The sequence below is a fragment of the Oryctolagus cuniculus genome, chromosome 6 (assembly GCF_964237555.1).
Source record: "Oryctolagus cuniculus chromosome 6, mOryCun1.1, whole genome shotgun sequence".
In the NCBI taxonomy this organism is placed as follows: Eukaryota; Metazoa; Chordata; class Mammalia; order Lagomorpha; family Leporidae; genus Oryctolagus; species Oryctolagus cuniculus.
The window spans coordinates 8,022,260-8,094,348 of record NC_091437.1 but is presented as its reverse complement, the minus strand read 5'-3'; positions in this window follow the sequence as shown (position 1 = coordinate 8,094,348).

The following is a 72,089-nucleotide window of genomic DNA, read 5'->3' as shown; positions in this document are numbered from 1 at the left end:
CTTCCAGTTAATGCAGAAAGATGGAGAACATTGCTTACTCCTGGAGTCTTGTGGGGAGCTAATCCCTGTTGCATTACTAACAGAAATAATTTAATTAGCTTCCCCTTTGGTCTTCATAAATATTTCATCTATAGTCCTTGCAAAAACCTTGTTAGGTAAGTGTCCTTTAAAGTTTCTTGAATGTCTTTTTGTGCCTACTGCAATACCTATTATGTGCGTATTATTGTTACTTAACCAACCATTTGTTCTTTCGCAAATATTTATAGTTTACCTAACTCTGCTCCAGGTGTCCAGAATCAATGATAGAAATGGGGTCCTTGTCAAAAAACAAAAACAAAAACAAAACAAAACAAAAAACACACAAGACCAAACGCCTCTTGAAGATGAGGTCCACACACCTGTTCGTTGTATTGTGAGGTTCCTTAACATCTTTGTGCGTTTCCCTTGTGCTTTGCTCCGCATTGGTATCTTGTATTGGGACTCATCCAGTGCAGCATTAGCAGGGAGGGAGTGTTTTGGAAGGGCTGTCCCCCACAACACTCCTAGTGACATAGGGGCTATTAACCGGGGGAACCCAGGGTCTCTCCAGGCATATCTTATATTACCATTATTCTCTGCTACTATTCAGTCTTTCTCAGCCTGATGGGACATTTTTACCTGTGTTCCTGGGTTTGCCTTCGGCCAGTTTCATCCTCTGCTAGTTAGAGAGACATTCACCCCAGCTGTGGTGGGAAACATTCTGCCATTGCTTCTGATCATCCTGAAATGGGACCAGTGGGCACCCTAGAAGTACACCAGGCCCAGTCAATCTCCGTAAGTGGACCTCCGTGTCATCACCCTGTGCGACCAATGCCAAGTAGAAGGAAGAACTTCTAGTGAATGTATGCCAGATTGACTAAAACAACTACCACATACAGTTCTTATGATGCCTCTCTCAGAGGCAAATATCCTACTGCATATTTCATAAAAACAACCATAAATTTTGTTTTAAAGACATTCGGTGTTAACTACAGTCACTCAGCTTATGGAGTTGGGATTCAAACCCGAGTCTGACTCGAGGAGCTGGGTGCTCTTTTCGCCGTGTGCTACTATTCCTATCCTGCCTGGAACAGGAGCGCCTGCAAGACAGTCACTGCATAAATTCATGAGCATTGAACTCTAGGTGCTTAGGATAATCCTGAAGAATCTATGCAATTTTTATCTGGAATTTAAATTGGAATATATGTAAGCCTATGAATTTTTAGATTCGAAAATGAGAATATTTAACAACAGAGATGTATAAATATGTAGATGAACACACTGTGATATACTTGGAGAACTATGAATACAGAAGTACAAAAATAATTATTCCAGTTTCCATGTTAAAAAGTCCTATTTTGAATTCTTCACATAGAGAAGACTTTTTTAAAGTTTTGAAAATTGCCAGACTCCCTTCGATTGTGGTGCGATGAGTCAGCTAAATGTACTTTTCTCTATACTCAGGAGAATTTCCCTAGCAAAATGGATGCCAAGTGTTCTTGGGACATTTGCTGTCTTTGCTTGCACTGCCTTCCCCCCTTCTTGGCCTGTGTCTCGTGGTTCCCACGGGTTGGCGGCTGCTGTTCCCTTGTGGTCATCTGTGAGACGTCCTAAGTGTCAGTGCAGTGGCTTGGCCATGGTATCTGAGAAGTGCCTTTCCACAGGCAAAGTACCCCCACAGGCCCGGGGGGCACACTGGCGGCAAAGCGGGGGCGAGCCATGGGCGCCGATGGCACCGTCTCTTCACGCAACCATTTCTCTAATTGCTACTTTCCTTCCAGAGATTTATCACAGGTCAGCAAACGCTCTCTCAAGGGTCGCACACCAGGTCCATTGTGCTCCGCGGACCGTGGAGTGTCAGGCACTCAGTGCCCTGTGCTAGAGCACCAAGCATACTCTGTGTGTGTGTGTGTGTGTGTGTGTGTGTGAGGACGGGGGTTAGCAAAGAACAAAGAGAGGAGGGAGGATGAGAGTGAGCATGTGAGTAAGGCTCTCTCTTTCTCATTAACATTGTAAACAATGTGAATGAGTTTTTTAAAAAATATTTATTTGTTAATTTGAAAGTCAGTGTTACAGAGAGGTAGAGGGGGAGAGAGAGAGCTATCTTCCATCTGCTGATTTACTCCCCAAATAGCTGCAGTGGCCAGGGCTGGGTCAGGCCAAAGCTGGGAGTCAGGAGCTTTGTCCGGGTCTCCCACGTGGGTGCAGGGCCCCAAGAAATTGGGCCATCTGCCGCTGCTTTTCCAGGCAAATCATAGGAGGAAAAATGAAAGGGCATGGACTGAAGACAGCTGGAGACAGCTGAGCTTTAGCAGACTGTACAGGGGAGACGAAGAGAAGAGAAAAGCAGGGAATGTTTGCAGTGGAAACACGATCATAGATGAAGACAGGGAAAACAGGAGCTAAAGACAATTTTGAGAGAAATGTGGTTAATTTAGCTTTGAATCTGTGAGGCAATATGTAGGGGGAAAGGTTGAATCCAACGGTGTGATCTATTCTCATGTAGAAAGTTTCTTATCTCTAAGGGCTGCATAAGGGAAACATGTAACTGAAATTGCCTAACTCTTTCATATTAAATTACTAGATCATGACTTACAATAGCAGCCTAGCCATTACACTGCCAGCCTTATAGGACCGGCCATCAGCCCCGAAGAGCAGGAATTCCTTATTCCTCTTAGGAGACAGTATAGAGGAGAACAGATGTGATAGGGAATATTGGAAGTAGAGTTAAGCCATGATTTTCATGTAATATATTTTATTAAATGTCAGTGATCATTGTTTTAGAGATTAATGGTTACCTCCTGGTTTAAATTACCATACATTTCATTACTGATAGAGATCAAATGATGTAAAATTGTGTGAAAGCAGCATAACTCTAAATCATGTTTAATAAACTGAGGCATATGTTTTGATAAAGAACAAAGAAGAAATCTTGCTAAATCATGAATTTCAGTTACTGGCTGACATGAGAATAAAATGCTAGGTTAGATTTTCAGAGTCTAATTAGAAGTCATTGATAATGTCAGTTGGTAATCAGATTTAATTCTAAATCAAGAATTAGGGACACTCATATTTTTCACATGACAGGAGGACACTGGTTAATGAAAGATAACACACAAAAATGACATTTAAATGCTTTAACCGCTTAATAATTTATAGTATTTCAATAGGAGGTGTTTTTCTAAAAGGTTTGGACAATATCCCAGATATTGTAAAAATTAAATCTAAGAGCACTTTTGTGTTGTGAGTGAGCCCAGCAAGATCTGTAACTTACAGAGAAAAGCCCTGCCACAAGTCATTTAATAAATGGGGTGCGTGATTCTTTGCGTGAACCTCAGAAAACAGAGTGTGCAGTCCATCAGGGAAGCCATGCACATGCTCCCCTTCTCTGGCTCATTGGTCCCTGGGGATTCAGGTCTGCAGAAAAGGGGCGTGGCCATGCAGTGGGAGGGTTGAGGGTTTCGCTTGGTGTTGCAGGGCCAGCAAAGAGGTGACAGCAGCTTAGAACAGAATTTTCATCTTAATTTAGTGATTATTTCCTGGGTGAATGAAATCTTCAACAAATCAACACAGCTGCTATAAAGGAGAAGGGACAAGAACAACATGGCTAAATACCTTTCTTAGCTGAATATCCCGAGAGACATCCACTCGGTGCTTTCTTTGTGTGTACAGAGATGGGAAAACTTTAAGTCAGCAATATTCTTCTCAGGTAGAGTGCTTTCAAGGGCTTGGTGTGTGACTCAGGAATGAGACTCCCACCAGATGCAACAAAGGCAATGCCAAATTGGCTACTCAAGTGTCCTCAAAGACGGATGGCTCTTGAAATTGAAGTTTCCGGGGCCAACGCTGTGGCATAGTGGGCTTCACCTCTGCCTGCAGTGCTGTCATTCCATATGGGCACCGGTTTGAATCCCGGCTGCTCCACTTCCAGGCCAGCTCTCTGCTGGCCTGGGAAAGCAGAAGATGACCCAAGTCCTGGGCCTCTGCACTTGTGTAGGAGGACCCAGAGGAAGCTGCTGGCTCCTGGCTTTGGATCAGCACAGCTCCGGCCATTGTGGCCAACTGGGGAGGGAACCAGTGGCGGAAGAGATCAGGTGTGCGCGCACGCGCACTCTCTCTCTCTCTAACTCTTTCAAATAAATAAATAAATCTTTTCAAAAATACTATTGTGGTAATAGCATTCTTTAAAAAAAAAGAAATTGAAGTCTCCTTTCTATGGGCACTGTTGTGATAAATCTGGGTATGTAATTTTGGGGGTGTGGAATTGTGCTGTGTGTTAAAAGCAGAGGCTTTTAAGTTCCCAAGGAGTGAATGGAGGACAGAGCAAGAGACTAAATATTTTAGGGACAAAACATGTGTAGAAGAGAAATAAATTCCATTGTTGAGTAGAGACCTCAGTCCAGGGAGAAATAGAAGACTGTAATAGGAATTTGAATTAAAATGCTCCTGTAATTCTGCAATTGAAAAGACTATTACAATTACAGTGTGTGCTTGGTGGTTTAGATTCCTTGTCATAATGGACGAAGGGGTATTTCTGTTGAGGTTGCTATGGGGCCTGAGAGGGTCACCAAGCATTCCTGAGTGGATGCGTGGAACATTCGGGTTAAAATAAATATCTCCTTCTTTGTTCTCTTCACTTGAAATTCACTCATAGAAATCCGTGCATCTTACTAGGCTGGAAACTCAGATATGGAATGATAAACAGACCTGAAAAGCTGCAATTCTCCCGCCCAAGATGAAATCACATTACTCAACATGGTAAACATGGACAGGTACAGTGGGAGAACGGTGGCAGTAATCTGCAGTGTTGAGTTACACAGAGAAGGTTTCACCCTTTTTATGTTTTCCTAGACCTGATTCCTAATGAAAGAGAGGCTTCCACATGCAATCCTATGGGAGAAGATGCAGACAACAATAAGCCCTGATCCTACGGAAGGATCAGGAAGCAATTCCTAACACTGGTGCCTTCTCTTTCCAGGGTGACATAATTCCTACTCAGCTAGCTCAGATCCTTGAACCAGCTGAATTTTCTCAGGGAGCCACGAACAGCCCCACCCACCCTGAGCTGTCCTGCACATGCATACCAATTGTATGCTAAGCTTTAGCCAACTGAATTTTTCCAGACTTCCACCAGGCCTACCTGCTCTCAAGTGCACGTGCATGTTGGTGGACAATTCCGAGTGCAAAGAGGAAAATGAGAACACAGCCATATGTGTGCCCTGGCAGCACAGGCCATCCTCACGTCGACTCCACTGTTGATGGAGGTGTGGTATTGGCTGCACTGTGAATACAGACTATGCAGTGATGCTAGAGGTACAGCCGTGAAGTGCAGGAAGCAACACACACCCGGACGAAACCCAGAATAACCTTGGGTGAAGTGCAGAGCAGTGCACACTTCGCCTTCTCACAGACAAGCAGTCAAGATTCCAATGGATAAGCAGTGTTCTCCTTCTAGCTTGCTTGATCAAATATGGCAGACGTACTGCCTGAGCCGAGATCCTGTTCAGCTTCTTGAAGTTTTCCTAGAGAGTAATTTGGATGAGCTGCAAATTAAGTGCAGCTTCATTAGTAACTGCAGCAGCCGCTGGGGTCTCTAGGGTAGTTACACTAAATGTATTTACATATAAAAGTGATTATTCTTTAGTCTCTATGGAGATATGGAAATATGCATAGCTAATTCCAACCATTAAGACCTGCACTGTGTTGAGGTAGTGTCTCCTGACTCTGAAGGAAACTTGGAATTACAGTGTTGACAAGTAAATGCTGCTACTGTTATTCCAAATTTGATGATATCTTTAGCAAATATGGACTTAATTACTGAAATATGCAGTCTTAGAATTTGGACAGTGGAAAGCAACACTCTGAATTTTCCCCAGCCCTCAACTCATTTTATTTCAAAGAAGGCAATGTGAAAAATGACATAATTGATTAGGAAAGTAAGTAACTGGCACTTGAATACAAGTGGCCTCTTTCTGTCGAAAATCGAATTCATTGCTTGCTGCTGTTCAAAGAATGACATGAAGCCAATAAAGCACTTTGTGCAATTTTTCAATCAGTCCTTACGAAGTGCACAGTTTCTACCTGTGATCCAGTTCCAGAGGAATGTCAGAGTGTATATACCACTTAGGAATTTATTACAGGTGAAAAATATTTTTATTTTGCCAATCCATGCTCACTCTTTTCCAATTTTCTTGCCTTTGCTTTAAAGTTATAAACTAATAAGATACTCTATCCAGTAGCATTTGTATCACTCCATGAAACCTGATGCTTCATATAAAAAGTACTACTAAGTCTGAACAAATGTGAACCATTGCTAATGCTCTTTTAACATCTCGCTTTGAGTTTCCTTGCCTTGATGCACTTTGGCCTTCAGAATAGTACATCAATCCTGGGCCAGCTTCTCTCTGCAAACAACTCAAGGCTGTTCCATTTCAAATTTTCATAAATGGTTTTGATCTATGAGATCTTCATGAACTCTGAGTAATTAACAATGGAAAAAGTACATGTCATGCATGACACAATCAGATTTGCTGAATTTTCTTTTGTTTTCTCTTCAATCCTTTTCTTTCTCCCCATCCTCCCTCCCTCCCTCCCTCCATTTTCTTTTTTTTATTTTGGGGCTATGCTTAATATATAGCTTTTATCCCATAAAAATTGAGAATGTAGCTATGTCTTAAAATGACATATCTAGTTCTGGTAGATATCTTAAATATCTACCTGGTAGATATTCTGGTAGATATCTTAAAATGTCATATCTAGTTCTGGTAGTTTTTCCCACATCATTTGGAGGCATTTTCAGAAGAGGAGGAGCAAAAAGTCAAGTTTATATGATAGCAATATTGATTTATTAAGCTGTCTGTCTCATGATAGTTTGAAGCATATTGAGCATGGTTAAATTCTACTGATAAATCAGATACTATAAGCAGAAGGAGGGTACTGTTATTTATTTCCATACTATTGAAAGGTACCACATGTACACATTTTGAAACAAGATAATATGCATGATGATATTATGGAGAAAAACACCATATAAATTACACAATTATCTCCAAACAAAAAGAAGTGTTCACACATGTACATACATGCATCATACTTGGATGTGTGTTCGCACAGGTAGAACTTAAACTCATTTCAAAGTTAGGTTTCAGAGGACTTATTAGAGCTGTGAAGGGCTCGTAGTAACTGAAGAGCAGTCAGCTGAGAAGGCTGTGGGGGACCGGTGACTGAAGCAGTGGTGGTGGAGTAGAGAGAAGGGCAGTGGGTGTGTGATAGGCACTCGACTCCTGATGCTGTGCTGGTGGGGTCCTGCTGACCTCAGAGGGTGGTGCCTTCCCTTAGATTCCCAGGTTAACATGGTTTCTGAAATGTAGAGCTTTGATTTTTTTATGAGAAATTTTTGGTGCTGTGCATATTTATTAGATTAATATTTAAGTATTTTTTTCTTTGGGTGCTATTGTAGATAGTAATTTTGGGGGGAAATTTGAATTCTAGTTTTTCTTTGCTAGTAAAGTAATATGGGGACTATTGACTTCTGTAACAACTTTATATACTGTATCATAATTCTCCTTGGTTATTAATTTCTGGAGTGTTTTGATTAATTCTTTGGGATTTTCTAGATTGAAAATAATGTCATCTGTACACAAAGGCAGTTTCGTGTCTTCCTCTCTTCCCAGTGTGTATACTTCTTCTTTCCTTTCCTTTTCTTTGTGATTAGTTTGGAGTTCCAGTACAATGTTGAGTGGCAAGAGAGAGCTAAGTAGCCTCGTTTCCAGTCTTGTGGGGGCACTCAGTTGATGTCAGCTGGAGATTTCTTCATAGGTGTACTTTATTAAAGTGGAGAAATTCTCCTTTATTGCCTTTATTTTGCTGAGACATTTTAATAAGCAAATATGGGTGTTGTTGACTTCTTTATGTCAGTTGATTAGAGCATGTAATTTTTTCTTTAGCCTGATACAGTGAGCTATTTTTATTGCATTTTCGAATCTTGAACCAGTGTGCCTACCTGAATTAAATCTCGCTTGGTAGAGGTGTGAAATTTTCTTACATGTTGTTGGGTTTCATTGGCTAATGTTCCATTAAGGGTTTCTATGGCTCCATTCAAGAGGAATGTTAGTATGTAGTTTTCCTTCCCTGTAATGTCTCATTCTGGGTTTGGTCTTTGAATGAGTCAGAAAATATGTTCTGTTTTCTGTAAGAGATTGCAAATACTAGTCATTTCTCCCTTAAATGATTTGTGGGATTCACCAGTGACCCTAACAGGGCCTGGAGCTTTCTCCAAATACTGTTTCAGTTTCTTTGATTACTACATGTCCAGGTTATCCTAACCTTCCTTGTTGAGTTCTGAGAGTTATGTCTTTGAAATAATTGGTTCATTTCATCTAAGTTGTCAACTTTATAGATTATTTATTTATGAGATTCTTTTATTATCCCGTTAATGTTCATAGGCTCAATCATGGTGACTTTTCTTGCGTTTTTGATATTGGTAATTTATGTTTTCTATTCAGCCACATTAAAGGGTGATTATTTCTATTGACCTAGGAACCACTTTTTTTTTTTTTTTTTTTTTTTTTTTGACAGGCAGAGAGGACAGTGAGAGAGAGAGAGAGAAAGGTCTGAAAGGTCTTCCTTTTCCATTGGTTCACCCTCCAATGGCCGCTGCCAGTGCACCGTGCTGATCCAAAGCCAGGAGCCAGGTGCTTCTCCTGGTCTCCCATGGGGTGCAGGGCCCAAGCACTTGGGCCATCCTCCACTGCACTCCCGGGCCACAGCAGAGAGCTGGCCTGGAAGAGGGGCAACTGGGACAGAATCCGGCACCCCGACCAGGACTAGAACCCGGTGTGCCAGCGCCACAAGGCGGAGGATTAGCCTATTGAGTCACAGCACTGGCCAACAACCACTTTTGGTCATGTTGATTTTCTCTTGTTTTCCTGTCTCCACTTTCGTTGATTTTTACTCTGATTTTTTTTCACTTAGTTTGCTTTATATTTGAAATGGACTCTTCCTTTAATTGTCTCATCTAGTAGCTTAGATTATTGATGTTAGAACTTCATCTTAATATATTCATTAATGCTGCAAATTCCTGACAAGCACAGCTTTCACTGTATTCCACACAGTTTTTTTAATTATCATTTTTATTTAATTCAGAATATTTTCAATGTCTTGAGGCACTTGGCTCATGTGTTGTGTAGTAATGTAGTGTATAATCCTCAGCGTTTGAACTGTTGAGAACTATCTCTCCATTTCTGATTTTTAGATTTATTGCTGTCCAAAAATAAAATTTATATGATTTTTATTTTACTTTTTTATTTGTTGTTTTGTTCAGGTGCATTTCTGGTCCACAAAGCACTGTAAATGTTCTATGTGAGTTCAAGCTCAGCCGTTGTTGGGTGTTAGTTCTACAGACACTAATTAGAACAAGTTTATTGATAGTGCTCCTGTGGTAGACTGTATCCTCACTTAATTCCTGCCTGCTTGAACCAGCAGCTACTCAGAGAAGAGTCCCGACATCTGCAACTGGAGCAGCAGACTTCTCACTTTCTGTTGCAGTTCTATCAGTTCTTTCTCACATAGTTTACTCTGGTTAGGCACACACCTTTAGGATTATGGTTCATGGATAATGGAACTCTTTATCATGATGTGATGCTCCTGTTTTATGGTGATTATGTCCCTAGTTCTGCAATCTGCCTGGTCTGTGACCATTCTTGAGTCTTCACATTGATGCTGGGGTGGGGTATCTGTGTCCATATCTTTACCGTAAAGGGGTATGAGCGTCCACTGCTCCAGCTAGCGTACTCTGGATGAGCTCCTTGGAAAGGAAAATGCCTATTCCAGCATCCAGCTGGGAGGCTCGCAGCTCAGGACGGGGAAGCCCCATCAGAGTAGCATCTGGCGGTGGCCGGCTGTGACAGCTATGGGGGAGAGAAAACGCGGTGGGCCAGGGAGCACAAAGTGCAGCTCAGCTGAACACAGCTTCAGTAACCCACCCTCTCGCAAAACCTACCTTGTGCAACACCCAGTGATCTGAACCCCTTCCACCAGCCCCATCCCTTAGAGGCTGTAACTAGATCTGGTTTCCAGCCTTAGCCCATGAACCACTAATGCAGAACCTCACGGTCTAAACATCTGCATGGGTTTCAGGGGCCCGGTGCTGTTCATTCTGTAACAGACTGACTCTGATTCTTTTTACCTAAACTCAGTTTCCTGTAGACCACACACAGTTGGGTCTCATTTTATTAATCTTCTTGGACACCCTGGTTTTCAATTGGTGTATTTAGAGAAATTCACATTTAAAATGATCAGCAGTATATTTGGATTGCAGTTCCATTTACTCTTTATTTTCTCTTTCTCTTTTTACACTCTTTGGTTTTAATTAAGCACTTTTTGCATTATCCCATTTTATTCCCTCCTTTAGTGTGTCAATTACACCTCTTTTCCTAAGTATCATAGTGGTTTTACTAGTGTTTATAATATGCATTTTTAAAAAGGTTTATTTATTTATTTATTTGAAAGGCAGAGAAAGAGAAAGAAGGAAAGAGAGATCTCCCATCCCCTGGAATACTCCTCAAATGGCTGCAGAGGCCAGGGCTGGGCCAGGCTGAAGCCAGGAGCCAGGAGCTTGTTCCAGGTCTCCCACAGGGATGCAGGGCCCAAGCATTTAGGCCATCGTCTGCTTTCCTAGGCCATAGCAGAGAGCTGGATTGGAAGTGGAGCAGCTGGGTGTTGAACCAGTGTTCATTGGGATGCCGGCACTGCAGGCGAATGCTTAACCTTCTGCGGCACAGTGCCGGCTCCTTAATATGCATTTTTAACTGGACCCGGTCCACCTTTAAATAACACGGCACCACTTCCTCTGCAGTGCTGACACTTAGTAATATTGCATTCCCTGTTTCTACATCCTGTCTCTTACGGTTCTGATATTATTGTCATGTCCCGAAGGCTAACTATGCAATGCATTGTTAGTACAATTAAACAAATATTTATCTATTAAGAATAAGAAAAATCAGTATTTTATCTTTCTTTATACCTTCTCTTCACTTTCTTGTCTTTATGCAGATCTGATTTCTGAGCTACATTTTTTCTTCTTAAAGATTTTATTTTTGGTTTTATTTTTATGTTTCTAAGCAGAGTTGATGGAAATTGAAGCATTGATATGAAAATATAAATACATTTTGAATGATGATCATATTGTACATAAAGCTTGCAAAAAGGAATCCTCATCACAAGTAACATGGGCTCTTTAATTCCAGGAAAATGTTTTTTAAATCCAATCAGGGTGGACAGGCCATGGACTCCGAGCAGACTCATCCAGTAGTCTGGCTCTGCTGTTTCCTGCCTTCTGCCTGCTGTTAAAAAATGTCCTGGGACTTCTCTTTAATTTGATGATTGGGCAAGAGTCTAAGTTTCAGTGTGTCAGAGTTAGCCTGACATGAAAAATCAAAAGTGACTTAATAAAAAATAGGAAGTGTTCATTTCCTACTGCAATCATAACAAATTATCTTAAACTTAGTGAGTTGAAAACCATGCAAAAGTATTATACTGTATGTGCAGAGGTCAGAAGTCTGAAAAGCACTTGACTGAGCTAAAATCCGAAGTGTTGGCGGACGCTGTGCTCCTGCCTTGAGACTCCAGGGGAGACTCCATTTCCTGGACTCTTCCAGCTTGCGGAAGCCTCCCTGTTTCTTGACTCGGCCCCTTCCAGTAACCAAGCCAACAGCAGCTCATTTACTCTGTTACTAACTCCCACTTGCACTTTTAAGGAGTCTTGCAGTTATATTGGGCCCACCCAGTAATCTGGAGCTTTCTCCCCATTTTACAGTCATCAATTAGGAGCCCCAGTTCCTTCTACAACCTTATTTCCCCCAGCTCTATAAAAACATATCCACAAGTTCTGAGGATTAGGACTTGGGCTTCTTTGCAAGGACAATTATGCTGCCTACCATAATAGGCTATCTGAATTTTATATAAAGTCAATTTTTTTATGTATTTAATTTTCGTTCAATCTGGAGGTTGAGGAGTATGGGAGCTGTGAGGTTACTACTTAAGGATTATCCTAGCACCTAGTACTTTGTTCCTCTAGATTTATACTTGATGGTTGGTGGGCTCGAAGTTTCCATGCAAAGGGATGAGTCCTGTATTTGCAGAAGACACAGGCTTGGGGGTCAGAAGGTGAGGAGTTCCACTTTGAGGAGGAGTTTCTCAGGAGCTGCAGATCTGGTGGGGGCGCTTGATTTAACGTTAGACTTCCATTACCAAATGAATGCTTCTATGGAGTCGGATAGGAGCACGAAGCTTAGCAAAGGGGAATTTGTGCAGAAGATAAAACTTTAGGAGCTGGTTGCATATGGATGTGACTATCATCAGAGAAGTAGCTAAAGTCTTCTTAGGGGTCCCTAGATAACACAGAGAGCAGAGGGCCAGGCCTAGAATTCTAAACCTGACCACTGAGGGGCCATCTGAGGCTGAATCCTCTGTCAAGAAGACTGAGAAACAGTGGGCAGCGGGAGAGCCACGTCCCAGGATGGCTTCATGGAAGTCGCAGGAGGAGTTGTTTTTTGGAAGGTGAGGCCGTCAGAAGGACTGGAGGGTGCAGAGAGAAGCAGAGTTCAGGCCTGAAAATGGACAGCTGAATTCATCTATAAGGAAGTCACCTTGACGAGGAGGACAGGGCTAGTGCCTTGGTAAATGGTGGCTCTAGAATGCACTGAAGAGAGGGACCCTGGAGAGCAATGGGTGGTTCCTGCTGAGGTCAGAGGGAGGACGGCAGAGGCACTTGCAGATTCGATGGGTGATGGGAGAAGACCATCAGGACAGCCTGTGTTGAAAGTCCAGGAAAGGCAAAACAGAGAGGCAAGTCTTGGAGGAGACAGGCAGGCTTCCAACAAAGATTTTCATTCACCATCACACAGGAGGAACAGCTCTTTCTTTGAAGTCAGAACCAAAAGGAGAATAGGAGCATGAGTATAGGCAGCTGTTGGTCACTTAGGAGGCTGTTGGTCTGAAAGCTGTCATTGGAGTGCGTTTGCTTCTCTGTGTGGGAGAAACTGAGTATGAAGGTGGAGGTGATGGGCGGGAGGCTTGTGAATAGGAAGCTGGGAGAAGTTTCCTGTGATAGGGGTGACACGGTAGCTCCTGGCACACTAGAAAATAAGTTCCCATGCTTTGCCCTTTTCTCTCCTTCATACTTGAGTCCTCTTCGGGTTCTGCCTAAGGACAAGGCATTTGACTTTCAAGGTGTCTCCCAGGAAGCCCCATTTCCCAACACCCCTGCAATCCTCTCACCTTAAATGTGGGCCAGACTTGGTGACTTGCCTTTGCCTAGTACATGTGACACAGGTGACAGGATATCTGTCTCTTCTTGGATTAGGGTGGAGGAGGCTGTGTCTTCTGTCTTGGTTGCATTGTTCTCTTGCCTGTTCACTTGCTCACTCTGATGGATCCAGCTGCCATGCTGGGAACTAGCTGCTCAATGGAAAGAAGTGGATGGCTCGGAGCCGCTGAGGGTGGCCCCCAGCTGATAGGTGGTGGGGAAATGAGGCCCCAGCCCAACAGCTCTTGGGAAACTGAATCGAGGAAATACCCAGGTGAGCAAACTTGGATGTGGCTCTTCCTCCTGCTGAGACCTGTGGTGGTGACCTCCTTGCTGGCTCCATGACAGCAGCCTTGTGAGGGTCTCGAAACCAGAGGACCCCACTAAGCTGTACGCGAATCCTCTTACTGTGACCGAAAGAACATTATTGTTCCAAGCCACTCAGTTTGAAGGCACTCTGTTACGTAGCTGTGGATAGCTGATGCAGGCATCATGTGCTCTGGTAGGGACTTACCCTTTGATTATTGTCAGTAGAGAAAAAGTATAAAGCAGGTGCGCAGTGAGTCCAGGAAGACATTTCTGCACATGAGGAGCCTCACTTAAAAAAAGTGGAGGCTTCCGTTAATTAACCCAAGTCTTAGTTGGGATTTCAGAAGATTAATCCACAATTTTGTTCTCCAATTTCAAGTGATGTTTATGTGGAGCAGGTGATCTGTATCACCCTTTGTTATCAATACAATGAAGTGTGTCAAATGCTTAGGCTAAATCTCAACCAAAACCTGTTTTTCTGGATTAGGGCCTTGAAGAAGGTTTATTTAAAGAAATTTTAAAAATGTAATTAAGGGGCGATTTACTGTCTCCACTGCACAATGATCAGGTGACTCGTCCTGCAAAAAGACAGCAGTGTTTTTCAGTTGTGGAAATGAAAACATTATACTTCCTGGTGCTTGGCATCTAAAATCTGTGTGGTGTCTATCACAAAGACAGAAGAGGGGGTGGCTAATAAATACATTATGTTAGAAAATTGAATAAAGCAAGTCGCATCCTAACAGGAATAAAGTGATTCAGCGCTGGACTCAAGGAAGCAGTCTTTCCATGAGAAGCGTGGAATACAGAAAAGTCTTGCTCTGCATAGATGAGGGTCCACTGTACTGTTGATCAAATCATAGAGAGTGTTGTTACCCCACACGACACAGACTTCTCCACGCAAACCCAAGAGCTGCCTCTGCCTGCTCTAAGGAAGAGCAGAAAATGAACTCATCACCTCGTATCACATGCATCTCCCATTTCTATAAGGTTAAGTGTCAGCAGCAGTGAGCTGCAAAAAATCAGGGATCATGAATAGAGTGGTTGTATGGTTGTGAAGAGACTAGAGCAGCATAGGTCACTGCTATTAAAAATTTATAAGACAGACTGGATATGTTAGGGAGATTTATCCATTTAAAGAAGTCTAAGAATCCGGAGGCTGGCTTTTTCAGGTAAGAACGCATTCTCAGGGGAACTAATTCTCTAAACTCTGGTTCCATCCTACCCTGCTCTGTATCCTAGGCTGAAAATGTTGGGTCAGCTGGTTGAGGCACATCTGTTCCATTTGTTGAGCATTGGCCAAGTGCCCGATCCTACGATAGAGAGCAGGGAGTTACTGGTGAACGTGATATACTTACAGATTAAACTGACAAAAGGTTTAAACTGCATAGCCACTCAGTTTTAACTAGCGGCTAATGTAAGACCACAAGTACAAAATATGAACCGTAATTACCCACCTTGTAAAACGTATTTACATGTGCCATTAATCCCAACTCTCTAGGCTGTTGGGGAAGACCTAGCCTCATAATGCCTAGCACGTTGTCTCTGTCTTGCTCTTGATAGAAACCATTCATTTATTAATCTGCTTGGAATTGCTTCTACAGCATTTGCCACTTACAGAGGGGGAGGGACTTGATATTTGTGGCAAAGAGCAATTAGCTGCTTACTGTCAATCAGAGCTGGTCAGATACTTTCTACGCAGATGTCAGTAATGTAATTTTTCTGCTTGACTTGTAATGCAAATTGTCAAAAATGATATGACTCAGGACTATTTTTTGTTAGAAATAAAAGACCCAACTCTAATGGCTTAATTAAAAACAAACATAAAATAGAATAATTTATGCTCTTGGACTGAGAAGCCCAGGGTTAGAGACAGCATCCAATGGTGAGTCTTCCCCCTCACATTCTCATACTTTGTCTTGTGCGGAGTTGACACAATCCCAGATACTTTGGCAGTAGCAAAACGGTTTTTATCACAGGGGCCAGTACATTTGTTTCCGTACAGGACTTAGATTGTAAATATTCTTGGCTTTGCAGACCATGCACATATGAATTGTGTGTTGCAACTCTACAAGTCTACAGTTCCAAAGCTATGCATGAATGATGCACTACACTCTAAGAAACTTTGGTTACAAAGACAGGCAGTGGACTATAGTTTGCTGACCCTCCACATAACCTGCTTTTACAACTTTTTCATTCATGGCTAGGAAGGGAATGATTCATTTGTCCATAGTGAAATACAAGTGTACTCTCCCTGGTCCCAAATTCAGTGATAAAACTGTCCAAGGGGTCTTCAGAAATTTCTTGGGAAATGTGTATTTTGGAAGCAACTTTGCAAAGATTTAAATGAAATTTTTTGCACCAAAAGAAACTCATCTTTGAATTGCTTTTCTTTTGCATCAGTGTTTTGAAGAACCCTCGTATTTAGCTTCAAGCAACTGGAGAGTGAGTGGAGTTCACCAAGGCGATTCTGCACACTCAGAATGGGGGTGAGGCCCAGGAGGAGCTGAGATCCACTGCCACCTGCGCTGTCCAGTGTGGCTTCCTGTATGTGTTGCTCACTGCTCTCTGCCAGCCTGATGAGATGTACTTTATGATCTGGGTGCCCAAACAACTGTACCTCTAATGATGCTTCTTATCTCACCACACAGTTTTCTATAATGCAAAAAAAGGCAGTTGAAATGCTAGAGACATTGGAATTCACAGCCGTGCCTGCGACCTTTGTGGCGCACTGCAGACTCTGTTGACGTTTATGGCTTCAGTGGGGTCCTGTAGCTCATACTTGCTGTGATACATGCTCAGATGGATTTATCTGAGGCGCATTCCACAGTGCGGATGCCTGGGTCTTTCTCCGACCCTGCGCTTGTGAGGTGTGTCAGAGAACTTCCAAAGCAGGAGATGGCCCAAGAGTCTACATTTTTTTTTAAGGTTTTTTTTTTTTTTTTTTTTTTTTTTTTTTTTTACAGGCAGAGTGGACAGTAAGAGAGAGAGACAGAGAGAAAGGTCTTCCTTTGCTGTTGGTTCACCCTCCAATGGCCGCCACGGCCAGCGCACCGCACTGATCCGATGGCAGGAGCCAGGTGCTTCTCCTGGTCTCCCATGTGGGTGCAGGGCCCAAGTACTTGGGCCATCCTCCACTGCACTCCCTGGCCACAGCAGAGAGCTGGCCTGGAAGAGGGGCAACCAGGACAGAATCCGGCGCCCCGACCGGGACTAGAACCTGGTGTGCCGGCGCTGCAAGGCGGAGGATTAGCCTAGTGAGCCGCGGCGCCGGCCAGAGTCTGCATTTTTAAAACAATTGTCCCGAGTGATGGTTGTGATCAGGTGAGATAGATCAAGGTGACTTGAACAGCATTGCTTTATTGCCTACCACATTGAGTTGCATTATATTTGGGATTAAAGTTTGCACCTGCTGTGTTACAACGTGATACAAGTGTTCACGTGCTGTGCTTTGTTTGGGAGTTTTCCAGTATGGCTGCATGTTGGAATCACTTGGACCTTTTAGAAACTGATGACTGGGGCCAGCACCACGGCTCACTAGGCTAATCCTCTGCCTTGCGGCACCAGCACACCGGGTTCTAGTCTCGGCTGGGGCGCCAGATTCTGTCCCAGTTGCTCCTCTTCCAGGCCAGCTCTCTGCTGTGGCCTGGGAAGGCAGTGGAGGATGGCCCAAGTGCTTGGGCCCTGCACCCGCATGGGAGACCAGGAGGAAGCACATGGCTCCTGGCTTTGGATCAGCGCAGCATGCCGGCCATGGTAGCCATTTGGAGGTGAACCAATGGAAGGAAGACCTGTCTCTCTCTCTCTCTCACTGTCTAACTCTGCCTTTCAGAAAAAAAAAAAAAAAAGAAAAGAAACTGATGATTGGGTTCCAACCTATATACTGACCAAATTCATTATTGATGACCACTGATAGATGCAATGTTTATACTAACACACATGTACAAATTGTTCTTTATTTGTTTTCAGAACAAGATTTACCCAACACTGACATAATTTAAGTGAGAAACTATTGCCATATCTTTTACCATTGTCATAAAAAGAAATCTATTCAGATAAGTATTTAGGACCATCTGTGCTAAGTGTTTATGTAGACTTTCTAAGTAAATGCCTGTATCTTTACTTTACAGGTAAATTTCAAATTTAAATGAAGGGTATTTTGAATTTCTGCCATTGTTTCTTATCCCCAAAGAATGTGAATAGTTTATTATTACAGGTTAAAACTGGAAATATTTACTCACAATAGGCACAGTTTTTCCTACTGTAATCTACTTGGAGATTTCAAATTAAACTGTGGAATACATATTCCTGAATTTATATTTACCATAGTGTCACATTATTGAGAGGCAGTCACTTGACTCTGAGGTTGTTTTTTTAAGGTAGAGCTAAAATGCACAGGCATCAAACAGCGCACCCAAGCCCAGGAACACACTCAGGTTCTAACAGACAAGTTGAGAAAGTCCAGCGGGGTTGGCACAAGTGCACACATGCTATGAAAGGGTGCGGCTGTACAGAACCAGCTTGGATATGGGATTGTTGTGAGTGCTACACATTGATAAACCTCTGTCATTGGCAAAGCCCTGTGAAATAGTACCATTTCTTCTGCATTCTTAGATGACGAAACAAGTACCCTGATAGTTACCCTTGTATAATTACAGAGGAAGTGATTCCATCCAAACCCATTTTTCTTGCAAAGTGAGTACACAGCAGGATCACCAGGTTGGCATGGGGAAGAGGAGTTGAAATTGTTAGAAAGGCTGGAGCTGTGGCTCACTAGGCTAATCCTCCACCTTGCGGCGCTGGCACACCAGGTTCTAGTCCCGGTCGGGGCGCCGGATTCTGTCCCGGTTGCCCCTCTTCCAGGCCAGCTCTCTGCTGTGGCCTGGGAAGGCAGTGGAGGATGGCCCAAGTGCTTGGGCCCTGCACCCCACGGGAGACCAGGAGAAGCACCTGGCTCCTGGCTTCAAATCAGCACAGCACGCTGGCCGCAGAGGCCATTTGGTGGGGGTGAACCAACGGAAAAAGGAAGACCTTTCTCTCTGTCTCTCTCTCTCTCTCCCACTGTCTAACTCTGTCTGTCAAAAAAAAAAAAAAAAAAAAAAAAAAAAAAAAAAAAACAAAACAAAACAAAAAAACAGATCCATTCAGGTAACTTGCTACCTTATTGATCCTGTCTTTTATTTGACATAGATTGACTTGTTCATGTTTACCAGGTCCAGGCAAACCCTAGACAATCGTCGTGAGCAGATCCTGACAGAGGAGTCGGGCTGCTGGGCAAACACAGTGGTTAGGGAGCCGAGTGCAGATCAGTGCCAGCTGTGCCCTGGGAGCTGGTGGTGCGGGCCTCTGTGCCAGCAGTGGAAAGAGGAGGAAATCCAGGCTGCTGGCTAAAGGCACGTGGCCAGCGTCTGCAGAACCGCTCTGTAGGCGCACAGAAACCAGACCATGACAAGGAGGTGTCCAGAAAAGCAGGGCCCAGTCTTGTCTGGATCCAGAGAGAGTAAACAGTGGAGCAGAAAATACTGGAAGAGATGGGTCAGTACAGATGCTGCTTCGAAGGGCAGGATCAAATGACGGCCCAGAGCGAGGCGGGGATTGTGACGTGTAGGCTATTGGAGTTTGGAGACAGCTCATTTCTTCCCATCTCACTTTGAATTGGTTCTAAGAATTGCCCAGGAAAGCGGAGACTCTAGGGAGAATCAGACTTAATTTTAAGAATCTGATTTCTCCAGCCTTTTCTACAAACACTGGCTGACATCCACCTGTTCAACATAAGTAGATGTCTTCTGGTCTTTGCATCTGCCTTACATAAAAGAAAATGTGGACTCGACGCTGTGAATTGGTGGAGTCCGCACAGGGTGAACTCTTGACATAATTCACCCGTCAGTTGTGGAGAGTTCTGCTCATTATCAAAGCAGGTGACGTGGAGAAGAGTTTCTGCAGGTCGTATTTAAATTATCAGAGCCGAAAACGAGGCGGACGCCTTGGTTTCTCTGACTCCAGATGGCACAATAGGCGTACATATTGATCTTCTTTCATCTAAGACCCAGTTAATATAACAGCGGAATAAAAAAATCTCTAAAAGGAACAAATCGATGCTGCTGGAGATATTATCAGTGACAGACTTCCACACACATTTTTGGGAAACTGGAGTCAGATGGCAGCATTACAACAAATCAAGCCCAGAGAGGAAGGTGTCATAGCTGCAAACATGCAGAGAGACACCCACGGGGAACGGGCAGGGTGATCTCGCCTCTTGGCACTCAGAGAGACACGAGATGCAGGGTTAGCTGGTGGTGGGGACGAGGCACAGAGCAGGGTGACGAGTCGCAGGTCTGTCCTGGTGCCCACGCACTGCAGACCCAGCCCTTCCCCGCTCCACGCTTACCTGGGAAAAGGAAGGCTCTGCTCCAAGGAGGTGAGGGTAACTGACCCAGGAGGACAGGGGCTAGTAGGATGGGTGTTGGTCTCAAAAGCGATGCCCTCTTATTCTGACACTTAGGGAGCCGGGAGCCCCCAACTCAAAGAAAACCTTTTTCTTTGACTTAAAGTAAATCCTTCACATTAGCAAGTTAAGGCCCTGTACGCAGAACACTCAGTTAACCATTCCACCACTTCATTGTTTTTTTCTGAAGATTTTATTTATTTTATTTGATAGTTAGAGTTACAGACAGTGAGAGGGAGAGAGAGAGGTCTTCCTTCTGTTGGTTCACTCTCCAAATGACTGCAATGGCCGGAACTACGCTGATCCGAAGCCAGGAGCCAAGAGCTTCTTCCAGGTCTCCCACGTGGGTGCAGGGACCCAAGGACTTGGGTCATCTTCTACTGCTTTCCCAGGCCATAGCAGAGAGCTGGACTGGAAGTGGAGCAGCCGGGACTCGAACCAGCGCCCATATGGGATACTGGCGCCACAGGCAGAGGATTAACCTACTGTGCCACGGCGCTGGCCCCAAACCACCACTTCATTTTTAACCTTGACAGGATAGATCACTAAATACATGAAGAAATAGGGAGCAGAGACACCAACATAAAGACACAGAACTAATCCCAAAATAAAAAGTGAAAATTCTGAGGACAGAAGAAAGGGAGAAATCCCTAAAAATACCCTCAGAGAAACTGGTGATGACCTTGAAGCCATAAAACATGAACGGGGTGTTCAGAAAAAGGAGTCTTAAGACAGTAAAGTTAATGTAGAAATGTCTTAAAAATGTGATTACTCAGTAGACAGTTTACTGAAAGCAAAGATGAGGGCAGCATGTAGTACACAAAATGAAAAGAACAAAATACGAAAACATTTAGACATCAAAGAATCAATTGTCCTCCTAGCTGCAGCCTGGAGTGTTACAGTAAAATGGAGTAGCTTTGAGGGAACGTGGTTTTGAACCTATAATTCTAACATTTTCATACCAGAAAGGAAGCACTAAAGGACAACCCAGACCAAGTACATCACAATCATGCTTTTGGGAGGCAGGCAACTACCTGTGTTTAAAATTCCTCAGATGATGCCACTGTGCGGCCAAGGCCAAGGACTATTCTAGACATGAGTTTAGCCAAAACTGAGTTGTGCCATGATGTGAGGAACTGAACAAGAACAAAGAGTATCATTATTGTTACTTTGATTTTTAGGGATCAAAGAGACTCTGGTATGGAAAATACAAACTGCATTGTGGTTTGCTGTGTCGTGAACTGTTCACACAGCTACAGAAGTCAAACATTCATTTTTTTCCCTGAACTTTTAGAATCAGTCTTAGGTTATGTTATAATAGGTATTCTATTTTAGTTGGCTTCTCTCTCATGCATCACTTTATGGGGGGTTATATATAAAATTTTTTTTTCTTAGAGTCCTTTGGTAACAGACAATGTATATATTATCAGTTGCTGTGAGCCACTATGAATTAGGAATTAACACTATCACCTTTCATTCTGTCCTGTCTCAATGTAAAATTCCCCAGACACCTGCCTTTATCACCTATACACATCCCGACTACATATAAAACAAGAATTAGTCTCTGTAATTTTCTTCATAGAACTTATTAATAACTGGCTATTTATGCATCTAGTTTTGTCTTCATTTTTTTCTGAAGTATTGTTCAAGGAGAAACAGAAAAAGGATGTACTGTTTATACAGATGGTGCATCCTTAGGATTCGCTGCTACCCACATATGAAACAGGTCAATGAATACATTAAACTGTTCTGTAAGGGTGAGGCCGACGCCTTATTCTCTCATCCATCAGTGCTTGTTGGCCTGAGTGGCAAATGTGCACAAGCTCATAGTAGAAGTAGAATAGACATGGAGATTGAAGCTGTGGTGTAAAATGAATTCTCTCTTCTTATAAAGACCTTGCCATCATTCCCGCTACTAAACTTGCAATAATTGGGCAGAGCTTTGGAATATATTAACCTTGTTTCATTAGAGACTATGAAAACGGGCAGGGATATGACCAGTATCTGCAACACAGACCAGAGATCTCTTCAAGCAGAACAGTTTAGTTGATTTGGTTGATCTGATTCTTCCTAAATCTTTACATGAAAATATTCATTAACACCCTAAAATTTTCTCTTTTTTTAAAATTTATTTGACAGGTAGATTTATAGACAGTGAGAGAGAGAGAGAAAGGTCTTCCTTCCGTTGGTTCACTCCCCAAATGGCTGCTACAGCTGGAGCTATGCCAATCCGAAGCCGGGAGCCAGGTGCTTCCTCCTGGTCTCCCATGCTGATGCAGGGCCCAAGCACCTGGGCCATTGTCCACTGCCCTCCCGGGCCACAGCAGAGAGCTGGACTAACATTCTACAATTTTCAAAGCTCCATGTAAAGTAGCTAGAAATGTAAGTGATTTTGTCTGGTATTCAGGTTATTATTACTCTTCAGACCATTGCCAATCACCCAAGGTAAATGAGAGATAAAATATAAGTAAAATATTTGAATACGGGTTTTTCATTTTACATATAAATGCATGGTTCTGAAAGAGTACAAAATATCCATAAAATAGCCCATGTCAAAATTTTATGACTCATTAGTATAGGGTCTCACAGATTGGAAAAACATATTGAAGGATAATATGAGAAATTCAAATTTATAAGGTCAGTGGAAAAAATAAATTTGAAATAAGATTGCTTAGATTTATACAAGATTCATTAATGGCTTACAAGGAAATATAATGATAACTTGTGGGTTTATTTTTTTTTCTATTCCGCACACCAAAAAAATGATACCTGGTTTACTTTCTACAAATCAACTTTAAACTTCGCAGAGCTGTAAGACATGCGCATCCTAATTACGTGTGAAGAGTAAATCAGAATGATGTTTGCAAGGTGGTCAGGTGGCTGTCAGACCATTTCTCAGAACTCTAGATCCCACTAAGGCTACTCATTTTATTTGTCCTCCCCAGTGCTAGGCAGGGAATCCCAGTGGTTATATCCTGTGCTAGAGCAAGGGGCTCTACTCACTTCTCTTCCCATCCAAGAATGGGCAAAGAGCACTGGTTCCCTCCTTAAGCAGCAGCTTCCTGTGCCGCCTTTGTCTCTGGGTTTTTGGTGTGCACCCCAGTGTCTCCCTTTGGAAATAAGCTGTCACTTAGCTTTCCTCCTCTGCACCTCTAAAGGGTTTCCATTAGTGTGAGAGGAAACAGTCTCTGTGGATTGGGTGGAAAGTCTGCTTATTCTTTTACAAAGAAATTGGGACACAATTGGCCTTGCTTGCTGTTGTGATATATGCAACGCTGGTAACAGTGGCTCTCACTGGTACCCAGAACAATTACATTGAAAACAAGTATTTAGCTTCGCATCCGTGGGCTCTCTGGCTGGGATGTCTGAGTTTATGTACATTGTCCTTGACTCTGCCAGGGATTCCCCAGTGGGGAGAGTGGACCAGCAGCATCTCACAGAACCCTGTTACAGTGCACATTCCCAGGCCTCATCTCAACACGCACCCAGTACTGTGGCCTTAACTGCTTCTCCAGATGACGTCTGCCTCATTGAAGTACACTATTAATGTGAACCTGAACAATTAATTTAACTCCTTTTTTTAAAAGATTTATTTATTTATTTGAAAGTCAGAGTTAACACAGAAAGAGAAGGAGACAGAGACCTTGCATCTGTTGGTTTTCTCTCCAATTGGCCACAACAGTTTGCGCTGATCTGAATCCAGGGGCCAGGAGCTTCTTTGGGGTCTCCCATGGGAGTGCAGGGGCCCAAGGACCTGGGCCATCTTCTACTGCTTCCCCAGACCATAGCACAGAGCTGGATCGGAAGTGGAACAGCCAGGTCTTGAACCAGCATCCATCTGGGCTGCCGGCACAGCAGGTGGTGGCTTTACCCGCTACACCACAGCATTGGCCACATAATTTAACTCCTTTGATTGTTAGCATCCTCATTGGTAAAATGAAGTGAATAATATTACTTCTCTTTAGACGATGTTCCTAAGAACTAAGGTAGATAATTTGTGTCACTTGATGACTATGGGGCTTGACACAGAAAACTGTTCAATGAATTGTAGCCCTTGTTGGCTGCTATTCTCTGATAGTCGAGGTCTGTATGACCAGTTGCATAGGACCTGACTTACTTCCCAATCCTGTCTCCTGTGCTGTTCTAATGAATGGAAGAGAAAAAATGAAATCAATACATTTTGTGCAGCATTAGAAACTGCTAGTTGCATATGTTATTAAACATTCTTTACCTTTTGATTTCTTCTGCTATGACATTTGAAGAATAGTGTGCAGCAAGTTTATTGGTGGGTTCTCTGAAGAAATACTTGTAAGAGAGAGGGGGAGAAGCTCAAGTGCCTTGCAGATGCAACTGGGAGAGGACTAAACCAATCCTAGCAACGGCACTGAGGTTCAGTGAGTATGCAGAGTTGCCTGGAGCTGCAGCAAGTAGTCCAGACATTTGCACACTCACAGTCACCCCCAGGTAAGTTGAGCTGCTCTGGGGAGACAGCAGCTGCCTGGAGGGGTCGTCTGTGACCCATCAGTCACCACCACCTCCGAAAGTTGTGGGAGTGAATGACTAGGTCACGAAGGGATTCCTGGGTGGCCCACCACATTTCCCCTGTAATTCACCACTGCTGTCTGCTTGCTTCGTAGTCTCAGTTGAATTTATCTGGGGACAACTCCTCCAGAAGTCACTCGGTGAATTTGCAACCCTTGATGGTGCAGCCAGCCTCAGGCTTCTATCTACCCTGAATCCTAACCATCAACAGTTCCTCTCCTGGAACAGATATTTTAAATGGGTTTGACCTGACATTAGCCCCCAGAAATCTTAAACCCTGTTGTGGAATTTGCCATTTATCAGCGGACCCAAGCAGTGGAGTCCCTAGAAATTCCCTTAAGGATCACCTATGCCCATTGTATAGTGGTGGCTTTATGTCCTACAATGATCAGGGTCACTGCCCTGCCAAGGTTCTCAATCTTTCTCTTACTTCCTTGAATCTGAAAATAGGAAGTAGATGGCATTCCTAATTTCAATGATAAAGGAAGGCTTACTGTGTCATCTCTTGGGCAGTATTCCTCCTAGCGGTAAGGACCTCAAACTTGACAAAGCCTAAAGCTAAAAAACTAGAAAGTATGAACAGTCCTACTGGATGACGTGGATGAATGGGAAGTTCCACTGCCACTTCCAACCGTGGTTCCCAAACCAATTAACATTCTACCCAATGGAGACAGTGCACAAAATGACAGTCTTTGATTTAAGGAATGTTTTACATCAAACATGCCATTGCCTCCTCTTTACAATGTGCTTCGTCTCTGCTGGTGCTTCACCCATGCATTCAAGATGCTATTCCATTGCTTTCATTCTGCACCGTTGGATGGTATGGTAGTTGGCGGACTCCCATGACCACGGCACTATTGATGTACCTATTTTCTATGAAGTATTCTCCTTCATTTAAGAAAAGACGGTGGTGCAAATACTTTGTGATTGGATAGAAATCTCAGTAAGAACTTAGGTGGCAATCTTGAACCCCAGCAGTATGAGTAGTTATCTTACAGGGTTGCAGGCTGTTCAACCTAGTGAACTTGCCATCAAGTGCCTAGAGGATCTCTTTAGAGAATAGTATTTTATCTTGGATGCAACATTAATTTCTGTTGCTAGAAGTTTCACATTTGAAAGAATTTGTAGCTGGATCAGCTTTGGTGGGAAGTGTTTGCATTTGGTTCATTCACAGCCTCCACCCTACCACCATGGCTGCCATATTCATAAGCCCCTTATGCAAGCATGTTGACGAGTGACAGAGAATGGCACCAACTGGTTAAGCCATTCTTCTGTGGTGGATTCTCTCTGTTGGGCATTAACATGTGACACAGTCTTCACCACCATATGCTCTCCACATAGCTGCACCCATATCCTGTTTCCCAGAAACCTCTGTGTATAATAAAAGAAACTTTTTCTTCCCAGGATTCTGGGAAGAAATTCTCCATTCACTACTGCCCAGTAGAACAAATCCATGAAAACTGTTAGTACGTCCCATGGGGTATTTCTCTTCACCGCTGTCTTTCAGAGACACCCAGAGTGGGGCTACATGTTTGTAGCACCTACATGCATCCCATTGGGTTGACCTTCCAACCCCCCCACCCCCACCATAAACTGCCTGTAAGCTTCTTCCTCCCATCATATGTTTGGGTCTACCAGAATCCTGCTTATGATCATAAGGTTTGTTATAGTTTGAACAAGATTTGACTCCTCAGCTCATAAAGTCATTGAAGTCCTCAAGTCACGGATTGATGGCACTTATGGGATGGGATGGGGGGGAGGGGCTGGATCCAAATGTGGCATTGATGGTGCAAACTTGAGAAGTGATTGAAGTGAATTGGGTTACTGGGATGGAGCTCCAGTGATCAAAGCATAGTGGCTTTATAAATAGAGATGACAGGTGTGTGGCCTTGCATATTCGCACGTCTCTGCCTCCTGGTTCACCACCTACTACCCTCATCATGTGCTAAGCCAGTGGGGATGCTCAGTCTTGGGTTGTGGATCTTCAACACCATGAGCTGACATGAACTGTCTTCCCTTAGGAGTAGATTCTTTCGCCTATTCTGTATAGTAGAGTAAAAGAGAATAACACAAGACAAACCATTAGAGTCTCATCATGACCCAATAGCATGCCAGGAGCTATTTTTCAAATGTAATATAAATACATGTTTCCTACTGCATAGAGGCCCGGTATTATCCCCTGTACTGTTCAGGAATAGGTTATCTGCAGACTGCCTTATCAATTCCTTCCCCCATACTCTGTGTTTTATACCAACAAGAGTATTCACCTACTAACATTAATACTGCTATACAAATCAGGAAATCATCATTGAAACACTGGTACTACAGTCTAAACCTCAGGCTCTATTTGAGTCTTGCCACTTGTCCCATTAATGGCCTTAACTGTCAAATTCAGTTATTCAATGTAGAATGGCACCATCCACGCTGGTATCATGTTCCTTTAATAAAGTATAAGTATTCAGTCTTCTCTTGCCTTTTGTAATATTGGTATTTTGAAGATAATAGGCAGTGTGTTTCATAGGCTACTTCTTAATTTGGGGTTGTCTGATACGTTGATTTCACATATGAATTTAGTTTGTAAAATGTTTATCTTTGGCAGGAATGTCAAAGAAAAGATATTCACCCACAGCACACTGTCTTGTAGTTCTTTTCTTATTGTTCCCATGGCTAATTGACTAGTTGGATATCTGAATACCTTCTCCATTGTAAAAATATTCTTTCAATTTTTGTCATTGGAAAGCATTCTGTTGAAAGACACTTTGTGTCTGTTTAAATGTCCTATTCTTAATCAAACATTTAAAATTTAATTAATATTGATAGGAGCTCTTGATCTCCTGTTTTATCCACTGTTACTTCTTTACTACCATAACTGTTCACATTGATGGTAAATTGTTCCAGATTTGCCCAGTGGAGGCACAGCAGGCTGGTTTCTTTGGTCTGGAATATGTCCTGTCATTTTTGAGCACTTCCTTATTTCACCTCAAAAGTGTGTTCCAGGCTCATCTAGTACCCTCCCTGTCCATTCCTGAAACCAGTCATCTCTCTAAGTAGTTCTGATTCCTTTAACTTGAGAATGAAAGCTAAAATGAGAGTGTCAAGTAGAGGCAGTGCTATTGGGTTGTTACTACTATCAGGCCTTCTCACTAGACAGGGCTGGCTAATACTGATACATGTCTACATCACATATAAGAGTATTTCAAAAGTTCATAAAAATGGAATAAAATGTTTATTTTGATGCAAATAATTTGAAACCTATGCATAAATCTTCCATAACGTGCATTTCTGTGAACTCTTTGAAGAACTTAGATATGAGTATATGTGTGTGTATGTAGATAGTATAATATGTATATATATATCAAACATGTGTATGCACACAGTGTCTTTACATCTATTTTAATCTCTATGTACATACATGTTGATGTCTGAGTTCATACCAATATTTCCCATTTCAATCCAAGATCATGTCAGTAAATCTCTTCTCCAAGAGTGAGAAACCTATCTCACATTATCATAGACATCTTTACTTACTTACCTGGTCCCCTGTGCCTAACTGATCTCGGGCCTACTTTCTGCACTGGCCCCCAGTACCTTTTGGGACACCCTACCCAAGACTCGTTGGGTCTTTGGGTCTTTCATCCATGCCTATTCCTTTCTTACTTTGCTCTCCACCACCAATGCTACGTATTTTTGAGGCTGTATTCAAGGATCACTTGTGCAATAGCTATCTTAGTTTCTCCCCTGAAACATTGATTCTAGGATGTAGACTTACTTGCAGGAACAGTGTGGGGAGTGCTCCTAGGAACACATCTGAGAAACTGAGAGAAGCTTCATATCTCTGGGGAACTCTACATTATTCCTTGAGAACTATTCAAAATTGAATGTGTATGTGTGTATGTGGGGGGGGTGTCTTTGCCTATCATATCAAACAATAACTGGATGTAGTTTGCACCCAGGATAAGGTGCCTGTGGAATGGTGGATTCTTGCTGTAAGGGGGACCTGAGCAACAAGCTATGGTAGGCATTTGATTTGTTTCCTGCACCTGGATAATAGAATCAAGTGAATTATATTTCCAAGAGTATACATTCCTAGGCAATACCCACAAAGAGTATTTCAGTAACACATGGACAGAGCCCAAAAAATGTGTTTTTATAAGTCCCTAGATCCTTCAGTATTTGTCCTATTCGTCTAAAGTTGGAGTTTAACTAATACTGTGATGTTATGTATGTTTATGCATGAGATTTTTGCTCTCAGAGTAAACAGATGGTACTTAAAATTAAGAATTCTTTATTCCTATAACTGTTTCCTTTGCTTACACTTTGTCTGCTCAGTCTCCTGGTGGCTGACTAAGTTGCGATGTGGGTTTTTTGTTTATTTTTTTCCTATGTACTTTCTATGGTCATGAAATGGCAATACTTCTAATAGGACCACAGTTGTCATTGGCATCATTCCACAGAAGCCAAATTTTTTGTTGTGTTAATTTTTGTGTGCTTTAATGTAGTACATAAACATTCTATAATTTCCAAAAAAGAGCTGCAGATTGTATATTGCCTGATTCTTCTTTTTTGAACACGTCTAAATCACCTAACGGATGTTTTCAGTTCCGTGTTTCCAGATCAGTACAAAGTAGGTTTGATGATGGCTTCTTTCTCCACTGAAGAGATTGTTATGCAGGTCAACCAGATGAGTAATTCTAGCCCAGGCACGCACCCAAGCATGCATGCCAAGACATTTCTAAATGTCTTAAGTGTAGACGTGTGGGAGGGAGCATGTTCCCTTGGGTTTTTCAGTAGTTCTTTGTGGGGAGTTCCAGTTGTGCATGGAGCTCTGAATGTAGATATTTTATTCTCGGATAATTCACTGAGCAGGTCGCGCAAGGCAGAGGAGCTGAGCTCGGCAGGATGATCTAACCCTGCAGCAGCCTGGCTGTCTGGGGCTGTGGCAGATCCCAGGGAAGCTGGAGGTCTTGGGCAAAATGATTCTCAGCTGAATGAGCAGATGTAGGCCTGGGAGCTGCTGCTGTCCACAGCACAGCTCACGCTTTCCCCATGGTGGGGGAGCTCTTAGCCCATAGCCAGCGATGTCAGAGGAGGTGTTTTGAGTTTTATGACACTTCATACAATGTATTTTGAGAAGGGTCTGAAAGCTTCTCCCACACAAGAGTAGCCGTGCCCCTTTCCCACCTCCTTCACTTTGTAGCACATTATGGGATTGACAGGGTGAGGCTGGAGAGTGTTAGGAGAGGAGTTTCATCCAGTGGGCAGTCGATCATATGTCAAACTCTCACTGATGACCCTAAAGCAGGACTTGCAAGTCTTTTATTAAAATACTTGCATAGTTAGATCCTGGAGAGCGGATAGTCATCAGAAATGATGACTCATGAGTTACCATTTCATGAAGAGATGTCTGTTCCACCTGTCTGCTATTCAATGTATAATGCATTTCCTTTATGTACGGTTTCCCAGTACAGTATAACAGTATATCATTTACTTCTTATGCTGAAAATATAAATGGAGGCTGACATTTTGTATGCATTACCTTTTCCTATTTATATTCATTGTGTCTGCAAATGTTTGCTACATAATATACCTGAGGCACTGTGTGATGTCCTGGGGAAAGTCAGGCTGTTTGCATTCAAGGTTAATTGCTGATTGAATTTCTGGGTCCCCTTTGAGATGAACCTGTCTAGCTGTGTTTGAATGCCTCTTCTGTTGGGGAACTCTGCCTGGCTAACTACTGGTCTGGACATATCTGTTACATTGTTGCCATGCAACCTCACACATTGTCTTAATTCTGTTCCTTGGATTCGCACAATAACACCCTATCCCTTTTTTCTCATGATGGTACTTAAAATATTTGAAGAGCTATCATGAGTTAGCAGACTGAATGTGTAAAATAACTCATTTTGTTACTCAGATAGCAAAATTATAAACTATGATAGTGCATTTGGGCACTTGAGGATAGAGCAGTCAGAGAGTATAGGACTGGACGTTGTATGGACTAGGCATCATGGAGCTATGTTAGCACTGAACCAGCTCTGACCCACCTTGTGGGCCTTGGGTTACAAAATTTCTTCAGTGGAAACACTTTATAGTCTACCTCACCCCCATGAGCTGCTGTCAAGGAAAACAGACAACTGAAAAAATGTCAAATGTTCAATTTAAATATGCATGTGTGTATTTATTGTTTTGTGGATGTGTTCACACATTATGTTAGTAGACTATGCAGTATTCGGCTTTGATTACAAGTACACGGGCAGCAGGGATGTGTGAGTGTAGGTATCTGCCATCCTTTACCACTCTTGGAAGCACAGTATGGAAGATCCTGGTGAAAACAAGAAATAAACACTTGGGGTGGCTTTGTGATGTCACAGGTTAAGCCACCATGTGCAGTGCCCACTTCCTCTAAGAGCACTAGTTCAAGTCCTAGCTGCTCCACTTCCAATCCAACTCCCTACTAATGTGCTGGGGCAGGCAGCTGAAGGTGGCCCAAGTGCTTGGTCCTCTGCTGCCCACGTGGGAGCCCCTGATGGAGTTCCTGCTCCTGGCTTTGGCCTGGCCAGACCCCAGCCACTGTGGCCAGTTGGGCAATGAAGCAGAAGATAGAAGATCTCTTTCTCTCTTTCTCTCTCCCTCCCTCCCTCCCTCTCTAGCTCTGCCTTTCAAATAAAAAATAAAAAGAAAGGAAAAGAAATGAGAGCTCAGAGAGCCATGGGGCTCCCATATTGGCTTTATTTTGTCTAGTTCTGCCCCTTCCCTTCCCAGGGTGGTAATTCTGGGGCTCACTAACCTGAGCTAACCTAGCCTCATTTTCACATTGAAGCTTTATTAACCTAATTATCCAAAAAAAAGTTAAACATCAGTGATTTGAAGCCAGATTAGTGGAGATCATTTTACTTATTGTTGTTTTCATTTCACATGTAAGCGGTGAGAGATAATCATATTGCTCTCATAATATTGAGTTATGAAGATTAAATGCAGTGGTAAACCCACATTAACAGTGGTGTGCACTTCATATTCTGAGGGTTCAACAGTTATTGATTATTATTAAATTATTTATATTAAGTGGTGTTTTTTTGAAGCTTAGTTAAATACCAATTAATGTCTTTTTTTCTTTATGCTGGAATCTACCCATTGGTATGCTAAGATTTTGAAAGAAATTTTCTATATATATAGAATATTTTCACTGGCTTTTCCTTTTTTGAAATGAACTATTTTAAGCCCCTTCTTGTTGAATTTATCTGATAAAATAGAAAATACAATTTTGATGCATGTTTGCTGAAATAGTTCAGTTGGGGCCAGTGCCGCAGTTCAGTAGGCTAATCCTCCGCCTTGCGGCGCCGGCACACCGGGTTCTAGTCCCGGTCGGGACGCCGGATTCTGCCCCGGTTGCCCCTCTTCCAGGCCAGCTCTCTGCTGTGGCCAGGGAGTGCAGTGGAGGATGGCCCAGGTGCTTGAGCCCTGCACCCCATGGGAGACCAGGATAAGTACCTGGCTCCTGGCTTCGGATCAGAGCGGTGCGCCGGCCGCAGCGGCCATTGGAGGGTGAACCAACAGCAAAGGAAGACCTTTCTCTTTGTCTCTCTCTCTCACTGTCCACTCTGCCTGTCAAAAAAGAAAGAAAGAAAGAAAGAGAGAAAGAAAGAAAGAGTTCAGTTGGGAGAGCATTAGACTGAAGACATTGATTCTACTTTTGGCCAATTTTCATTTGGAGTCTTTCATTAAAAGTCCCACTTTAAAATCAAATCAGTATTTAATAAAATTGTATAACTAAATAAAAACTTATACGTAATTAAAAAAATTGTTTATTTTTTAAGGAGGGCAAAAATTTGCTTAAAATCTTTCATCTTCTCCAGTTCGCTTTGGGTTGTAGGAGGAGTTTTACACAGTGATGACAAAACTGGAAGTTGAATCAGAGGATACAGACGTGAAACAGAATGAGTGAGAATCAAAATTCACTTCAGTTCATTCTTGAGAAACATGACGATGAAGAACTGTTGACTACGGGAGAAACATCCTCTATATAGAAATTTTTTTTTTTTTAATTATTTATTTATTTTAAAGGGAGAGTTACAGAGAGGGAGAGATATCTTCCATCCGCGGATAGCTCTGGTTAGGTCAAGCCAAAGCCAGGAGCTTGGCTCCTCCCACGTGGGTGGCAGGGGCCCAAGCACCTGGGCCATCTTTGGCCGCCCTCCGGGGCACATGAGCAGGGAAGTGGCTCAGAAGTGGAGCAGCCCCATTCATTTTTTTTTTTTTTAAGTGTTGGTGACCACCGCCAGGCACGGACGCAACGCTCCTTAACGTGACCTAGAATTGCCGCCGCCCTGAGTCCCCGGGCGGGTGACTTGACCGCCTCAGACAGCCGGCTGGGTGTGAGGCTGACGAGGCTGGGGGGATGGACACTAGAAGCTGAAGGTGGCCAGGACAGCCTCTAATTAGGTCCGAGGGCGGGTCTCGCTTGAGGCGTCCCAATTTCTCCTCAGGGCGCAGCTGGCGGCGGGAAAGCCGCTTAGGTCGCCAAGGCCTGGAGGAGGCCTGGAGACAGAAATGCAACCCCGTCTCGAGGGGTTGCATTTCTGTCTCGATGAGCTCCCGGCTCTCTCTGTTTCCTCTTTGGCTCCCACTGACCGGCCTGACGCGGAAAACTCCACTTGGCGTTGCCTGGCTACCCCCTCTATATAGAAATGTTTTTAAGATATAAGAAATATTTTGTAAAGAGCTCAATTTTGAATATCAGATTTCTCTTAGATTTTGTTTCTGTTTTAACCTGTGTAACAAATGACAACAAACTGAATGCGTTAGATCAACATGGCTGTATTACTTTTCAGTTCCTGTGGGTCAGGAGTTTGGGCAAGGTTAGCTGCCCAGGGTCTCAAAGGTTACAGACCCTTCATCAGCCAGAGCTGGGTCCCGTCTGGGGCTGGAGTTCTGATTGCAGATACTCAGGGCTGCTAGCTGAACCGTTTCCTGTGGCTGTAGAATTTCTGGAGGGTTGGTCTTCAAGGCTGGCGGGAGGTGGCACTCCACTGGCTGCTTAGGGCAAGTGTTCCTGGGATGGTCTGTGTTTTCACAAACTGGAAGTCACCTGGTTAGTAGCCTGGTCATGGCAGGGATGTCCTCTGTGTTCACCAGTCTGCATGTACACCAGGAGACCAGCGATCTTAGAATTCTGCAAACCGCAATGCTTGAAGCATTTTAACAGAAGCAGTATTATCTAACCTACTGGATGAATATATGATAAGTTACTTGGAATTTTAAACTTTCCCGATTTATTGCTGGCTCGACTATTCTCACCTAAAGCCCTTTGCTGAAAATGTGATCACTCCATCTCCCATGTCAGCCCTTCAGCCTCGGCTGGGGCTTCCCATTATCTGCGAACCACAGACAGAGTCTGGGGGGTTTTCTCCAGGGCCTGTTTCCCTTCGGAATACAGGGAAGCCCAGGAGGCCACGCAGTGTGGGGTTAGCAGATGCTGACATTACGCGTACCGGGAGTGATTCAGCGCCATTGTGTGTGTCACCGTATCCTCTGACAGATGATCCATGAGCCAGAGTAAACCTGTCAAGACATCAGCATCGAGTGACTTCTCATGTGTACCGTGTCGCCGTATGTTGTCATAGGAATCGACTGGAGATCCATTGCTTCCTATTTCTACAACCCTTCATTTGACAACTAAAGATAGATAAACACACGGTCAGGCTTTGTGTGCCTTAGGAATTCAGCTAAGGTATCCTGGCCCAAGGAAGGAAACAGTCTCTCAGTATATTTCTACCACTTTCTGGCTTCTTGCTGGAGTTGTGGAATCTGCATCTCTCAGTCCTGGGCTCATCTCTGTTCTTCCCTTGACTGATTTCTTTACATGGCCAGAAGCTTCTAATGGATGGAAGCAAGCTTGCTTCAAAGCGACCCTGGAATACAGTGCTTCTGGGCTGCTGTCGATGGGCATTTGCGTTGTATGAGATTTCCGGATGGAGCGGGGTCTCCACAGCTCGGCATCGGCCAAAGGTCATCTGCTTCCTGGCTGCAGGAACTCGCCGAGATGGAGAGCGGGCAGGAGTCCAGGAGCCCCCGTCAGACACCTGCGGACGACCCAGAGGAGTGATGGAATTCAGAAGCGCTCTAGTCAGCTCCCGTAATGAAGATAAAAATGATAATTAACCTCCTGGTAATTTGAATAAGTCCGCTCCATCTTTGTTGTGCTCTGAGATGTTCTAGCAATAGATTTTGAATGGTTTAATCTGTTAGGGTTCTGTCATTTAAAGAAATAGAGGGTAATGGCTGGTTTTTTTTTTTTTCAAAATGAAAATAAAGTGGTGTCATTTTACCCAGACATTTCAGCCTGTGTAGCATGTGAGTGTTTGCAGAGTACCAAGTAAAATTCAGCAGGAATTGTCAAATTGCAGCTCTTTATAAACCTGAGAAATTTTCTCTTTACTGTAGCAAAATGAACTATTTATGTGTGCATTAAGGGAACTGATGCTATGAAATTGGCCATGTTAAACTTTGAAAACGTGTGATTTTTAAAAAATATTGTTATAAAATTATAACAGCTTGACTTTGAATGAATGCAATTCATATACCACAGCTCCCTGAGTAGCAAATAAGGATCTGATAAGAGAGACATCTTTTTTTGTCACATGGTCCATGTGAATTCTAATTATCTGATGGCAATTAATAACTTGTTAAAATATTTCAGCATCTGTGGGATTTTGTGGTGAACAGAACACTTAAGTCAGAAGGTAGCACTGGATCTTTCTCAGGGAATTGTTTTGATGGGTCTCTGAAATTACTATGAGTAAATCCACATCTTGCAGTTATTTAAAGATGGCTCAAAGGTACATGCCTTTAAGAGGCCCATGTGTTGATGGATATTAATAAGATATTATTTTAGCATCAAAAGAGAACAAACTTACAAAAATATAAGATAAGGAGAGTAGATAAATGCAAATTCTTAAAGAAGCAAAACTATCTGAAGTAATTAATTCTCAATATTTCTGCAGATCGAGAGTCTACACAATTTCATGGCTCAAGGCCAGACTTGAACAGGCCTGAGATCGTAGGGTGGTTCTGCTCTTTGCTACTGTTTGTCCTTAGAAAGTCACTAGAATCTCTGCCTCATTCCTTCCTGTGAAATAATGGGGACATTACAGAGCATTTGTCCTATCGGAACACCATATTAAAACAATACATGCTGGGGCTGGCGCTGTGGCGTAGTGCGTAAAGGTGCTGCCTGCAGTGCCAGTATCCCATATGGACACCGGTTCCAGACCCCGCTGCTCCAGTTCTGATCCAGCTCTCTGCTATGGCCTGGGAAAGCAGTAGAAGATGGCCCAGGTCCTTGGGCCCCTACACCCATGTGGGAGACCTGGAAGAAGCTCCTGGCTTCAGATTGGCTTGGGAGACCCAGGGGAGGTGCCTGGCTCCTGGCTTCGGATCCACACAGGCTCCTGACTTCGGATCCGCGCAGCGCACTCGCCGTAGCAGCCATTTGTGGGGTGAACCAACGGAAGGAAGACCTTTCTGTCTCTCTCTCTCACTGTCTAACTCTGTCAAAAAAAAAAAAAAAAAGAAAGAAAGAAAGATAGATAGATAGATAGATAGATGCTGGGCTGCTTCCAATGTGGACTTTTGTAGATGGGGATTTTCTCAGGCCCCCTACACACATGAGCTAATTTCTAACGTCCTACCTAACGCCGGGGGGTGGGGTGGGGGGAACCTGGGCACCTGCGTTTCTTGCATTCTTCCAGGTACTACTGACAGGGCTGGCAGGGGACCTTACTTTGAGAACTCTGCCTCACAGAGGAATTCTAATATAATGGAGGAACTTCATCTTACAAGGGTGTAAAGAGGGTGGCTCAGGGGCACAGCCACCTGATCCATCGTAGGGACTGCAAGAGCCATTTAGAAGAGCCGCTGCCTTTATAGAGGAGGTGGTCATTACGGACGGACAGATAGCATCCAGGTGAGGAAATTCTACACAAATAAACACTACTACTGCAGGGCACTTTCTGGTCCATTGTGAGGAATATTCCCTTGCTTTAAATCCATATAGGAGTTACTTCCTTGCAAAAAATGATAACAACAATTCTCTGATGTTTATCTATTGTTTCATGAGTTAATCAAATATGAAATATATTCATGCCTCAAAAATTGAGTTCAGAAAAGATATTATGAAATTAAGCTAGTGAGAATTCTGAACTTTGATGTAGATGATTAAGCACCCAGTATTAATATTTATCATTCTTGTTCTTTTCTCAATGGTAGGATGTGTTCATAGGACTGTTATAATTTTTATAACTGTGAAAACGAAGTCACGTGTTATTTCCTAAACATGTTTTCATGGTTTAACCCAGTATAAGTAGATAATAAATTTACTAATTATAATGATTAATAATTTTATTATCCTATAAAATTAGTCAAAGCATAAAAACAGAATCTGCCATGGACTTTCACTACCTGTAAGTAAATAATATTTAGTGTTTCCAAATTCAAATATTTCTCTGTTATATTTCAAATATGGAAAGAATATAAATAAATTATTTAACATATGTATTGGGGAAAACTAGTTTCAAAGCATACACATGATAAATATCCAAAATATGTAAAGAACTCAAATAACTCAATTGTAAAAATTACAAACAACCCAGTTAATATGGGCAAAGTTTCTGAAGCGACACTTCTCACGAGAAGATGTACAAACAGCCAACAGGCTCATGAAATATACTCAGCATACATAATTACCAGTGAAATGTAAATTTAAAACTGCACTGGGACAGGATCTTAGGCCTGTTAGAATGACCTGTTTACAAAAAGACAAAAGATAACAGTGTTGATGTGGATGTAGAAGAAAGAGAACCATTGTACAGGGTTGGTGGGAATATAAATTAGTGCAGTCATTATGGAAAGCAGTATGGGAGTTCTTCAGAAAACCCAACAGTAGGCCGACGCCGCAGCTCACTAGGCTAATCCTCCGCCTTGCGGCGCCGGCACTCCAGGTTCTAGTCCCGGTCAGGGTGCCGGATTCTGTCCTGGTTGCCCCTTTTCCAGGCCAGCTCTCTGCTGTGGCCAGGGAGTGCAGTGGAGGATGGCCCAAGTGCTTGGGCCCTGCACCCCATGGGAGACCAGGAGAAACACCTGGTTCCTGCCTTCAGATCAGCATGATGCACTGGCCATGGCGGCCATTGGAGGGTGAACCAATGGCAAAAGGAAGACCTTTCTCTCTGTCTCTCTCTCTCACTGTCCACTCTGCCTGTCAAAAAAAAAAAAAAAAAAAAAAAAAAAAAAGTATAGCCGCAATCCGACTTCTGGGTGTAAATCCAAAGGAATTGAAAAGTGTGGCAAAGATACTCCTGCACTTCTGCCTTGATTGCTGCAATAGTAGCAGCTGCCAAGATGTGAAAATAACCAAGTGTTCAACAGTGAATGAAGGGGAAAGCAAAACCTGGTACCCACACACAGGCACACACAACAGGACGCCATCCAGCCTTTCAAAGGAATCTGCCCTTTTGAGATGGTGGGAGGAACCTGGGAGGCTTTATGTTAAGTGAAATAAGCCAGGCACGGAGAGACAAGCATGGAGTGTTTCCAGCTCTGTGTAAGATCTGAAATGGCACACGGGTTGCCGCAGAGTAGGATGGTGGTTACTCGGAGCGGAGGGAGGTGCTGGTGGTGGTGGTGGTGGGTGTCGGGAGATAGTGGTCAAGGGCACAATGTCTGAATTAGACAAGTAAAGCAAGTTTTGGAGGGGTATAATAACAATGATAACAATGGATTGTAAACTTGAAAATTGCTAAGAGAGCAGATTTTAAATGTCCTCAACACACACACACAATGCCAGTATGTACAGTGAAGGATATTTTTAACTTTTAAAAAACATGTGTATGTATTTATTTGAGAGGCAGAGTTACAGAGAGAGAGAGAGGCAGAGAGAGGTCTTCCAACTACTGGTTCACTCCCCAGATGGCCACAACGGCCAGAGCTGGGGGGATCCCAAGCCAGGAACTTCTTCTGGGTCTCCCACAGGGGTGCAGAGTTCCAAGCTCTTGGTCCATCTTCTACTGCTTTCTCTGGCCATTAGCAGAGAGCTGGATCAGAAGAGTGGCAGCCGTGACACGAACCAGCGCCCGTATGTGATGCTGGCACTGCAAGTGGAGGCTAAGCCTACTATACCACAGTGCCAGCCCCCGATATTTTGAAATTGATTTACATATTCTATAATGTATGTGTTTGAAAAATATTTTGCATGCTAGCTATAAATATACATAATTTTATTTGTCAATTAAAAATATCTAAGTTTTAGAAGAAAATTGAATATACTTACCATATACATAAATTTAGAATGTTTGAAGGCATTTACTTAACTAAATGCTGAAGGCTACCAAGCATTTTTCAGAAATTACATGATGTATGATTTTTTTAAATGTGCAAATAGAATTCTCCAAACTGTTGCAAACCTTTCTGAAAGTTTATATTAGTTGTAAGCATATATATCATCTAAAAGCTTAATCTCATAAATTTGGAGGCACATCACTGCTTATGTATTACGCTGTGAATGTAGTTCATCCATTATTGTGAATCTTTTGGCCCCTGAGCTTGTCTTATGTCCTCCACAAGGCTTAGTGCTGAACACAGGTGCTCTGTGGGAAAAAAATGCTGGGCACTATGAGGGACCCCAGTCCCTGTCCTCCTTGATAACGCTGAGGCGCCTCAGAGCCACACCTGTGTCACTCAGATGTAAATGAGGAGATTAGCCATTGGAGCCATCCCCATGTTTTTTTTGGTTTTTTTTTACAAGAACTTGTTTTCATGTCACTGCAGATTGCTACAAGCTACACCTAAGGCACTTAACTACAGCAGAGATAAATTTTGAATATTCATGAAACTTACTTTTTTAAATTTGTAACTTAAAGTTCAGTTTTAATTTTAATAAAAAGTTAAATAACAAAAAAGAAGTAATTTTTTAAAATAATGGCTCATGCTCTAATATAAAAGGGGTCTTTACAGTGTTTGTGGAAAATGTACATTGTGTTTTATTATATTTTCCATGAACTTTTTGCAAGACACTTTGATGTATTTTCCTTAAAAATGTATATATTAGTTTCATTTGGATTCTTAAAATTACACAGCTTTGAGGATGGAAACATTGTGCTGTTCAATAGTTGATTGTGCTTATTGAATTTCAAGTATGAAAGATAACGGAATTGTTGGCGTTTTACTTTTTCCAACCTTGTTGATCTTTACCTCATACGCTGAGAGTGTTACTTATGTAATTATTATTTTCACACGGTTAAGTTTTATAACAGTTAAATCGTGTATGCTTCAGGTAGGAAGCTCTTACAAACAAGAAGAAGAGCAATCGTAATGGCCTCATCAGTAAGAGAATGTGTCCGCCCACAGTGGGGAGGGATGCAGAGCCGACAAAGCATCCCCTGGCTTCCTTCCCCACCCTCCACTGGTTCATCCTCTCCTCTCCACTCTTGGTCCCAACATGGAGGCCGCGATTCCAGGTGGCACATTCAGGTGACAAGTGTGTCTGAGGAACTGCGGGCTGTTGGTTGTCTCCGGTCTCGGGTGGAGTTGTGGAGAGAACTGAGGCCAGTGTGGTTTGACCTGTTGCTTGCAGCTTCCTTCTTCGGCCAAGGTGCCCACGTGGTTTGTACTCCCCTTGCTGTTTCGGCCGTCTCCTCCTGAGCGCGTGTCTTCTTCCATGTTATATGTCATTTTTCCACGACTCAAGTCTTTTTGCTCAGTGTTCAGGGACAAGAAGAATGTATTATATTTTATTTCTATGCCCTGGCCCCTATCACTGCTTCTTGGTCTTTTTGTCTGTATTCTTTCTTCCCATTACTAATTTCCTCAACCTTATTCACAAGGTTCTTGTATTTCGCATACATGTATTCTGTTGTTGAATCCATATAGGACAAGAAACCCTTGTATAAAGATTTTTGTTTTTCTATTCCGTTTCCTTCCTGAATTCTTCCAGCCAGTTTTAATTTAGTTGAACCCAAATCTCTTATTTTAACATTTATCTCATTCCTAGTTGTTAAAGAAATAAGGCGCCTCTAGTTTCCGGGAGTTTGTAGAAATGTTCTTGAGTTCATCCTTTGCTGTCTACTCCGTTTCCTGTGTAGTAGGTTGTTCACCCACTCTTCATGTATGCCCTTTTGTTTCCTTTGTGTAGCAGGATTGGTTTTGTGCCTTGTTGTGTTTGTGTATTTAGTTAGGGGCCTGGCATTTGTCATCTGTAACCTCTTGAAGGTCAATGTGTGTGGGAGTGGAGGAATGAATTGGAACACTGGGTAGCTTCCAGCCAGAGCATATGTACAGAATATTTTCTTACCGGTTCTGTTATTTCCTTTGACTTCTCATCTAAACTTTTTTTAATTTCTTACATTTTCTCTTGTGCTGTCTGAGAATCTGAATGTATTGTACACAGGGCAAAAAAAAAAAAAAAAGAATAATGTAGGTTCACTGCTCTTGTGAGAAGGCAAGTGATCTACAATATGATAAACTATAGGAATCTTGTTTTATATCAGTTAAAAACATGGTGTGATAAATGCTTTAAGGTAATAATAAAAATCCATGCTAGCTCCAGTTTCATGAGTCCTCAATCTTAAACAAAGCAGAAAAACTCTAAGAAAATGAAATTTAAATAAAAATAGGAAGTCAGTTCTGAAAGTGGACATTTATTTACAATGAGAAAATAAACTCCAACAGATTATGAAAGTGTAGGAGCTCATTTACCAGTAAATAACACAATGGTATAGTTCAGAAGACGACTGTTATATTTTGATTGAATATTTGTCTGTATGAGTGTACACTAGTTCTTCACACACTTTGCTTGTTGAGTCAGATGACGATGATTTAACAGTGTCCCATCATTTATAAAGATAATTCAGTCTCTTGATTAAGATTTGTTTTTGCGTTATTAATAATCTAATTTTTTCTTCCAGCTTCACATCTATGGTAGTGTCAGAACTGTTGTAGATGTAATGTCAGCTAAATGTACTTTTTTTTTTTTTTTTGACAGGCAGAGTGGACAGTGAGAGAGAGAGAGACAGAGAGAAAGGTTTTCCTTTGCCGTTGGTTCACCCTCCAATGGCCGCCGTGGCCGGCATGCTGCGGCCGGCGCACCGCACTGCCAATGGCAGGAGCCAGGTGCTTCTCCTGGTCTCCCATGGGGTGCAGGGCCCAAGTACTTGGGCCATCCTCCACTGCACTCAATGGCCACAGCAGAGAGCTGGCCTGGAAGAGGGGCAACCGGGACAGAATCCGGCACCCTAACCGGGACTAGAACCTGGTTTGCCAGTGCCACAAGGTGGAGGATTAGCCTAGTGAGCCACAGCACCGGCTCTAAATGTACTATTACCATCAAATATGATTAAAAAATTTTTCAAAGATTTACTTTCATTTATTTGAAAGCTCAGAGAGAAACATACACAGAGAGATCTTCTATCCCCTGGTTTATTCCCCGAATGGCCACAGGCATCCAGGGCAGGGCAGGGCCAGCTGCCCAGAGCTTCCTCTGGGTCTCCTATGTGGGTGCAGGGGTCCAGCAATTGGGCCATCTTTAGTTGCCTTCCCCAGCTCACTAGCAGGGATCTGGATCAGAAGTAGAGCAAGTAGGACTTGAACCGATGCCTGTATGTAATGATGAAGCTGCAGGCATTGCCACAGCGCCCTCCCCAAATAGGGGTAACACTTTTGTCGTAATGTTCTTTTATTTTTGAGGCAGAAGATTTGGAGGGGTGTTCCACAACCTAGCTTTGCATGCCTCCCATCTCAAACCTGTGTGTTTCTCCGCTACCCTCCTCCTTCCAACGCCAGCCTCAGTAGGACATGGTAATAGTTCCAGGAGAACTTGGCTCTGCATTTTTGTGTTTCAGCACCAAGGGGTTTAATACAAGAGACTGTGAGAGGAATCCTCAAAGCCACACCTACGTGGAGATGGCTACAAACAACTCAAAGATACATAGACACTTCTGTGACCAGTGTATCCATAGACGTAGCTAAGTCAAAGTCGATTGCTCCCAGAGCTGCTCCTTCATTGCCACAACAAGTGAGATTCCGCACCAGCAGAGCTGCTTTGGGTCAGTTGTAAGGGAAAGACTCAGCGGTCTTATCTAATTATGATTCAAGTGTGCTACTTGTGCACATCTTACAGAACCATGTACAGCAACTTGCTGGAAGAAGGAAGTCTCTGATGTTTAAGATTCTCTGGCTTGTGGGTCCACTCCTTTCTGCCTTAGAGGAAGACGGAACACAGAAGTGTGCTTCTCCGAGGTAATATTTGGAAACCGAGTGCAGCAGGTGGTAAATTGTACAGAGCAATGAAAGATCACATCAGCCCTGCTGTGAGGATAAGCAGATGTCCTGAGAAGCCAAAGACGACCCTTTAAGGGGGAATTCTGTCAGCATTGCGTTTTTCACATTGGGTAACATCCTTATGGAGTTTGCAATAGTCTTCATGATTAAAGACAGCTCTTTCTGTCTGGGCAACTATTTTTGGTAGAGGGAGCAGGAGTAACAGAAGGAATTATTCATTCATTCTTATGAAATTCGAGTAATTGAACCCCTGAACTTCCTGTCAACTGAGCTTTTACTGTTTTTTTATACATCATTAAAATAAAACTGATCTTATTTCTCCCACTTATTTTATTCTCGCACTTATATTTAAGTACCTCAAAGAAATTGGCACTATCTTATTAATTTTTCTGCTTATTACCTGCAGTGCTAGCCTTATAAAGGTTACTGAATACACATCCTTTGCCTGGTTTTATGGTGATTCTGCACCTGCTTTATCTTAATTTGTTTTTCACGCCTGTGTTTCTCATGTGTCTGTTGACTTTACCCATTACTTGTTATGTGCATTTTACAGTTGTTCTGATGATATACAATTTAGATAGTTTGGAAGGAGTGAAAGTAAAAAGAAACATTAAAAGCCATGTAGAATCATGCTACACAGAAGTAAATACGCTTAATAGTTGGAGTATTCTGTTTCTTCTATGTTTTTGTATTGTGAAAACAATGGTACCTATACGAAGTGAGCTTGCTTCTATCGAATTCAAACGTGTATAATTCAAAAGTCAAATCTAAAACTTTTTAAATGAAAAACAACAATTTCTGTAGTTCACACTTGTTTATTTCTGTGCTATTCCCCAGAAACCTGTGCATCTTTTGCCAGATTTCTTAGTCTTTGTGTTTGCTTCCATGTTACTTTTTTAAAGGGTTTATTTTATTTATTTGAAAGGCAAAGTCACAGATAGAGAGGGAGAGAGACGGAGAGATTGGCCTTCTGTCTGCTGGTTCACTCCCCAAATGGCCACGTGGGCCTGGGGCTGGGCCACGCGGGCCTGGGGCTGGGCCACGCCCAAACCAGGAGACCCAAACTCCATCTGGGCCTGGCACTGAGTGAGAGGGGCCCAGGTACTTGGACCATCTGCTGCTTCTTCCCCAGGTGTGCTAGCGGGGAGCTAGGTCAGAAGTGGGCAGCAGGAACTTGAACGCCCACTCTCATACAGGCATTCAGGCAGCAACTTCACCTGCTGCACCACAGTGCCTACCTCTGGCCTTCATGTTTTCAAAGAATACACTTAGGAAATTATTCATTTCTCTATTTGTGGCTTCATAGAATAATTTTCTAGTCTGTAGGATCTCTCGCTTAAGACCCCTCTAACTTCCTCTTCCCCCAGTGATTTGATCGAACTGGAGCACAGTCTTTGTCTCCGTCAGTATTCACCGTGACGTGGCATCGTTCCCTGCTGAACCAGGACCAGAGATTATTTTCCTTCTTATACAACTTTTATAAATACCTTCTTAATTTCTATTTGCTTGAGTTCTGAACTTCATTCAAATACTTAGTCATTATGCTATGGTGATTCTTTTATTTACTCAAAGGCTTTAGCACAAGTCATTTATAGTTCTAGTTTATTTATTTTTTATTTTGGAGCTTCCTGTTACAGTCTGAACTGTTTTACAGTAAGATTTTGCAATGATGTTAACATTTTGCTCTTTAAATGGTTTCTTTTACATCTAAGATTCAAGTTTTTTTTTTTTTTAAGTTTCATTTACATACTGATTTGAAAGGCAGATTTACACAGACAGAATGAGAGACAGAAAAAGATCTTCCCTCTGCTGGTTCACTCCCCACACAGCCACAACATCCAGGGCTGGGCCAGACCAAAGCCAGGAGCTTCTTCCAGGTCTCCTCCACATGGGTACAGGGGCCCAAGCACTTGGACCATCTTCTGCTTTCCTGGTCACGTTAGCAGGGAGCTGGATCAAAAGTGGAGCACCTGGGACTCGAACCAGTGCCCATACGGATGCCAGCGCTGCAATGATTTAACCTGCTGCATTGCAGCACGGGCCCCTCAGGTGCAAGTTTTCTGTTTTCATGCCTCTTCCTTTGCAATGGATTTTGGTGTGCTTTTTGTTTTGTTTTATTTTGTTTTGGCTCCACTGTTTATAAAACGTGGCAGAGCAGAGCTGCTCTGGTTGAGCTGAGGGCAGAGCATGGTCGGGAAGGCTTCTTGCCCCACTTTCGACTTCGTTTCTCTCCTCCAAGGCACCCTTTGGTCCCTGCTCTGCAGAGGTGAATGATCCCTTCCAGCTCTTCTCCTTTAGGGCAAGCACTGTCATGCTCTCTCGGCAGGGGTCATCCAAGGAGGTCACGGCTGTTCTTGCTGGCTGTAGCAGCCACACCAAGGCCCAGCAATGAGATGCCCACCCATCGGTGGCTTTCCTCTGTTCCAGAGCGTTCTCTCCCACTTGCTGAGAGTCTCTGGTCCAGATCCAGCCTGGCATCCCAGGGAAAAGGTTCCTCTGTCAGTGGGCTGCAACCATGCCTTCTGCAGTGGGGTCTCAACCCCGCACTTGGACACAGCGGCTCCTGTCAGTGTTCCTCCTCTCTCCAGTGCTGTCAGCCGTCCAGTTTCATGTAGAATTGTCCTTACAATGTGCAGTACTGTCTATCTTTGTCTTTTGCTATATTAACATTCTCCTCTTTAAATCACTGCACGGTTTCTCTCTCCAGCCTGGACGCAGACTGAACTCTATGAATACTAAAAAAATCCTCAGCACAGTTTGGAACAACGGTCTAAAAGCACACTAATTGGGTACTGGCGTTGTGGCATAGTGATGAAGTCACTGCCTGAGATACCAGCATCCCATATGGGTGCCGGTTCAAGTCCCGGCTGCTCCCCTCCCAATCCCACTCCCTGCTGATGCACCTGAGAAAAGCAGCAGAGGATGGCCCGAGTACTTGGGCCCCTGCACCCACGTGGAGACATGGAGAAAGCTCCTGGCTCCTGGTTTCGGCTTTGCCCAGACCTAGCCAAAGCAGCCATCTGGGGGTTGAGCTAGGAACAGAGCATTTATCTCTGTAACTCTCCCTCTGTCTCTTTCCCTCTCCCTCTCTGCCACTCTGCCCTTCAAGTAAATAAATGAATCTTAAAGAAATAAAAACATACTAATGAATTTGAATGAGAGAACCTGGTTGCAGCACATTCATTCTGAATGGCCCACCCAACCTGCACTTGTTTTTCTCTATATCCATGTTGCTCCAAGCAGATTGGCATAATAGGATTTGAACTGCATTATTGAACTGGGTTTGATGGCCCCCAAATCCTGACACCCTCAACCAGGACTGAAGACCAAACTCCTCATCCTCTCTGTACCACGGGAATAGGGCCAGTCACTGAATCCTCCCCAGCTCCGTTTTCACTGTCCGTGCAATGAAGAATTTGTACAGGGTTTTTACAACCCTGTGGAGTTCTTAACCTTTATCCTTGAAAGCATCTGTAATGGTTCCATTAGCAATCTAACGGCTCTGAAAGGTGGTTCGCTCTCATCATGGTGAGCTATTTTCGACTTTTTCCCAGGAAAGAGACCCAAGGCTAAGGCTACTATCATCACGCAAGATGACTCAGTACAGCCCCAGGAAACATGTGGGATTATAATTATCAAAGGGTGAAGAGCCGAGACTGGCTTCCAATGCCAGAGAAAGGATGAGTGATTTTTTATTATTTTTCTTCTGAGATTTTAATCTTCCTCTGTGGCCTTCCCTCCGGGATTTCCCATGGATGGTGATTGAACTCAACGCAGTGCAATAGCTCACACTTTACTGAATCCTGTAGGCTTTCCCAGGGTCCCTATAATTATGCTTCAAAAACTCAGAGAGCTGGTTAATGACTTCTTTTTATCATAAAAGGAAGGAATTTAAAAAGCAAAAGGATGAAGTAACAATTACACACCACCCTCAATTCTACCAACCAGTGAGAGATGCTGTTAATACTTGGATATATGTTCTTTAATTCTTTTTGCATATAGATTTTCATATAGCATGTAAAACAGCATGTGCTGTTTTAATTGCTAAAAATACAAGTATGGGCAGCCAAAGCTGCTGCTGACAGGATGCTAGTATATTGTATAGACAATCTTGTTTCCTTTTTCCTAAATTTAATAATTTTTATAAGCAGTTTTCCATGCTATCAGATTTTTTTTGCGTGGTATCCATATATAATGATATTTTAACGTATTTGTACTTAATGCCAAAATACTGTTCTAAATGTATATTTTTATTTCAAATATTTAAAAGTAATTCTGTTTAATAATCATATACAGATTTTTGTGCACATATATGTATTTCTTTAGGCTATATTCCTAAAAATAGAAATATTAAGCCAAAGTGAATAATATTTTGAGGCTGCAATGTGCATTGTCAAACTGCCTTGTGAATGATTTTTGAAGTTTTTGTTGATTTATAATTAACGGGGGTGGGGGTTCAGAGAACTCACATTTGTTGGTTCACTCCCCAGATTCCATCAGTGGCTGTGGCTGGGGCTGGGCGCAGGAACTCAGTCCAGGCCCATCCTTGAGGGTGACGGGAGCCTCATGGCTTGAGCCATCACAGCTGCTTCCCAAGAAGCTGGAGAAGCTGGAGTCAGGAGCCAAGGGCGGGACTGAACCCGGCTCTCCAGTGTGGGGTATGGGGACTTTAACCACCAGGCTTGGAAGCTGCGGAATAGAGAGCACAGCTGCCCAGCTGTGTTCCTCACACCCCTCCTGCTGTTCCCCTTCCCAAGGGCAGCTTCCCCTCCTCTGCTCCTACCAGCCGTGGTATGGCCGTGGTGTGACCCTGGCTCCTGCTGTTCCTGTGGCAAGGATGTGTTTCTTTGTTATTGTTCCCCACGTCTGGCCAGAGCTTTTATAAAAGTTCTATCCTGAATCTTCCTGCAGTTCCTGCTTCAGTGTGCTGTGTTTTCCCTTCTGGGACCCTGAAAAACATTTTTGAGCAAACACCTTGTGGATACTAATATGTCTAAGACCACTATCTCAGTGTCATGCCATTACACTTGGAAAACATTTTGATTATTCTTGAGATGAATGTATTTTCATTTATTTAGCAGGCTTTTTTTTTTCCTTTTGGAGATTATTTGTGCCCCACCATCTTTAGCTATTATGGGACTGTTAACTTTTTTCTCTTTAAAGATTTTTCAGTTCTCCTACATATTAAGGACACTAATACCTTATCTGGTATGTGTATTTCAAGTATGTTTTGCCAATTTGGCAGTTAGCTTCAACTGGTAAAATAGTCTATGGTATTTTTGTCAGGCCAAAGTTGTGTCTTATTTTTGAAGCCAAATCAATTATCTTTTCCAGTAATATTCTACAAATTAGCATATTCAATCATGGACGCTTTCTTAATACCACAAATGTTATACATAGTGATTATGTGTGTTGGTCCACTTTTGAAGTTTCTTCTTAAGCCAAAACCACACTGTTTTGTTTACTGTACTTTTACAGTACTCTGAAACCAATCATGTACCTTGTCCAACTTCTTTTCAAAGTGCTTTTAGCTATAGTGGACTGTGTGATTTTCCATGTGTACTTGAGAATCTTCTTTTCAATTTCTATAAAAAAATCCTGCTGGAATAATGATTAGCCATTATACCTGGGTTTAGTTTGCTTTTCTTTTTCTAAAATCTTAATTTGTTAGTATGTAATAATGACTTTAGTCTCTTTACATTGTAATTAGAAGAAATAGTTAAACTTTAATTTTTTAAAAATCTTTGAAGGTAATTTATGACTTCCTATCTGAGATGCACGCTATATGGGATTGTATTACTTTGTTTTCTATGTTTTAAGATTTCCTAGATTTCTTTCTGTTTTTGATTTCTAGTTTAATTCTTCTTTTTAGAAAGCTTTCATTTAATAAATGTAATGTGGTCAGGAAAATACATGATTTCAACTTCGAAAAAGTGAATTAAGACTTGTTTTATAGTCAAATGTGTAGTTCAGCTTCATAGTGCTATGCTTCTTTGCACTTGTGGGACCAGTGTTTAGTTTAGTGGTTGGAACACCAGCTAGAACAGCTGCATCTCACATCAGCATATCTGGGTTCAGGACCCGGCTCCAGCTCCTGACTCCAGTTTCCTGCTGGTTCAGGCCCTGGCAGGCAGCTGTGATGGCTCAAGCAGTTAGATTCCTGCCACCCACGCAGGATATCTCATTGAGAATCCAGCTCCCAGCTTTAGCCCTAGCCACTGCGGGCATTTGGGCGCGAACTGCTGAATGTGAACCCTCAGGTATGAACTAAGAAGAAATTTAAGGGAGGGAAATTTGGCCTAGCGATTTAAGACATCACTTGGGGTGCCCACATCCCATATCAGAATTGCTGGATCCAAGTTCTGCTCTGTTCCTGATTCCAGCTTCCTGCAAAGGTACACCCAGGGGGCAGCAAGTTCAAGTGTTTGGGTCCCTGCCAGCCACTCCAGAGACCTGGCTTGCATTCCTGGATCCTGGCTTTGACCTGTTGTGTTTAAGTGTCACTTACCTTACATTGCCTGATTTTCACATGTTAAAGCATTTACCTTTAACATGGTTTCTATGGTTGCTTACAGTAGAGGGCAAATCTAGTACCATTACCTCTGAAGAAGGAAGGATGTGGAAGTAGAATTGATCGTGTTTTCTGGGTAACTGTTTAAAGGGCATAGAACATCACTTTTATTTAGGGTGCTTGCAATGGTCTCATTATTTGAAAGATTATATTGTTGTATATTTTACATGCTTCTCTCCGATTTGTGAAGTCCCCATCTTTCTAGGAAATAAAGATTTTCAGAACCCCTCAAAACCTATGGGAAATTTATTAGTGACGATGACTGAAACAGAATTTATGTTTTACTACCACTAGCATCACAAAAAATATTACCATAAAAACACTTATTAAGAACCATATATGTTTTTGGCAAACTTTGAAAGTTATGGATACAAATATCTGGTGAAGTATGATTCTGCATCTAGTTCTTGAAGTCCGGGAGAGACAAAAAGTACACATTATAAGGTGAATAAAAACATTTGTCAGCCAGTCTTTAAGATTGTATGGTGAATAGTGAAACAAATGTTTCACTATTGTGTGGATTTCAGTGGGAGAGGCTAAATGGATAATGCTTTAAGATACTGAGCATAGGGAATAGGTAGTAACACAGAGTAAATCAAAAAGGTTCTAGGGCAAAACAAGTGAATGAGTGGGTTTCATGATACATAATAACTGATATTCACCTTATAATGGCAAGACAAGTTTCTGCTGTTTGTTGTCCTAAAACAATGAGTGCTCCCAAACAAGATTTTTAAAAAGTTGCAAAATCTATTGTTGTGTGTGTTTGCATACTTTCTATTTTTTTTTTTTTTTTTTTTTTTGATAGGCAGAGTGGACAGTGAGAGAGAGAGACAGAGAGAGAAAGGTCTTCCTTTTGCCGTTGGTTCACCCTCCAATGGCCGCCGCTGCAGCCGGCGCACCGCGCTGATCCGATGGCAGGAGCCAGGATCCAGGTGCTTTTCCTGGTCTCCCATGGGGTGCAGGGCCCAAGCACCTGGGCCATCCTCCACTGCACTCCCTGGCCACAGCAGAGAGCTGGCCTGGAAGAGGGGCAACCAGAACAGAATCCGGCGCCCCGACCGGGACTAGAACCCGGTGTGCCGGCGCCGCAAGGTGGAGGATTAGCCTATTGAGCCACGGCGCCGGCTTGCATACTTTCTAAATTTTTAAGTGTTGGCATCCAATCAGCTGTTGTGTCATGGAGGATATAGAAATTGTATCTAGAAATGAATTTGGTATACAAGATATCAATCTGTGGCCTCAGAGTTCACAGAATTTGAAAGCTAATTTCATTTAGTAAAGGGGGGGACTTATTTGTGTACCAGAAATAATGACCTCATATAGTCAGCTTTGCTACTTCCTGTAGCATTTGATGATTGCTATTATAAATTAATAAGCATAAACTAAAGGAAATTCTTTCAATTATCTTTTAGAAAGAAGATGCATTTGAATTTTATTTTGGAATCCATGGCTAAAAGTTGTAAACAGATTCATTATTTTTATGTACTTAATGTTTGGATTCAGGGTTCTTTGAATTTATAAAATTAACATTTTTCAAGGGAGAAAAACGCTCCTTTGCAGCTACCCACTTGGTGTTGCACAACGGCTTGCAATGTCTCCATAGGGGTTGTAAGCTCATCAGTGTGCAGCATACCCAAACATTTTACCAATTTAAAATGCATATTATTTACCAACCAGATTGCAACATCCTTGGCAAGTCGTTAAGCCTATAGTCTCAATTATCTGTTCCAACATTTTAAAATGGTGCATTATCCTCAGTGACCCTAAGAGAGAATAAATTCTGTGACTGCAACAGTGCCCTAGAACACAGATGTTGAGTTTGAACTGCCTTATTGCTCAGTTTAGACCCAAATGAAAACCTTTTGGGGATTCAAATTCGCTTTTCTATACAAAGTATAATTTTCAGATTCAAGAAACAAAGATGTAGAGAACATTCTCTAATTCTTAGATATCTGGAAGAATATTTAGAATAGTATTTTCGTTAGTTAAGTGTCAATGAGTGGTAATCACAAGGAAATTGCTTCCTTCAGATAAATACAGAAATGGAGGAAGCACAGGACGACATGAAATGAAGAAAGGAAGTGCTTCTGCTGAATGTGAACTATCAGAATACCGGGGATGCTCTTTGTCTGAAAGTAAGTGCAGAGATGGTTCCTGCAGAGTCTTCTGGCGTGCGTGCGTATGTACGTCTGCGTGGGTGTGCCTGTGTGTGTTTGTGTTCTTCTTCCATGCAGCAGTTTATTTGGTAAATGAGGCTACAGTGGTCTCGGTGACTGCATTGGCGATGTTTATGCTGTTTTTAGTATTTCTCTGGTGAGTTTGCAAACTCGGTAACATACAAAGACTCTAAGTTCACATGTGAGGAATTAGTGTGACTTTGACCTCCAATTCTCCTGGTAGGCTTTTGACTTCTAAGTTCTTTATTTAAAGATGTGTTATTTATTTGAAAGCAGAATTACAGAGAGGACTTTTAATCTACTCTTAATTATATCTTGCTTAATAAAAACCCAAAATGACTAATCATATTTTCTGTGTATTTGTTTTCAAACAAATCACCAAACCATCTGGTTGCAATTTATTTTTCCCACTTTTATCTCTTTTTCACTGCTATATTTAAAATTTTGGTGTTGGGGGGGCAATGCAGAAGTCATATTATGATCCCAATTAAATAGGGAAGTAATGAGTGGATTTCTCAGTTTGATATGAAGCTTCACTTGGTGGAAACAACATAAAACTTCTCCATGGCTCAACATAAATTAAAATATATTAGTTGTCTCGTTTTGAATGTGAAGTCTCATGCAGAGCTCATTTATTATGTCGTTAGTTTAATTTCTCACAATCAAATGCCATTAGAGACAATCTATATAACCATGTTTTCTATGGAAAAATCTTTTAAAAAATATCTATATAACCAGCCTTGATTTCTCAGGAATTACTATGAAATGCTTCCCAACTGTCATCATAAACATATTTATTGAGACCAGAGATGATCGTGTTTTGTACTGTTCAGATTGTTTTTTGCTTCCTAACATGTCCTTGGTTCCTCTCTTGTGGATGCCTTCTCTCATTGGAATGGAATAGATATATCACAGTTGTGACTTAGAGAGGTGATGGATTCTAGTCCACCAACCACTCTCCGTCTTGAATAATCTTTGAGGTTTTCTTATTTGCTTTGCCTTTATTTTGCTGCTGAAATCCTTCCTCTTTTCCCTTTTTATGGGTATGTGTCTGTTCTCAGAACAAAATCATACTTGTGTCTTCTGTCCCATCTGAGAGTCAGAGCCCTTATCCTGTGAGAGGATTTCCTGTGATCTGACTTTTCGGAAGGAGAAGGTACTGATTTGTGGCTATATTTCTACATTCTGGGGAGTTTTCTAGTTTCAAACTGTCCAAGTATCTGGACATCCCTGTTAGGGTGATAAATATTGGTGTAAGTATAACCATTGAGTTCTACCTTGGTTGGAAGTTGTGTAAGAGTGATATCTTACATAGTGAATCATCATATGAGGCTGCATTAGACAACTCTGGGAATTTAGATCTTTTCTGGGCAGTGTGGTTTTCAATCATCTGTGGAGGGGGTAGAGTTTGTGTGGAAGGGTTTGGAGAGGAGTAAGAGGGAGAATTGGGCTAGGGGCAGGGCTCTGCACAACTATTGTTCATAAATAGACATAATATAATTTTTCTCATTATCTCAGAACTCTGTTCACTGGACTGGTAGCTTTCCTTTGCCCTTTGATGTCACTTCTAGCTGATTTCATGAATTTTTAGCTGTCTTGTAGATAGCAACTGGGTCAGTCCTAACATCAAGTTTTTAAAATTTATTTTTAATGAATACAAATTTCATAAATAGAACTTTAGGAATATAGTGATTCTTCCCACCATACCTGCCCTCCCACCCACACTCCCACCCCTCCTCCTGCTCTCTCTCTCCTATTTCCATTCTCCATTAAGATCCATTTTTGATTAACTTTGTACACAAAAAAACAACTTTATACTAAGTAAAGATTTTAATAATTTATAAACCAAAAAAAACCTGAGAACTAGTTTTACAGTTAACTCTCATAATATAACTCATTGAGTACAGAGGTCCTGCATGAGGAGTTAGTGCATAGTGACTCCTGTTGTTAATTTAACAATGAACACTCTTATGTATGATGTCAGTGATCACCCAAGCTCTTGCCATGGGCTGCCTAGGCTATGGAAGCCTTCTGAATCCACAAACTCTGCTAGTATGTGGACAAGGCCATAAACAATGTGGACGTTCTGTCCTCCTTTTAGAGAAAAGTACATCCTTCTTTGATGGCCACTTCTTTCCACTGTGGTCTCACCCACAGAGATCCTTCATGTAAAACAATTTTGCCACAGTGTCTTGGCCTTCCATGGCTGAATTGTTCTCACAGGCTTTTCAGCCAGACCTGGAAGACTTAGGGCTATTTCTGAGGTCAGAATGTTACTTAAAGTGATTGTTATTCTGAGTCTGCTGCGTGGACTGCTTCCCATGTTGGAACATTCACTCTTTTTTAATTCTATTATTTTACCAGACCCTTAATCCTATCCATATGATCATTTTAACACTTATTCCCATCTATATATTCACTTTAACATGTAATATGATCAGTTTAACAATAAAGATGGCATTTTTATTACTAAGCTTAATGGGATTTGGAGTCCCATGACAAGTTTTTAAACTTTACCGTTAGAAATAAGTCCGTAGGAACTTATACAGCTATATACAGAACTATACAGCTTTATAGTTACAAACTTCTTCCTCTTTCTCTTATTCCTACTCTTATCTTCTACTGAGATCTATTTTCAGTTGACTTTATACACATATGATTAACTGTGTTAAGTAAAGAGTTCAACAAAGAGTATGAAGAAAAAATAATGAAACTGTTCCTTGACAATCAAACTAGGGCAGCTCAAGTCATCCCTTCTTGCAGTGTTAATTTCACTTCTACAGATTTGGTTTAAGGTACTATATTAGTTCTCACAGATCAGGGAGAACATGAAGTATTTGTCCTTTGGGACTGGCTTGTTTCACTAAAAATTATCTTTTCCAGATTAATCCATTTTGTTGCAAATGACTGGAGTTTATTTTTTTACCACTGTGTACTATTCCATAGTGTACATATGCCATAATTTCTTTATCCAGTCTTTGGTTGATGGGCATTTAGGTTGATTCCATGTCCCAACTATGGTGAATTGAGCTACAATACACATGAAGGTGCAGATAGATAACTCTCTTGTTTACTAATTTCATTTTCCTTGGGTAAATTCCCAAGAGTGGGATGGCTGGGTCATATGATAGATCTGTATGCAGATTTTTTGACCTATCTCCAAACTGTCGTCCATCGTGGCCTTACCAGTCAGTGTACATTCCCACCAATAGTGGATTAGGGTATCTTTTTCCCCACATACTTGCCATCATTATGTGTTTGTTGATTTCTATATGAAAGCCATTCTAGCCAGGGTGAGGTGAAACCTCGTTGTGGTTTGATTTGTGTTTCCTGATGGCTAGTGATCCTGATCAATTTTCTTGTGTCTGTTAGCCATTTGGATTTCCTCTTTTGAAAAATGTCTGTTTAAGTCCTTTGCTGGGTTGTCTGTTTTGTTGTTGTGGAGTTTCTTTATCTTTTTGTGTATTTTGGTTATTAATCCTTTATCAGTTGCGTAGTTTGCAAATGATTCCTCCCATTCTGTTGGTTGCCTCTTCACTTTCCTGTTTCTTTTGCCATACAGAAACTTCTCAATTTGATGTAATCCCATTTGTTAATTATGGCTTTGCCTGTGCCTCTGGGGTCTTTTCCAATGACTCTTTGCATGTGCCAAAGTCTTGCAGGGTTTCCCCAATGTACTCTAATAATTTGATGGTGTTGAGTCACAAATTGAGGTCTTTAATCCATGTTGAGTAGATTTTTGTGTAAGGTGTAAGGTAGGGGTCTTGTTTTATACTTCTGCATGTGGAAACACACTTTTCCCAGCACCATTTGTTGAATCGACTGCCGTTGCTCCAGGGATTGGTTTTATCTCCTTGGTAAAATATAAGTTGATTGTATAGGTTTAGATTGATTTCTGGTGTTTCTATTTGTTCCATTGGTCTATCTATACATCTGTTTTTGTACCAGTACCAGGATGTTTTGATTATAACTGCCTTGTAGTGTGTCTTGAAATGTGGTATTGTGATGTATCTTTCTGGCTTTGCTTTTGTTGTATAAGATTACTTTAGCTATTCAAGGTCTCCTGTGCCTCAATATGAATATCAGCATCATTTTTCTAGATCTGAGAAGAATGTCTTTGGTATTCTGATTGGTATCGCATTGAAACTGTAAATTGCTTTTCAGAAGAATGGACATTTTGATGATATTGATTCTTACAATCCATGAACATGGATGATTTTTTTCATTTTTTGTATCTTCTATTTCTTCCTTTAATGTTTTGTAATACTCTTCATAGAGATCTTTGACATCCTTGGTTAAATTTATTCTGAGGTATTTGATTTTTTTGTAGGTATTGTGAATGGGATTGATTTAGAAGTTCAATCTCAGCTGTGGCATTGTCTGTGTATACAAAGGCTGTTTGTTTTTGTGTATTGATTTTATATCCTGCTACTTTACCAAACTCTTCTATGAATGCCAATGCTCTCTTAGTGGAGTCTTTTGGATTCTTTATATATAGAATCATGTCATCTGCAAATAGGGATAGTTTCACTCCCTCCTTCTCAATTTGTATCCCTTTGATTTCCTTTTTCTTGCCTAATAGCTTTGGCTAAAACTTCCAGTACTATATTGAATAGCAGTGGTGAGAGTGGGCATCCTTTCCTGGTACCAGTTATCAGTGGGACTGTTTGTAACTTTTCCCCATTTAGAATGGTGCTTTCCGTGGGTTTGTCATAAATTGCCTTGATTGTGTTGAAGAATCTTACTTCTATACCCAATTTGCTTAGAGTTTGCATCATGAAAGGGTGTTGTATTTTATCAAATGATTTCTCTGTATCATATGGTTTCTGTTCAGCAATTTATTAATGTGATATGTCACATTATTGATTTGTGAATGTTGAACCATCCCTGCATACCAGGGATAAGTCCAGTTTAGTCTGGGTGGATGATTTTTCTGATGTATTATTGAATTTGATTGACTAGAATTTTGTTGAGGATTTTTGCATCTATGTTCATCAAGGGAATTGGTCTGTCATTCTCTCTTTCTGTTGCATCATTTTCAGGTTTAGGAATTAAGATGATGCTGGTTACATAGAAAGAATTTGGGAGGATTCCCTCCCTTTCATTGTTTTGAATAAATTGAGAAGAATAGGTGTTAGTTCTTCTTCAAATGTCAAGTAGAAATTACCAGTGAGGCAATCCAGTCCTGGGCTTTTCTTTGTGGTGAGGGCTGTTATTACTGATCCAATTTTCCTCTTGGTTATGGATCTGTTTAGGTTTTCTGTGTCTCCATGGCTCAATTTAACTCTTCGTGGCTTCAAGTTTTCCCAGTTTGTTGGCATACAGCTCTTTGTAGTAATTTCTGATTATTCTTTTTCTTTCTGTATATCTGTTGCTACATTTCCTTTTTCACCTTTAATCTATTGATTTGGGTCATCCCTCTCCTTTTTTGGTTAGTTGGGGCAATGGTGTGTCAATTTTGGTTATTTTTTCAAAAACCCAGCTCTTTGTTTTGCTGATCTTTTGTATTATTTGGTTGGATCCAATTTTGCTTTTTTCTTCTAATTTTAATTATTTCTTTTATCTACTAGTTTTGGGTTTAGTTTGCTGTTGCTTTTCTGAATCCTTGAGATGCTCATGGTTTTGGTGCCTTTCCAATTTCTTGATGTAGGCAGCTATTGCTATAAACTTTCCTCTTAACTCTGCTTTTGCTGTACCGTCTAAGTTTTGATGTGTTGTGTTGTCATCTTCATGAGTTTCCAGGAAGTTTTTGATTTCTCTTTTGATTTCTTCCATAATCCACTGTTCATTCATAGCCTGTTGTTCAGTCTCCATGTGTTTGCATATATCCTAGAGATCCCTGAAATTTCTGATTTCCAGCTTCACTCCATTGTGGTCTAAGAAGATGCATGCTATTATTTTGATTTTATTTAATTTGCTGAGACTTGATTTATGGCCTAGTATGTGGTCAATCCTAGAAAAAGTTCCATGCATTGATGAGAAAAATGTGTATTCTGCAACTGTAGGATGAAAAGTTCTGTAGATATCTATTAGGTCTGTTTGGTCTATAATGTTGATTAACTCTGCAGTTTCCTTGCTAATTTTCTGTCTGGTTGATCTATCCATTGCTAAAAGTGGGGTATTGAAGTTCCCCATTACTATGGTATTAGAGTCTATGTCTTCCTTTATATTCCTTAACATTTATTTTAAATATCCTGGTGCCCTATAATTAGGTGCATATATGTTAATAGTAATTGTATCTTCATGTTGAATTGATCCCTTAATCATTACATAGTGCCCTTCTTTGTCTCTTTTAACAGTTTCTGTGTTGAAGTCTATTTTGTCAGATCGTAGGATGGCTATACCAGCTTTCTTTTGTTTTTTTGTGGCATGGAGTATCTTTTTCCATCATTTCACTTTCAGTCTGAATGCCTCTTGGTTGGTGAGATGTGTTTCTTATAGGCAGTAAATAAATGGGTTTTGTTTTTTAATCCATTCAGCCACTCTGTGTATTTTAATTGGAGAGTTGAGGCCATTTACCTTCAATGTGACTATCGATAAGTAACGACTTTGACCTGCCATTTTTACAAAAATATTCCTAATTTTTACTTTTAATTTACTTTGAACTTTTATTGAGAGATATTCTTCCTTTACCTTCTTTCATAATGATGACCATGTTTCTGTGTTTCTGTGTGCAGCACATCCTTAAGCATCTTTTGTAGGGCTGGATGGGTGGTGATAAACTCTTAATTTATTTTTGTTATGGAAGGTCTTTATTTCACCTTTGCTCATAAATGAGAGCTTTGGAGGGTATAGAATTCTGGGTTGACAGTTTTTTTCTCTTAAGACTTGGACTATATCTTAGCATTCTCTCCTGGCCTGTAGGGTTTCTGGTGAGAAGTCCACTGTGAGTCTGATTGGGGATCCTTGGAAAGTAATCTGGCGTTTCTCTCATGCACATTTTAGAATCGTTTCTTTATGCTTTACTGTGGAGAGTTTGATTACAGTGTGTTTGGTGAAGATCTTTTCTGGTCATGTCTATTCGGAGTTCTGTGTGCTTCCTGTACTTGGATGTCCCTTTCTTTCTCTAAATTAGGGAAGTTTTCTGTTATTATTTCACCAAAAAGGCCTTGTAATCCTTTCCCTCTTTCCTTGCCTTCAGGAACTTCTAGAGCCCACATGTTGGGTCTTTTATAGTTTCCTATAGATTCCCAACAGTGTTTTTCAGTTTGCTAATTTCCTCTTCTTTTTTTAACTGACTGCATACGTTCCTGTGCTTTGTCTTCTAAGTCCAACATTCTTTCTTCTGCTTTACTGAATCTGTTGTTAAGGCTTTCCACTGCATTTTTAATTTGTTCTATTAAATTCTTCATTTCATTTTGATTTCTCATGAAGATCTCAATTTCATGGGAGAAATTTTCTTTTGTGTCCTGTGCAGATTTCAGTGGTCCATGCATTTGTTTCTGATTACTTCTATGTAATCTTATGATCAATTTTTTTGAATTCTATCTTCCATCTCATCATCTCTGGAATCTAGTGTTGAAGCGTCCTGTTTTTTGGGAGCGTAATGTTGTCTGACTTCTTGTTTCCTGATTTGGTGCATTTGTTGTTTGGTGTTTGTGGAGATTCTTCTTGGTTTCTTCTATGTTTTGTTTTGTTTGTTTTTCCTCTGGTAGCTTTTATCTTTGTACTATGCCTCTGTAGATAAGTGAAGTGTCTGCTTCAGTGAGTATCTACAAGCTTTTAATGGGTGTGGCCAGGGAGCACTGTTCAGTTCTCCAGGGTGAAGGGCATGTCTAATGTGACACACCAAGGTTTGGTGTGGTAAATCTCCATGGTTTTTTTTTCCTAATCAGAAGGGAGGTTTATTCTGCTCAGCTGAGCTCCTCTCCTCAAAGCAGACTAGTGCCTGAGCGCTAGCCCCAGTGGTTATAATATTCATCCACTCTGCCCCAAGGACCCCACAAAGGTGCTGTGCAGTCCTCAGTGTAATTGCAGATTCCCCAGCCATGTCCCTCATCAGGTAACCAGGAAGCCCTGAGCGTGTGGAGTATCCCACTGAGACTGCTCACAGTCCCAGCCATACTGTGAGTCCTCTCACAAAGCCTCAGTTTTTTTCACAGTCCTGGCACTGAAGCCTCCCACAGTCACAAGCTGCCAGCCCCCTGTTGGTTCTCCCCACCAGAGTCAGGATTCTCTACTCAGCTGTTTGCTGGGCGTGGACATGAGCTGGTGCAGCTGTTATGTATGTCCAAAATGGCGCCAGCTCTATTGGCTTGTTGTAGGACACCACTGTAAAGTGATCGGGGATGAGTCCCTCTGTTTTTTTTTTTTTTTTTTAATTCCTCTTCTAGTTTGGCAGATATGCTGTCCCCCACTCCCTGCCTGGGGCTCCAAGCTGGGTTCCCTCTAGGCTCTTCCTACAGCTTTAGCACCAGTGGCTCGGGCTGCTGTGTGCTGGTCTCACCTCACTTTCCTGTGCTGGTGCGTAGGCTCTTGGCTGCTGGAGTCCTGAGCTGTGGGCATCCACACCCTCCACATAGATCTCCCGTGTCCCTCTGATTTGTGCAGAGTTTCCTCTGCCATTTTCTCCCTAACTCTTCCCTGAGACTGTGCTCTCTCCACTTTTTAAAAACTATCTTCTCCTGGACTAGAGCAGTAAGCTCCCTCCCCACTCCACCATCATGGAACTCTCTCCTAGAGTCATTTTAAGTTGCAAAGATAGTTTTCAATTTTTAGAATATGAAATTAAAGGCATTAATGAACCTGGCAAACCTGCTTCAAAGCTGGTTGAACCTCAAGTTCTCTGTTAACTCCAGAGAATGCTGAACGTGACTTTCTCCTGGAGTATTTTCATGGCTCCTGTGGAACCCTTGACAAGAAGGCTGGCGCTGCACTTGATTCTGTTGCCTTCCTGGTCTTTTGATTAATGGCTTGGCTCTTCGTATGTGGCAGTAGAGATCTAGGTTGTGTCTGCTGAGGTCTTTTGGTCTTACTCTTCCTACTGCTCAGATTTCTCCCCCAGGAAACGCCTGTCTACCTAGGACTCACTCAGAGTGGATTCCAGTGCAGCATTGTGCTTTTCCCAGTGGTAGGTCATGTCCTCTGGGCTCTATCAACAGAGACATTCGTCACCTTGTGTCTTGCTCTCTAGATTTTGCTGGAGAGTCAGCTGCAAATTCTCCATTGCATTTCCCCAGTTAAAGTCAGATGTTAGTTCCTTTCCTCCTGAATATATCAGAGAACTTGGACCAACATTTCCAAATAGTTCTGCCAAACCCTTCATAGCTTACCCTAATGTAGAGGGGTCACAAGTGTAGGGCAGTGTGAAACAATTCCAGTTAAAGTTTTGACTACAAATTTCCTCCTTTTTCAATATCCCTCACCTCTATAAATGTTTTATCTACTTTGGAAAAGATTTGGGGAACAAATGTTTGCAAATTTGTGGTGTATGTGGTCTGCCACACTCATATTTGTTAACCAGTCTTTCATAAAATTTGAATTTGTTTTAAAATATTTTTATTTATTTGAGAAAAAGAGAGAGAGAGACGTGCAGAATGAACTAGTACCCACTGTGCTCATTTACTCCCCAAAATGACTACATCAGCCAAGGCTGGGCCAGACCCAAGCCAAGAACTGGGAACTACCTCAGGTCTCCCATGGCAGTGGGAGTGACCCAAGTACTTGCAGTTTGACCTGTCACCCTCCAGGGTGCACTTTACCCTGTAATGAGAGCAAAGCTGGGAATTGAACCCAAGCACTGCAGTATGGGTTGCAGGCCCCACAGATGGCATCTTACTGGGTAGACCAAATGCCCACCCCTAAGTTTGTTTTTAAAAAGGATTCCATATCATTAATTCACATTGAACTACACATTAAGGACAGAGATCCCCTACATGGGGAGTAAGTTCACAGTGACTCCTGTTGTTGACTTAACAAATTGACACTCTTGTTTAAGGCGTCAGTAATCTCCCCAGGCTCTGGTCATGATTTTCCAAAACCATGGAATTTGGCAATTTGTGTTCTGTGTGGGGGCAAACTGATGAAATCTTTACTTAGTATATACTAAGTTGATCTTCTGTATATAAAGATAATTGAAAATGAATCTTGCTGGCGCCGTGGCTCACTAGGCTAATCCTCCACCTTGCGGCGCCGGCACACCGGCTTCTAGTCCCGTTCGGGGCGCCGGATTCTGTCCCGGTTGCCCCTCTTCCAGGCCAGCTCTCTGCTGTGGCCTGGGAGTGCAGTGGAGGATGGCCCAAGTGCTTGGGCCCTGTACCCCATGGGAGACCAGGAAAAGCACCTGGCTCCTGCCATCAGATCAGCGCAGTGCGCAGGCTGCAGCGGCCATTGGAGGGTGAACCAACGGCAAAGGAAGACCTTTCTCTCTGTCTCTCTCTCTCACTGTCCACTCTGTCTGTCGAAAAAAAAAAAAAAAAAGAAAATGAATCTTGATGTGAATGGAATGGGAGAGGGAGAGGGAGATGGGAGGGGTGCAGGTGTGTGGGAAGTTATGGGGGGGAAGCCATTGTAATCCATAAACTGTACTTTGGAAATTTATATCTATTAAATAAAAGTTAAAAAGGATATAAAAAAAAAGAAAGTAAATGAATTTTAAAAGTGCAAATAGGCCGGCGCCATGGCTCACTTGGCTAATCCTCCGCCTGCGGTGCCGGGACCCCGGGTTCTAGTCCTGATTGGAGTGCTGGGTACAAGTCCTGGTTACTCCTCTTCTAGTCCAGCTCTCTGCTGTGGCCCGGGAGTGCAGTGGAGGATGGTCCAAGTGCTTGGCCCTGCACCCGCATGGGAGACCAGGAGGAAGTACCCGGCTCTGGCTCCTGGCTTCAGATCGGCGTAGCGCTGGCCATAGCAGCCATTAGGGGAGTGAACCAATGGAAGGAAGACCTTTCTCTCTGTCTCTCACTGTCTATAACTCTACCTGTCAAATAAAAAAAAAAGTACACACAAAAAAAAAAAGGATTCCATAGTTTTACAAAGTTTAAACCACTCATCAGATGGTACCATATTTAACTGAGAAATATAGGGAAGAAAACAGTGAGAAAAATGTAACTGTAAATCAAGAATTTAAAGATTCCCTTTTTGTAACACATTTTCTAGTGATTTTAGAGAATGAACTATAGTTCAAACGATGGGTAAAATTCATGCCCTTATTGAAAATCTAGGGGATATTACCTTTCTAATGACCTATGGAGACAATCTTCATCTTGTTATGATCAAGAGGAAATTCAAATCAGATTCTGTACCCATGTTGAATCTTAATATTCGGAATATTCTCTGCAATAGGAAATGCATTATCTATTTAGTATTTGTGGAATATATTGACTTTCGTATTTGTATAGGTGACTCTTCTTGTGCAGGATGTTTGAAATTAGTGGAATAGTGGCAAAAAGTACTATTTATATTTGAGTTACGGGCATAGATTGTGTGACGGAAATAATTTCACAGATCACTTGGTTCAGCCCCTTGCCTTCATAGATATGTGCGACTAATAACAATGCCCATTGTCGTTAGAACATTACAGAATATGGGCACGCAGAGTGGCTATTAGTCTTATTCAAGGTCAAAGAGACCTGTGCTGGGACACACATTTCCAATCCACAGCTCCTGCCTGTGAGTGTATGGTACAGGCATGGTTACATATAAGCAACCTGTGAAATGAAAGGGTGAAATTGAAATGTTTGTGCCGGAAAGTGAAATGAATCTAGCAAGAAGCGGAATCCTACCCCAGCCTCTAAGGGGACGCTACCAAGATAATGGTTATTAACATAATGAAGAACATCAAGCTGGTTTCCTTTGGATTCAGGAGTAGAGCCAGGCATAGCTCTGTGTATCAAGGGAAAAGCTTGCAATTTGCTGCCACCTATGCTCATGGCGTCCGGCTTGGGTCGGAGCTGTTTTCACTTCTCAGGAAGATGAAAATTTTTCTTTCTATCGGAGACACGAAAAAGCATTGAGAAACAGACCTCTTTCTCGTGTTATTTAGTTTTCGTATTTTTATTAACATGGACGTAAACATGATTATTGAGTTAATCAAACTGTTAATAATCAGAGAGTAGGAAAATGGATTTTTTTGGATGACACAGCTGCTTCTGTCGTGTTGATTTTGCTTACCTGCGCAGGACTCAATGGAAACCATTCTTCCCCAGCCCTACTGAAATGCCCGGTGCTCCGCCTGCGGATTCTGAGCCAGGCTCCTTAATAGGTGAAGAGAGTAAAAGTGGAGCATAAAATAGCTAGAGAGAAACACGCTGTAAATACCTGGGGAATTTTAAAAAAGGGTTTGTAGACTACTTATGTGCAAATGAAGGCGTTTAATTGTAATGTGTCTTCCGTGATAAATGGCGAAAAAAAGTCTTGAATAAATTTCCCATTATAAAATGAGAAATTGTCATGCTTTGCCCTTTTCATTTGCTCCTTGAGAAAGGTGAACTTATCCAAAAAAAATTTATACCAGCAGAGCCGCTTTTATTCTGCTAATGAACTGCAGGAACTTGCACAGGCACTACGCGGGACAGCCTTGGATGGCAGGAATAATAACACTTTTACAGGATTAAATTAATGGTAGGATTTTTCTAAAAACTAATTTCGTTCCCCATCAGTTTTTCCCTAGAAAATAATGAGTGACAGGCAAGAAAGGGCACGGGAGCCTCATGGATTCCAACGCAGACCCAGAGAACTTTCCAGCGTCCCTTCAGCGTCCCAGGAAGCGGGGGTGGGGCGGGGGGGGGGATGCTTGCAGAATAGAATCTTCTCTTTGAGGTCAGGATGGAAGGAGCACCAGCATCCCAGCAGCTCTTTTCAGAAGTGTCGGCAAAGCGGATGATGCCAGCTGTGGAGGAAGCGATTCTTTAAGGGTGCTGCCCAGTCTGAAGCCAGCACTGGCAGGAGATAAAATTGGTATGTTAAAAGCAGAGGGGCCAGCCGGCACTGTGGTGCAGTGGGTTAACGCCCTGGCCTGCAGCACCGGCATCCCATATGAGCACCGTTTCAAGACCCGGCTGCTCCACTTCCGATCCAGCTCTCTGCTATGGCCTGGGAAAGCAGTGGAAGGTGGCCCAAGTCCTTGGGCCCCTGCACCCATGTGGGAGACTGGCAAGAAGCTCCTGGCTCCTGGCTTCAGATCGGCGCAGCTCCGGCCGTTGCAGGCAATTGGGGAGTGAATCATCAGATGGAAGACCTATCTCTCTGCCTCTCTGCTCTCTGTGTAACTCTGACTTTCAAACAAATAAATAAATCCTAAAAAAATAGTGGAAAACAGGGTTATTTTAAAGTATCACAGCTCCTGCTCTTCACACATAAGACACTTGCACAGAGGAGAATGGGGAGATGGTGTGACGCCGACAGAGGCGGATGGTAAACCATGGAAGAGTCAGGGGGCAAAAAGTATTTTCCAAAATTACAGTTGATCTCATATGCATATTTTTCTATTGCAATTGGTGTACTTATGTGTTTATGGAAATCACTGTCTTCATTTTTTTTATTATTATTATTATTTTTGACAGGCAGAGTAGACAGTGAAAGAGAGAGAGAGACAGAGAGAAAGGTCTTCCTTTGCCGTTGGTTCACCCTCCAATGGCCGCCGCGGCTGGCGTACCACGCTGATCTGAAGGCAGGAGCCAGGTGCTTCTCCTGGTCTCCCCTGGGGTGCAGGGCCCAAGGACTCGGGCCATCCTCCACTGCACTCCCGGGCCACAGCAGAGAGCTGGCCTGGAAGAGGGGCAACCGGGACAGAATCCGGCTCCCCGACCGGGACTAGAACCCGGAGTGCTGGCGCCGCAAAGCGGAGGATTAGTCTAGTGAGCCACGGCACCGGCCATGATTGGTTTTTAGCTATGATCAAGCAAAGACAATGCAAAGGGACTTCTTACTCCTGACGGTGTTAGCTGTCAGATCCATTGTGCCATCACCTGTACAACCGGGCCACTTTTCTTCTAAGGATACGTATTGCAAATAGTCTTTAAATTCACTTGGAGTTCTTGTCTACGGGGTGTAACACACATCAGTTGTTGGAGAGGAAACCGACAGCTCCATTTCATAAGGCTGGTTTGGTGTTCGCAAGCGGAGGCTCGCTGTCTTGCTGTCGGCTGAGGTTTGTGTTGGATGGGGCAGGGTTGCTTTTCTGAACTGCAGAAGTCTAGTTTCACGTACATAAACCTGAAAAAAGATGTATGTGAGAAAATGGGATTAATTTAAGGAAAACCCCAGAAATATTTGTGAGAAAAAAATCTGAGTGTGGCACGCAGAATTAATCTGAAGTTTTCTGTTGTCTTCTTCATTCCTTTGGTAGATGGCTAGAATTAAAGTCAGTGAAGCAAGGAATCAGTTACTAAGATCTTGACTGTTCTTACAGAACTGCAGATACGCATTCCCCAGAATTTATACAGAAATGATGCATGTCGGGTGCACCTTCTTAGGATATCTATGCGCTGGAATAGAAATTACATCTTTATTATGATTCCTCAAGGTGTTGCTCATTCAAATTATGAGTGGAAACCACTGTTGTGAATAAGGAAAACCAGGAAAAGAGAAAATACTAAATAAACCACCATTGTTTTGGTGCTACACACAGTATTTGCAAGTGTGTAAAAATGCAAGCTAAACATTGATTCTTCCCTTGTCAATTCTGGAAAAATGTGAGGTAGTGTTTATTCCTCTTGAAAGCTACTCAGAAATTTGCAATCATAGGTAAATCAGTGATAAGTTGAATTTTTCAAAAAAGAAATAAGTTCATGGTGCTCCCAGAGAAAAAACAGCATTTCCTTTATTTTGTTGGGAAATGCACCTCCCATTGTCCCCGCAGACATTCTTAGGGTCTTCATTTGCTAGCTGTAACCTGTGTGGTCTGTAGGTTCTGACAGGTGTTCCTGCTTCTGGCCTATGGCATTTCTTTGTGGTTTGCTTTATTCCCGTTCGTCATCTGACTGGGAAATCCCTAATAAAATTTGGCCATGTAAATATTTTTAATTTGCTCATCAGTAAAATCACGTGATGCCAACATACGCACAAGACAAAGCAAAATAAAACCAGTTTCTTCTAGATTTGAAATCCACAAGTCTTCCTGACAGTGAGAAAGTAATTAATCTGCAGGGGTCCATGGCTAAGAATTCACTCCGTTATGTAATGGTTGTGATAATCCGATACAGAAAGCAAACTAATTAACACTCCATGTGCAATTCGATGGCTGTTTAAAAGTTGGCTTAAGTGACCCTGTGTTGATGCATTGCAGAATGACAGAGAGTTGGATTCTCATAGTGAGTGTTCTGGAGGCAATGCCACACCAGGCGCTCTGGGCTGCTTAGTTGCAGTTGCTGTTTTTTCTGGTTATTCTATTACACGGGGAGGTGCTGCTTGCAGCCCCTCTGAGATGCTAGTTTCTAGGCCTCCACTCTGTGCGCGATTCTTCTGGACTCCGCTACCCTCTTCGGAGGGCTGGTTGGACACTCACTGGTGCCAGCCGGGTGGAGTGGCTCAGATCACGTTTGTGCTCACTGGAGTAATCTCTTCAATGACCATTAGCGGTGCACTGTGTGAGCGATGACATTTTTGGTCTCCATTGTTATCAAACTGTCTTTGTGATTGGAACCACTGAAAATAATCTAAACTTTGTGTTTTTGATCCTTGACTTAAAAGCAGGTGTCACTTATTTCTCCGTGGTACGCTCTTACGTAGCTGTTTTTCTTTGGTTTTCCTCCTTCCTTGCATTGTCTTGCTTTCCTTCCACACACTCAGCTGGCTCGGCTGGCAGCTATGTGGTAGCAGCTTTATGTGACTTTGACAATTCGTGAAAACATTGCTCTAAGTTCTTTTGCTGAAACACAACTCATTTTCAGTGAAAATTGTTGGTATCTTGTCAGGCAATAGTTTTGATGACCCATGTCAGACACTTGCATCTGCTCCATTCACTCCTAAAAATTGAGAAATTTATTTTTTTAAAAACAATGATGTAATTCTATCTCTAAAGTTTGTAAACTAAACAGAAAATTAGTCATCTGAAAACAAACAAACAAACAAACAAAAAAAAAACAAGCCATGTAAGATATACACAGCCTATCCCAGGGCTCTGAACAAGGCTGAGATAAGTCATGAAACAGTCTATTTTCATCTAAAAATCTGGGCCAAGGGCTAGATAATTCAAGGAAGTGAGCAGCCCTGGCTGCTTCTCCCAGGTGTTGCTTTGTCTTTCAGAGCCTCGATAGGAACTCCTCTATGTTGCTCAACTTTTATTATCCAGTTTGGATCCATAAAATCTACATGTCGTCGGAGTGATGGTCTCATGTCTGTCACAGTCATTGTCAAGTGTACATTAAAACAGATTCCAAAATACCCAGGTACAATAACCAACAATGAAGTGGCAACAAGAAGCACTGAACTATCTGAAGTAGGTGTGTGGGGTGGGAGAGAGGCCAGGGACCATCTGCTGAAATCAGTTCCAGGGGGATTCTTTGTAAGCTATAATGTAGGGTTTGTATTCAACAGGCGTTGCCATCTCGGACTCTGCATAGTGAATGTCACTGTCCTTCAACAGTGAGAAGGAACAGGGTGTTAATGTTACGGATCTAGGCTGTGATCGTTAGGAGAAAGGACCCCGATGATGAGGCTGCACAAGACACAACGAGCAAATGACATCGCTGGGTGAAATCCCAGCCAGCCATTCGATGGAGGTGAATTCTAAAGTAGGAGCTGGTTAGCTCCAAGAGCCCATTCTGCTGGTGCTGTCACTGCTGTTGGCAACACAGGCATACCCAGGGTTCAGAGTCTTGAGATGGTTAGCTAAGGTTCAAAGTCATGTTCTCTGACTCTCGGAAAAAGTTTAGGCAGATTGTTTAACTTTCTTATCTTTGAAATGGTGATTTTTAAATTATACAATCATGCTGAAATATCTGTACCATCAAGAGTCAAGCGTGGGGAGTACGGTTAAAATATGGCTTTAGTAAGAATGTGTGTGTGTGTGGTTTACTCTGTGGGTATGGGGCCTGAGTGATCATAGGTGAGAAAATCATGGGCTTTTATAGGGATTTGGGGGGGGGGGTCTGAGACCCCCTTAGGAGTTTTCTAACCTCCCAGTGAGCGGACAGTAGCAGCTGGGATGAGATACCAGCCGTGAGCGTTCTGCTGTACATCTTCTTTTCTCCATAAGCCTAAATGTGTTCATGAGCGTCCTTCAAAGAAGCCCATGAAAAATGGAAAGAAGAGATAAGCATATTTTTACACCAATTTTTGGTGTAAAAATTGGTTTTGAAATCCATGCATGGAGGAGTCTTCAGGAATTTCATGTAAAATGTGTATTGTGAGAAAACTACATATGGATTTTAAAATTTTTGCTCCAAAATAAACTTAGCTCCTAATTCCATTTTCCATAAACGTTTTTTAAAAGATTTATTTATTTATTTGAAGGCAGAGTTGGAGGCAGAGGCAGACAGGGAGAGAGAGAGGGAGAGAGTAGGGGAGGGAGAGAGAGAGAGGTCTTCCATTTGCTGGTTCACTCCCCAGATAGCTACAATGGCCAGAGCTTCGCTGATCCAAAGCCAGGAGCCAGGAGCTTCTTCTGGGTCTCCCACGTGGGTACAGGGCCCTAAGACTTGGGCCATCCTCTACTGCTTTCCAAGGCCATAGCAGAGAGCTGGATCAGAAGTGGAACAGCCGGGTCTTGAACCAGTGCCCATATGGGATGTCAGCACTACAGGTGGCAGCCTTACCCACTACGCCGCAGCACTGGCCCCTTCCATAAACTTTTTTTTTTTTTTGACAGGCAGAGTGGACAGTGAGAGAGAGAGACAGAGAGAAAGGTCTTCCTTTTGCCATTGGTTCACCCTCCAATGGCTGCCGTGGCCGGCGCACTGTGGCCGGCGCACCACGCTGATCCAATGGCAGGAGCCAGGAGCCAGGTGCTTTTCCTGGTCTCCCATGGGGTGCAGGGCCCAAGCACCTGGGCCATCCTCCACTGCACTCCCTGGCCACAGCAGAGGGCTGGCCTGGAAGAGGAGCAACCGGGACAGAATCCGGCACCCCGACCGGGACTAGAACCCGGTGTGCTGGCACCACTAGGCGGAGGATTAGCCTAGTGAGCCGCGGCGCCGGCCTTCCATAAACTTTTGAAAGTGCCTCCCTTTAGACTCATTGTTCTCTTACAGTTACTTCTACTCCCTGTTTTTTCAAGTTTTCCTGTTATATTTTCCATCATTTTTTCTGTCAATTTAATATCCACAGTTTATACCTCTTTGCGTTTTCATACGTCTCCTGTGGTTGTTGATTATTGACAAAAAGCATAGATATTTTTAAAGAGCATATTTTTAAAGCAATGTGGACATATAGAAAAAATTGCAAATCTATTCCTAAAATCCCATATACTCTCTAACCCTTTCCCAGCCACATTGTCTCCTGTTATTTCCAGAACACATTAGAAATGTCCACTGGCTGCAACAATGGGCCAGTGTTCTCCCATCATGACTGACTGCAGGGGGCCCCGTTTCTGTTGGGCCCACTCTTCATGGTGTGCAGCCCTTTGAGTTTTGACACATGCATAATGACAGACCTCTACCATGACAGGATCCCACATGCCACATTCACTTCCCTCAGTATCCCTTATTCCTCCCTCTCCCTCCCACTCTCTCCTGAACCCCTGGTGACCACTGCCATCTTTCTGTTCCTGCAGTGTTGCCTTTTCCAAAACGTCACATAGTTGGAATCGTGCCGCGGTGTGTCTGCTTCACTCCGGCTTCTCTCATTTAGAAACACGCACTGGTGCTTCTCTGTGTATTTTGAAGGCATGGAAACCTTCCTTGCTTTTTATCACCGAGCGCACCTGAGAGCAACTTCAGAGCAACCAAGGTGTTCTTCAGCGGGTGAATGGACTTAGAACATCTTCATTGCTTCCAGAGTTTTATCAGTTGTGAGTAAATCTTCCCTTCAAAATCTGTGTGCGGGTTTTGGTGGACATAACTTTTCATCTCACTTGGGTACATGGCAAGGTGTTCAGTGGCTGGGTCCTATGGAACGAACATGTTTATCTTTTTGAGGCACGTCTGTCTACCAAGTAGCCGCGCCTGTTTTAATTCCTTCAGCAATGCTGAGACCTCCCGTTGTCCCGCATCCTTGCCAGCATTTGGAGTTGCCAGCGTTCAGAGACTGCTTTCAGCAGCTGACTCCTTACTGTTTCAGAGAGTGCCAGACTTGTTGTGACAACAGAAGGACCTGGAACAATCAGCACCTCAGAACGTACCCCCCTCACAGGTAATCGTCGTTGTGGAGTGGCAGGTGACACTGTGCCCCTGGGCCATTCCAGGGCTCAGGCTCGGGCATCGTCAGCACATCTTCCTGGATCTCTCTTCTCATCAGTATTCTAGCCCACAGAAAGAGCAAAGCCGTGCTGAGGCAGTGCAACCACTGCATTCAAAAAAGAAAAAAAAAGAACTCTCCATTTTGAGACCAAGCAGACCAAGTCCATTCCTGTGGCTGTGTGAGAACAATTCATGTGGTCGCTCCTAGCTACCTGTGCAACCGGGAGCTGTCAGGTCAGCCTGAGCTGTGGCTCGCTTCTCTTGGAATCTGTGTAGTAACTGTTGGAGGAGCTTTAGCCATCCTGTCTACACTGGCCAAAACAGTTCAGGAGCACCACTTGAGATGGTGGTGAGCACTGAGGACAAATAGTTAAAACAGAAAAGCAAGCCAGGACTTTGGGGGACCAGTGCTGATGGGGCCCAGCCGAGGAGGGCTCCTTACCCATGGGGCTGTTGTTTCAAGGAGAGAGAAGCCAGTCCAATTTAACTGTAAAATAAAAAGCAAACAATGTGCCTCTTAGTGTACTGGTCCTGATGCTGGGGGGTGGTAGGGGAAGAAAATAATGACAGCCTTCAAAATCCAATCATCTCTGTGTACCCTTGTTGCCATTTTCCTTCTTATGCACACAGTAATTCAGGTTTGCTTTGACAGCAACATGGAGATATTCATAAACATGGAGGCAGTACTTAGAGATTTAGTGAGCATCTTATCAGAAGTAAATAATAAGTGCCCTACATTTTGAAAGCATTGTTTAGACAATATTGCAGCCTTCGTTAGTTGACTGTAATCCTGGGGACTATTTATAAATAAACTTTAAATAAGCCGTGCCTTTAAAAGATAAGCCAAATGTGTATGAATTTGACAGATCCTCCTAATCTGTGTTGGCCTGATATTGCACTTAAAAAATTGGCCCATGGTAGCTTAACAACACAAGCGAGGTTAACGGGCAGCAGTTAGCAGTTTCAGCGCCAATGTGCCCTTGCTTTCCAATGTCAAACCTCCTCCCTGGACGCGTTTCCACCACTTGGGCGGAAAGGAAGGGGAGGGGAGGAGGAGGGGAGGGAAAGGTATCTTCCCAGCAGGCACACAGGTTTTAAAATAGCAGGAGAAGTCTTGTTAGTT